At 36.5% G+C, this 60,948-nt stretch overlaps 1 pseudogene across 1 annotated transcript; it reads left to right on the top strand.

The window, feature by feature from the left end:
- Positions 1–2,282: 2,282 nt before the first annotated feature.
- On the top strand, positions 2,283–54,854 carry LOC306660041 (cytochrome P450 2C9-like; annotated as a pseudogene). Its single transcript, XR_013766625.1, has 9 exons — positions 2,283–2,644; positions 15,262–15,445; positions 15,595–15,744; positions 25,312–25,472; positions 27,009–27,185; positions 42,028–42,169; positions 44,586–44,773; positions 50,504–50,645; positions 52,294–54,854. The product of XR_013766625.1 is annotated as a cytochrome P450 2C9-like (transcript).
- The last annotated feature ends 6,094 nt before the right edge of the window (positions 54,855–60,948 follow it).

Raw genomic sequence — 60,948 nt, 5'->3', positions numbered from 1 at the left:
GACACTTCACAGAAGAAGATCTACAAGCAATCAACATCATATGGAAAATGTTCAACATCTCTAGTAATAAGAGAAATGCAAATCAAAACCACCCTAAGATTCCATCTCACCCCAATTAGAATGGCGATTATCAAGAATACAAGCAACAACAGGTGTTGGCGAGGAAGTGGGGAGAAAGGTACACTCATACATTGCTGGTGGGGCTGCAAATTAGTGCAGCCACTCTGGAAAGCAGTGTGGAGATTCCTTAGAAAACTTGGAATGGAACCACCATTTGACCCAGCTATCCCACTCCTTGGCCTATACCCAAAGGACTTAAAATCAGCATACTACAGAGATACAGCCACATCAATGTTCATAGCTGCTCAATTCACAATAGCCAGACTGTGGAACCAACCTAGATCTCCTTCAATTGATGAATGGATAAAGAAACTGCGGTATATATATACAATGGAATATTACTCAGTCATAAAGAATGATAAAATTATGGCATTTGGAGGCAAATGGATGAAATTGGAGAATATCATGCTAAGTGAGATAAACCAATCTCAAAAAACCAAAGGACGAATGATATCGCTAATAAGTGGGGGGAGGGAAGGTTTAGTGTTAAGGTTAGAGTTAGGGTTAGGGAGGGGGGCAAGAATGGAGGAAGGAAGGACTGTATAGAGGGAAAAGAGGGTGGGAGGGGTGGGGGGAAGGGAAAAAATAACAGAATGAATCAAACAACATTACTCTATGTAAATTTATGATTACACAAATGGTATGCCTTTATGCCATGTACAAACAGAGAAACAACATGTATCCCATTTGTTTACAATAAAAAAAGTAAAAAAAAAAAAGAACTTCTACTGATTCTAAATATTTATTTATTTCTGCTCTGATCTTTGTTATTTCCTTCAATTAATTGGTATTGTTGCCTCTTTATTAGGTTATTGAGATGCATTATTATGTTATATATTTGAAATTGATTTATGAAGGCATCCATTGTTATAAACTTATTTTTTAACACTACCTTTCCTGTGTCCCCAAATTTTGGTATGTTGTGTGATTCTCGCTCATTATAAAAAATGAAATGGTCAGGCAGGAGCCTCATGGGATGAAATAAGATAGTAGAGTAATTCATCTTATTGATAAGAAAGCTAAAGTACTAATGAGAGACATCAAGTTTATTTTATCCAAAATAAGGAAGTGTGGTTTTTCAGTGTTTAGAGCCTGAGGTGGTTGGTTTAGAGGTTGCAACTCTGTGAGTCACAACAAATTACTGTTTTGTTTTGACATGAATAAAGATTTTAAGGCCTGAGTTAATGAAAATTCTAAAGGTTAAAAAAACAAAACTTTTCTGGCTACCATTTTAATCAATGGATGTTGCAATTATTAAATCAATGTCTAGTTGAAAAGTCACTTATGAGTGTAACCATGGAATAATGTAAAAGAGAACATACTCAGTAAAATTGAACTTGTTTGAATTTCAGTTTTTTTTAGGTAAATCTAAGAGAGTCAGGGTATATGAGGTCAGTCTCAGTTCTACCATGTACAATCTGTGTGCCCTTGGCCATGGCACTGGATCTCTTGAGGCCCAGCTTCCTCATTCCTCAATGGAAATAATTTTACTTTATCTAAATATAATTAGGAAAATCACAAGTGATGTGATAGATGTGAAAATTTATGTTAGTTATCAAAATTCCTGTAAACATGGAAGTTGAATATTATGTAACTGTGATCTTGTCAACAACTATTATCTTTATTAAATGACTTGTAAATAAGTATGCTAATCAATTTATGGATCTGGTAGTGTCTATTGGTCAATCCAATGACGTATTGAATCATGACTACCAAAAATATTCTATTTCAGTTTGCATATTATTCCTCCTGTGCAGGAAGTCTTGATGTGGTCCCTCACTTCCATTCACCTCCAACGCACATGCTGCTTACTTTAATTCAGGGAGTTGTGATGTTAGTTCAATTATTTAACATATTTAAAAGACTTCATTTTCAAACACAAACTATCTTATTGTTTGATGAAGTATCACAAGTTCAATATGGCTACATAAAAGTCAGATATAAAGTGACATTTCTCAAAGTCATGAATTTCCTATTGGTCATCAGTCTGAGAATCCAGAATGTGGAGCAATTTTTCAATCAAATGTGTCATTTTTTTTCTTAATCCTAGTTGCACATGGTTATAACCAGAAGCCGTGTCCTCGTTTATTTGTTTCTTTGCTGTAAATAGTCTGTCCTCTGGTGTATCCCAGAATGGTCAAGGATAGAGATTTGGAAAAGAGAGCAAACTTAACAACAGTTTATTTTTACCTTTATCAGATAATCAGTGTACACTCAGGAGGGATTAGAGCTTTTCTAGTTGACTGATTCAGCACTTTATATTTAAATAAGACATATTCTGAATTATGAGAGAGCACTATAAAAGCTTTACATTGATTGCAAGCTCACATTTGTTTCAGTAAACGAGAAGACTTCAATGGATCTAGCTATCATCTTGGTGCTCTGTGTCTCTGGTCTGCTTCTCTTTTCATTGAGGAGACAGAGCTCTGGAGGAGGGAAGCTCCCACCAGGCCCCACTCCTCTCCCAATTCTTGGGAATATCTTGCAGATAGATGCTAAAAACATCAGAAAATCTTTAAGCAATGTAAGTATGCTCATGTTTCTCCAGTGGCTGGCAAAGGGTAAGTGAATTTGTTCTTTTTTTTAATTAAATATATTAATGGAAGCAAATTATTAAAAGAGATTGCTGCACAGAAAATATTCTTGGTGCATTTTGATGTTTCCATTGGTTTTATATGTCTCTCATTGTTAGAAATAGTGAAATGAAGTAGTGCATCTGGAATCAGAGAAACATTTTAAAATATCTTGACATATTAAAATGGCAAAGGTTTGATGTGCCTCTGCTCTTCATTGTTTTATGGCCATTTGCTGTGATTTTTTTTGTTGAAGTTAAATAATAATGAAAATGTTGTGCAATTAGAGCATTCATCCTAGATGTTTTCTGATACCTGACTTGCAGGTATTTTTCATATCCACCAAAAGTAAACAACTGCATCGTGCTAAGTGAAAGAAGCCAGATTCAGAAAATCAAGGGTGGAATGTTTTCTCTCATATGTGGAAGCTAGAGCAATAATGGGGGAAAAAGGGCTATCACAAAGATATAGGCAAGATCACTGGAGAAGGAGATCCAGATAAAGGTAAGAGGGAAAAGAAAGGAGCAGAAACGTGGAATGAATTTAACAATACTATGTTATGTGCCTATTTAAATAAATCACAAGGAATTCCACCTTTATGTACATGTACAATCACAATAAACTGATAAATAAATGAATGGATGATCAGTAGCAGAGAGGAAGGAGAACTGGAAGAAAGAGCAGGGCAGGGGAAAGGGAGCAAAACCAAGATGAAATTGACTAAATCAAAGTCAACATATGTATGAGTTTGTCAAAATGAACTCAACTACTATGTATAACTGCAATTCTCTAATAAAAAGGATACAAATATATAAAATGGTGGACATTTCATTTTGCTGATTGAACCAAACAAAATGTTATGCACTCATGAGAAATAAGGTACAATAAGAAATAACAAAAAATGAACTTCCCTGAAGAAGCACATTAAGCCTATGTAAAGAGATAGTTATGTTATAGACTGTCAATAAGATGAAGAAATAGTGTATCTCAATCTTCATCCCCTTTAACTGAAGAAAAACAATGAGAGAACCATCCATAAGTTAAAAAGCTCAAGAAGACTCAGGTGTCCACCACAGCTACACTATCATGTAAAAATTCGAAAATAAGTACTCAAAATGCTAGGAAAAATTTCATTCTACCTGCTTCTTTCTATGCTTCTGTACATTAAAAGTATCATCCACCATGATTTAGCAGGGTTGCTCCCAGAGATTTAAGAATGATTCAACACATATACATCAGTAAATGTGATTTATCATATTAACAGAATGAAGGACAAAAACTGCATGACCATTTCAATAGGTATACCAAAAGAAATTTGATAAATTTCAACTCCTTTTATGATAAAATGTTCAAAAACTCCCACAATAATGGCCATGTATGACAAACCAAGAGCTAGTTCCATAGGGAAAGTTGAAAGATTTTGCTCAAGAATTAGGTAGAATATGAGAGTGTCCCATCTGACAGTTTTATTCAACGTAGAAGTCCAAGTCAGAACAATTAAGTGAAAAAAAAAAAAAAGAACTAAAAGGCATACAAATAAAAAAGGAAGAAATGAAACAGATTCAATTTATGTAAGATCTATCAAAATGTACAAATGCATTCTATCATGTACAACAAATTAGAACAAATTAAAAATTAATTAAAAATTTAAAAAAGAAGTAAAATAAATCTACAATAAAAAAAGAAATAGTCTGTTTTCATTAGATGTAATCTACATATGGAAAACTAAACTTCAACTGCAAACCTAATAAATGAATAGAAAACTAATAAATCAATTCTAAAGATTCAGGATACAGGGGTAGCATACCAAATTCAACAGCATTTTATTTTTTATTTATTTATTTATTTTTTTAGTTATATATTCTCACTTTTATTGCAAGGTGCTGCAAGACACTGTCTTACAAAATTCACTTTCATAGTAATTATAGGAAGATTGCTAGACTATGTGATGCTCTATATAAGATATTTCCTGAAGAGCCAAGTGTTAGGAAAGCCTTTCCTTCCCTAAGGAACTGGTCTTCTTTTTCTTTCTGATGACAAGTACTTTGTAATTAACCATATTTCCCTTTTCAATATGACTGCCAGGATACTTAACGCTGAATTTGAGGTTCAGTCCAAGTGGATCCTTATGACTTGCATAACTATGAGTTTTTCTTTTTATTTTCTTGACTCTCTAATTTATATATTCCCTAGTCTTGATTTCTTTTTTTAAAATTTTAATTAAAAATCATAAATATACATAGGGCAATGTTGTTTAATTCATTCTCAACAGCATTTTAAATAACAAATTGATAAAGAATCAAGAAAATATTTCATTTACAACAGCATGAGAAACTAAAATATTTAGTAATAAACTTCACCAGGAGGTTAAAAAAATATGAATAGCGTCAATGAAAGAAGTTGTAGAAGACAGAAATACATGAAAAAAAAATCCATGATTATGGATTTGAATATTTATTATTGTTACAACCCAACATGATGTACAGATTTAATGCAATCCTTATGAATAATCCAAGGTGTTTTTCACAGAAATTATGAAAGTTCTAGAATTTGTTTAGAATCTCAAAAAATTCTGAATAACCAGTGTAATCTTATGTATGAAGAATTCTGTATGCATAGAAATATATACAAGCCTACAGTAGGTAAAACATGAGACTGCAGGCATAATACAGATGCATAGAACAAAGGACCTCATGCAGAGTACAGAAACAAACATACTCACATATTGTTAACTAATTTTTCACAAAGGAGCCAGGGGTAAGTAACGGGGAAAGGATAGTCTTTTCAAGAAAAAAAGTTTGGAACTACACCCACATCCAAAAACAAAAGAAATTAGACTCATTTCTAAAACGACACACCAAAATCAATTCGAGACAAATGTAAGATCTGAAATCATTAAACTACTAGAGAAAAACATGGGAAAGATGTTCCCTAGCCTTTTCTAGCAATGATTTTAAAAAATATGTCCTTTAAAAATCAACACCTAAGAACTGTGAATATTTATGGGATACCATTTAATGTTTTCATACTGATGTATTTTGTGTGATAGCCAAATGAAGGTAAATATACCTATAGCCTCAAACATATATTATTATTTGTGGCAAAATTATTCCAAATCCTTTCTTCTAACTTTTTTGTAATGAGCAGTACACTGTTTATCATCACCCAATTACACAACAGAATACCAGAACTCATTTCTAATTTCGCCAATCTTCAAATTAGTATCCATAAATCAAAATCAAAATTGTCTCTTCCCTCCCTTTTGTGTACAAAACCCAGCCTTGGGGATGCCCATTTTGGTTGTTTTTTTTTTTTTTTTTTTTTTTTTTTTTTTTGCATTTGACACTCAAAGCACAGGGGAAAAATGAATAAATAAATGAGAATACATCATGCTAAGAAGCTCAGGCACAGTAAAGGAAACAATCTACAAAATGAAAAGGTATCTAGGGACAGGGAAAATATTTATAAAAAAAACTATTCAATGTAAGATTCATATCCAAAATAAACAAGATTTAAATGAATAGCAAAAGAAAAAGGAAGTCAAACTAACAAAACCTGGACATATAAACTTTTAAAAAATGGACAAAAGATTAGAATAGACATTTTTCCAAAGAAAATATGCAAATGGTCAAGAGATATATGAAAAGATGATCACATCCCTTATCATCAAGGAAATGTAACTCACAGCCATGATGAGATATCACCTTACACCTGTTAGAATTGCTGTTGTCAAAAGTCAATGCACAAGTGTGGGCAAAGATTAGAGAAGAGAGAACTCTGATATGATGTTGGTGGGAATGTATGTTGATAGCATTGTTAAAGAAAATACTATGGAGCTTTTTCAAAAATTCACAAACTAGAACTATCATATGATCCCTTAGTCCCATTTCTCAGAGTATATATTCATAGATTAAATTAGTATGTTTGAAAGGCAACTGGGGTGAAGGAGAGGATGGCAGAGCAGAGCTAGAAAATATCCCAAATTTCTCCACAACACAGAAAGAAGACAATGAAGGAACAGCTGACTGTAGATGTGAGTGACAGAATAAATACTCTAAGATCAGTATGAAACCGTCTAAGACATGGATACATTTGAAGTTTGGTTGCTGGATCTGAAAATAATTCCAAACCTGGGCCATGGTCGGAATTGAGGGAGGGGAAACAGAGAGAGAAAAAATAAGAGGAAAAGCACATAAGCTCACTCCCTTAACAATACATGGGAAGAAAATCAGACCAAATTAAAATGGGATAGGAGCAACAGGGTCATTAAAGGAGATCAAGTAGTCTAACATAAATCATAGCCAGAATGCCATGCTAGGCCTGGCAACAATTTTGTGAATTGCATAGCAGACCTGTTGCCTGTGAAGAAATTAAATCAACATGACGTATTTACACTTACAGATAGCAACAAATTAAACCAGAGTGAGTACCCCTGCAGTGGGATCTCTTAAGAATCTGACTAGAAAGAACTTGTAGGAGATCACTATTAGCCTAAGGTTGCTGAAATCCCTTCCCCCTGATTGAAAATAAGGTGAGTGGGATGCAGCAGACCCCTTCCATGAAGTGCTTGTTTAACCAGCACTCACAATAGCATCCATAGAAACCCAGGCAGAGACTTAGCAGATGCCCACAACTCACGATGAAAAGTGAAAGATCATTTCAACAAAGAGATAAAGATTTTAAAAAAGGACACAATTCACTGTGGTGAGAATGAGAGCTCAGATTCAAGAGTTTTAGTCCTAGACAGAGGATAGGGAAGGCATCCAGATAATGGCCACAGTTAGCAGAAAGTAAGTTACGGCATGTGCCTGTGTCCAGACTAACTTACAGCCACAGTTGTTGGGTATTTGGATACTGTGCATAGATGCTGTCTCAGTACCACTCAGCAGAAGCACATGGTGCCTATGGTTCACAAACTGGAGCAATGGAAGCTAGAACTGAAGTAAATACACTGAGTATCTATACCCAGTTATAGGGATAGTAATCTGATGAGTTGTGTCAGCCGGGACGATGCAGCTGAACTACAAATTACCCATGGAGATTTCACAACCACAAGACCTGTGCTTGCAGCATCACCAGTCTCTCTGTCACTTTGGAATGTATACTGTGGAGGAGGACATGCATATGATGCTTCATGACAATCAGAGCCCTGTATCTTGAGCTCCAGCACCAACAAACACAACATTGCACCTTCCAAGTAGTCTACCTCATACTCCTGGGTTAACAAATGAGAACAAACCATCAGGAGGTCCATAGCAAGTCAGGGCATGGTTCCTGTTTCCTCTCAAGGAATCCAAAGTCAAAGAATATTGGACATCTGAACGTCCCAAGTTCAGATGAAATATAAACCAAGGCTTTTCCCTTTCAGTCCTTATATAATGTTACAGCAATTTTAATGTATTTAATAACTAATTGCTCAACCTATTCCAGAATTTTGCTACAAGTTTATACCTGGATTAGAGGAATTATGAAGAACAGAATTAACAAGTTTTTAAAATTTTCATAAGATTTTAATAGTATATAACAATGCTTTGAATTTAGTAAATAGGGTTTGGTTGCTTCTCTCAAAGTGGTGCAGATACTGGAAATATCAGAGGTCACACATTAAGATAGAGAATCAATACCTTAATATTTACCCAGCATGGGATTCTTAAGAAAAAGAAGTTTAATACACAGTTCTTTGCATGAAAGATGAAGTAATAACCATCCCAATATAAACATAAAAGCAGTATGAAAAAGAAAGGAAACGAGCCATCTTCAAACCCCATAACACTTCAACAGCTGACTCATTGACAGCACAACAGAGTGGTGGAGGAAATATCAAAGAAGGAATATAGAAAGTTCACAGTTAAAATGTTCAACAATCTAAAAGAAGATGTAAGGAATAAAATTTGAGAGAGACTACAGAAAGTGAAACTAAAGAAAGAGACTACAGAAAGTCATTTCAACAAAGAGATTCTGAAAAAGAACCAAATGGATATCCTGAAAATGAAAGAATCAACAAATCAAATTAAAAATTTGATGGACAGCAATACAAATAGATCACTTTGAAGTTAGATCTTCAGGCATCAAAGACAAAGTATATAATTTTGAAAAAATTGACAATGAAGAAAAGATGTTAATAGACCAGAATATTCCAGAAATCTGGTATATCATTCAGAGATCAAATTTAGGGATGACTGGGGGAGATATAGGTTCTGAAGTACAAACTAAAGGAATGTACAAACTTGTCAATGAAATACTATTAGAAACTTCCCAATCTTAGGAATGAGATGGAAATCCAAATACAAGAGGTGCATAAAATTCAAAATAGGCAAGATCAAAATATATCATCTCCAAGATACATTATAATGAAAATTCCTAGTGCACTGAATAAGGATAGAATTCTAAAAGTTGCAGAGAAAAATGGCAGGTCACATTTGAAAGTAAACCAATTCAAATTTCAGACCCCCATATGCCAGGAGGGCTTGGAATAATATATGTTAAGTACTGAAGGAAAGTGGGCACCAACCTAGATTACTATATCCAGAAAAATTACACAACTGAGGATGAAATAAAAACATTCCATGATAAGTACAAACTAAAAGAATTCAAAACTACTAAACTTGCACTATAGAGCATAGTCAATGAAGTATTTCATGTAGAAGAATTGAAAAATAAAGATAAAAGTAGCATAAGAATAAATACTAGAATAGTCAGTTAAAGGAGGATCAAGTCTGAATTAGCATTAGAAATAAATTAAAATGGCAGGAAATAAAAATAATCTCTCTGTGACATTGAATATAAATTGTATAAACTCTCTAATCAAAAGAAATAGATTGGCAGATTGGATTAGAAAGCAAGACCCAACAATATGTTGTATGCAATAGACTCATCTTACATACAAAGACATCCATGGACTGAAATAAAGATGGGAAAGGATACGTGATGCAAATTGCAGTCAAAAGCAAGGTAGTTGCTCACATATCAAACAAAGGAATTTCAAGACAAATTAATCAGAAGTAACAAATAAGGTCATTTCATACTAGTTGAGGGAATCATCAAAAAACAAGATATAATTATTATATATATTTATGCCCTAAACATTGGTATACATACAAAATAAATGTTTCTCAATATAAAAAAATCAAATAGACCACAATGCTATATGTGATTTCAACACACCACTCTCAATACTAGCTAGATCATCCAGACATAACTAAATGAAGATTCTTCATAAAAATACTATTAATCAAATAGACCTAATAGATATATATGTGTGCATATATATGTGTGTATATATATATATATATGATATTTCACTCATCAAAAATGAATTCACTTTCTTCTCAGTGGCACATGTAACTTTCTCTATAATAGATCATATTTTTGGGCACAAAGCAAATCTTAGTAAGTTCAAAAACTAGAGATAATTCCTTGTATCCTATCAGATCAAATAGGATGAAATTAGAAATTGATTACAAGATGAAAAACAGAAATCTTGCTGGGTGCAACAGCACACAAATGTAATCACAGTGGGAAGGATAGCAGAAGAAATCAGGGAGAAATAAAAATTCTCAGAAACAAATGAGAATAGGGATACAATATGTTAAAATCTCTGGGACAGGATGAAAGATGTTCTAAGAGGAAAGCTCATAGCACTGAGATCCAACATTAAATAAAAAAATATATCTAATAAATAATCTAACTTTATACCTCAGGGTCCTGGAAGAAGAAGACACCCCCACACAGTAGAAGACAGAAAGTATTTAAAATCAGAGCTGGATTCAATGAATGAATTTGAGAATAAAAAATATAAGAATTAATGAAACGAAGAGTTTGTTGTTGGAAAGGATAAACAAAATTGATACACCCTTAGCCGGACTAACCCATAAAAAGAGAGACTATCCAAACTAACAAAATTAGAAATTAAAAAGGAGATATCACCACAGACACTATTGAAATCCAGAGAATTTTTAGAACCTATTTTGAAAATTTATACTCCAAATAGCCAGAAAAATCTTGAAGTTATTGACAAATTTCTAGAGACATATGACCTACCCAAGTTGAATCATGAGACTATAGCTAATTAGAACAGTTCAATCCAGGTAAAGAAATTGAGTTATCAAGTTTTCCAAAAAAAGGGAAAGCCTGGGACCAGAGGGATTCTCAGCTGAGTACTTCCATACTAAAGAAGAGCTAAATACCAATCTTTCTTAAATTATTATCTCAAAGTTGGAGTAAAGATAGCCTTTTAAACAAATGGTGCTGGGATAACTGGATATCCACATGTAGAAGAATAAAACATGACCCCTATCTGTCACCCTGCATAAAACTAAACTAAAAGTGGGTCAAAGACCTAAGGAAAACAAGAGAAAACTGCCAATTCAATCTATAATGCCAGAATTACTGTGAACCAAAACCAGAAAAAGACACATCAAAGAAATAAAACTTCAGGCCAATATCCCTGATGAACAGAAATTCAAAAATTCTTAGTGAAATGTTGACAAACCACATTCAAAATCATTTTAAAGGGTAGGGACTGTGACTCAGTAGCAGAGTGCTTGCCTAGCATGTGGCACTGGGTTCAATCCTTATCACAGCATTAAAAAAATTAAATAAAATGAAAAAGGCATGTTGTTCATCTACAACTACAATTTTTTTTTTCAATTAAAAAAAAGCACTTTGGAAAGATAGTGCACCATAATCAAGTGGATGTCATTCCAGGGATGCCAGCTTGTTTCAACATACTCAAATCAATAAATGCAATTCAACACGTAAATAGTTAAGGACAAGAATTACATGATTATTTCAATAGATGCAGAGAAAGCATTTGACAAAGTCCAGTATCCATTAATGTTTAAAACACTTGAGAAATTTTACACTATTTACCTCAACACTCTAAAGGTTATTTATGACAAACCCAAAGCCTACATCTGAATGAATGGAGTAAACCTAAATACATTTTCTCTGAAAAGAGGAACAAGAGAAGATGACCATTCTCACCACTCTGATTCAAAATAATCTTAGAAATTCTAGCTAGAGCAATCAGACAAAAAATAAAATTTAAGGAATAATTTATAGGAATGGAGAAGTTAAATTATCATTGTTTGTGGATGACATATCTTACAATCAGAAAACCCAAACAACTTACAAGAAGACTTTTAAAACTGATGAACAAATTTAGTAAATTAGCAGGATACAAGATCAACATAAAATAATCAATCCTTTCCCTATATTCCAATAAGAAATCTGTTGAAAAAGAAATTAGAAAAACTATCCCATTCACAAAAATCTAAAAAATACTTGGCAATTAATGTAATGAAGTAGGTGAGGGCCCTCTATAATGAAAAGTATAGGACACTGAAGGAAGGAATTGAAGATCTTAGAAGTTGGAAAGAGCTCCCATGTTAATGGACAGTCAAAATTAATACTGTCAAAATAGACTACCAAAAGTATTGCACAAATTCAACGCAAATCCCATCAAAACATACATGGAATTCTCCACAAAACTAGAAAAAAACAGTTCTAAAATTCATTTGGAAGACTAACATACCAAGAATTTCCAAAGCAATCCTGAGCAAGATGAGGAACGCTGCAGGCATCACAGTGCCAGACCCAAACTTTTACTGTAGAATTACAAATACAGCATAGTATTAGCACCAAAACAGACATGAAGACCAGTGGGACAGAATAGAAAACTCAGAGGCAAACCCACAAAGATACAGTCATGTGACACTTGACAAAAATCGCAAACACGTATGTTGGAGAAAATGTAGCCTTTTAAACAAGTGGAGCTGGGATAACTGGATATCAATATGTAGAAGAACGAAACATGACTGATATCCATCACCTGGCATAAAAAATAAAATAAAGTGGATCAAATGCCTAGGTACTAAACCAGAAAATCTGAACTAGATAAAAGAAAATACAGGCCTCACATTCCAACGTGTTGGCAGAGTCATCAACTATGTTAATAAGACTGGAATGCAACAAACAAAGCCAGAATAGGTAAGTGGGACAGCATCACATTAAAAATTCTCTGCATAGTGAAAGGAATGTGTAAGAGCATGAAGAAAGAGTATACAGAATGGGAGAAGACTTTTGATACCTACTCCTCAGATAGGCATTAACACCCGGAATATAAAAGAACTCGAAAAACATAATGCCAAAAAAAATACTGCCACTAATAAATGGGCTAAAGGACTAAACAGACAATTCTCAAAAGAATAAAATAAATGGATAACAAATATATGAAAACAATGTTCAACATCTTTAGCAATAAGGAAAATGTGAAGCAAAGCTACATTGAGATTTCATCTCACTCTGGTCAGAATGGTCATTATCAAGAATATGAATGAAAATATATTTTGGTGAGAATCTGGGGAAAAGGTAGACCCATATCTTTGTGAGGCCAAAAATTTTAGTGCAACCACTCTGGAAAGCAGAATGGAGATTCCTCAAAATACTTGAAATGGAAAGAGCATATGAATTGGTTATTTCACTCTTCAGTATATAGCCGAATGATCAAATCAGCATACTGTAAAGATGCAGCCACTTCAATGTTTATAGTAGCACAATTCACAATAGTCAAGCTATGTGCCTGTCACCAGCTGAATGATTAAATCAAAGTGGTATATATACACAATAAAGTATTAGTCATAAAGAAGAATAAAATTATGATATTTGCCAATAAATTAATGGAACTGGAGAAACTGGTGCGAAGTGAAGTAAGCCACAAACAGAAAGTCAAAAGTCAGATGTTTTCTCTGATGTGCAGGAGCTAGTACAAAATAAGGGGAAAAGAAGAAAAGGGTAGAGTCCATGAAAATAGGAAAGAGATCAGTGGGACAGAGGAAGGAGATTAAGGAGAAGGGAGCAGGGATTGGAAAAGGGAAAATGGTTGAATGTTTCTTACTTAACTTTCCTAAGTACATTTAAGAATATACTACAGTGAATCTCCCCTTCATGTATATCCAGAAGGCACTAATTAAAAAAAAAATCTATAAATAAATAGAAGATTTATTTATAAATGAAGGGAAAGGAACAGGGGAAGAAAGAAACGAAGGGAAAAGGGTAGTATTGGGGAACAAATTAGAGCAAACCATATTCAGTGCTTGTATAATTATGTCAAAACAAATTCCAATGTTATGTATATCTAGAAGGAACTAATAAAAAAAAGAAAAAAGTTATCTGCACTCCATATTAATTGCACCATTATTTGCAATAGTTAAGAAATGACACCAATCTAAGTATTTCATTGATGGCTGAATGGGTAAACCAAATGTGGTTTATATATAAAATAGAATCTTATTCAGTCTTAAAAAGTAAGAACATCCTACTAATTACAACATGAAATGAACCTGGAACACTTTATGATGAGGGAAAAAGACTGAAAGACCTTTACTACATAATCTCACTTATATGTGGAACCTTACCAAAAAAAAAATTAACAAAAAACAAAAAATATGAATGCATAATAATGGAGATCAGAATGGTGGGAATTAGGGGCTGGGATGTGGACGGAAAGCTGAGATATTGATCAAAGGGTACAAACATTCAGTTACAAGGTGAGTAAGTACGTGGACCTAAGGCACAGCATGCTGACTACAGTAAATAATTATGTATCTTACAACCAAAAATTTGCTAATGTGTTCTCACCACACTCACACACAGATAATGATAACACTGAGGTGTTGTATGTGTTAATTAGTTTGGGTGTGGTAATTATTTTGCAATGCATACATAAATCAAGAAATCATATTTTATATTCTAAATACATACATTTTATTTTTCAAAAATCCTCAAATATTTTTAAAACTTAAAATTGTTTATTAAAAAAGAAAATTATAGATTGGGAATCTATAAGAGAAGGAAAGAATTAAACATTCAGGGTACACTGAGGGACAACAGGATCCTTGTGGATTCTGCACAGTGCTGCTGTCTGTGCACCATGAATGCTGTGGGATGAAAGAAATTCTTCTTCCAGGAGATGCTGCATGGCCTGGCACTGCTCCTTGGTGCTCATTCTCTTGTGTGCTAGTGATATCTGTGGTCTCAACTACAATCAGTGTTAAGATAATCTAGGTTCACTTAAAAATATAGACTTACTTCATCACTGGCTTACTTTATCAGAATTTCTGTGGTATGAACCTTGCTGGTGACCCTGAAGAAATCAGTTGGATAATGGTGCAAGGGTTGGTGGCACTGGGAGCTGACAAATTGTTCAAACTTCAGACAAAATAAAGGTTCAAATTTATTAGCCATAGTACATTGAAAATGAGTTTGTAATTCTCTAACTTGATTTACTTTACATGTAAAACTGGACAAATGAGTCCTCTAAATGAATTGATGTAAGGATTAATTACAGCATAGATGTCAGTTGCCTGAGCCAGGCGTGACACATCATAGACCATCCATAAGTGACAAACATAATTATCATCTGTGAACAAAATTTAGAAATATTTGAAGGGTCATATGCAGAATAAAATATAACAAATACAATAATAATCTGAATAGCAGTCTGAATCATTCAAAATATGTAGGTCATTTCTTTAGCTAATATTTGCATTTTCTTTCCCATTTCCAGTTGTCAAAAGTCTAGGGCCCTGTGTTCACTCTCTATTTGGGTATGAAGCCTTCTGTGGTGTTGCATGGATATGAAGCTGTGAAGGAAGCCCTAGTTGATCATGGAGAAGAGTTTTCTGGAAGAGGCAGTTTCCCACTGGTTGACAGAACAAATACAGGACTTGGGAAGGGTGCATGTGCATCAGGTAGAGGGCAATGATCATGAGGAACAGGAAAAAAAAAAAAAAAGACCTGAAGTTCTCCTAAGGCTAAATTTGTGGCTGAAACATGTCAGCTTCCTCTGCCTTGCCTGGGATCTCGATCTCACTCTTTGTTTCTGCTCCCCCTCTCTTAGGAATCATTTTAAGTAATGGAAACAGATGGAAAGAAATAAGGCGCTTCTCCCTCATGACTCTGAGGAGTTTTGGGATGGGGAAGAGGAGCATTGAGGACCTTGTTCAAGAGGAAGCCCGCTGCCTTGTGGAGGAGTTGAGGAAAACCAAGTGTGGGTGATTGATTATCACTGCCTTTACCAGACTGATCTCCTCTCCAGTAAGGCCCATGGATACATTCCACGCAGGGACATTTTGTTGTTCTTTTCTGTCAGCTCTCCTGTGCAGGAAGGATGATTTGAAGCAGAGAGCCAGTCTGTGGATCTGTGCTGCCTGTGCATAGGCATGAGTGGGCTGCATGGTGGGTGTAAAGGTCACATAATCCTAATCTGACCAGCTGTGTTTCTGTTTTACAATCATTGCATCATGAAGACGAAAGGTTTAGAGATTCATTTTCTTAAAGAGTTAAAGAGCAGGGTTTCCCCAGGGCACATTTGTGAGTTTCCCATTCCACAGCCTTTACCACTGTCCATTGGACACAGTGGAAACATCAAACGTAGACCCTGTGGAGCTGAAGCAAGTGAGGTATGATTAATTGGACTGTGTTTGTTCAGACCTTATTGACTGACATCTCTCAGGGTTTCTTCCAAGGCTGGTGTCTACAATGTCCACCAGTAATTACCCTAATATATGGTTTCTTATTGATTTACCTATCTCCTGGAAAGTCTCATTAATCATGATTGCGGCAATTATTTTACCTCTCTCTGTCCTTTCTACTGATCTATAACATGTTTTTCACATTGTTTCTGATTTTCAGGTTGGATCCAGAGTGCTGTTTTTAAATTTCTCTTCCAAACATAATAAACGAAAAGACTAAAAATTAGACTTTGCCAGTGAATGACATAAAGAAATTCCAAAGCTTCTCAAATTGCCCTCCAATTCCTTAGCTAAAATACCTTTTTCTGAAAGCTTAGAACCCTATAAGAATTAAAGGAGTCTGACAGAGGTGTCGGTCACTCTACGGGTTTGCTATTATCCAATGCTGTATTCTTTATTTACATCCTTTTTAGGTTTATTAATTTTTAAATATTATTTTATTATTAACATGTAGCTTTTGCACATATTAATGGCAGTGAGTGTGATTCTCCCACACGTGCATACAGCATACACTGATCAAATCCATCCTTTCTTCATCTACTCTCCTCACCATCACCACATACTCTTCCCCATCTCTAGTAATTATTATTTTACCTTCAGATTGATTTTCTTTTTAACGTCCACAAATCAGAGGCCAGTGAATACTTGTCTTTCCGTGTCTGTCTTCTTTCACTTACCATAATGTCCTCCAATTCTGTCCACTTAGCTGCCAATGAAAGAATTTAGTTCTTCTTTATGGCCTAATATGATTTCGTTTTGTATTTAGTCAGCTTTTATACCACTGTGACCAAAAGCCATGACAAGAACAATTTTAAGGAGGAAAAAATTATTTTGGGGCTCATGGTTTCAGAGGTCTCAGTTCATAGATGGCCAGTTCCATTCCTTAGACCCTGTGGTGAGGGAGAACATCATGATGGAAGTGTGTGTGGAGGAAAGCATCCTGGGTCATGGCACCAGGAAGGAGAGAGAGAGGGAGAGGGATAAGGAGAGGGAGAGAGAGAGAAGGACTGGGGCACCTAAATCAACAAGGACAAAATATAAAACCCAAAGGCATGCCCCCAGAGACCTGCCTCCTCCAGGCACACCTTGCCAGACTAGAGTTATTGTTACCATCTAAGGGTGCTGGATTCATTGTCTCCATTCAGCAAAGAATTGAAGAACAGGACACAGAGATTGCAAGCAAGAAGTAGATTTACTGAAAAAAGATAGAGAATAAGTTTATTGAAAAGAGACAGAGACACAGAGATAGACTTCTCTGAAGAGAAGGGGCCCCAGAATGGGGAATCCAGTGGGGGAGTTTTGACCTGTTCTTTTTATGGTCTCTGGAATTTCCTCCTTTTTCATCTCCAACCCCCGTCCATGTACTCCTCACTATTATTGATTTGTGTCCCCTCGGTCCATGCATCTGTTTTAGTTTTTCTATTGGATCCACTGCTTAGGATCATGAGTATGGAAGCGTCTGTCTGACTGAATTCCCTGCTTGTGTCCATGAGCACGTTTGTCAACCAAGAAGCTGATCTCATCAGAAGACCCTTCCATGCTCCTTTGTTCTGGCCCTGCCCCCAACCTCCTCACTCACCATCTTTCCCTGGCTGCCTAAGCCCTTCTATATTTCCCTCATTACCACCAAGTTAAGCCCTAACAGGGAATTAGTGTACCAATTAGGTTAAAGCTTTTATAACTCACCTATTTCATCTCTAAAATGTCTTGCATTGTCTCACACATGAGCTTTTGGGGGACACGTAATATCTAAACCATATCATGAATATATAGCACGTCTTCTTTATCTTCTCATTTGTTGATAAGTATCTATATTAATAACATATTTTAGCTATTATGAGTCATTTCACAATAAAACAGGAGCATGCAGAAATCTATTTGGTGTGTTTATGCCATTTCCTTCACCTGTGTACCAGAAGTGGGACACCTGAATCATATGACAGATTAATTCTTTTTTTTTTTCCTTAGGAAACTCTTTACTCTTCTCCATAAAGACTGTCTTAATGTACTAGATGGATACCTTCAATACATATAAGGGGTCCTTTTTGTGCATACCTTTCCAATATTTGTTACTTGCTTTTCTTTTTGTGGTAGTGGTGGTGGTGTTGGTTTGGGGTTTCTTGTGTATTGCAATACCCCCTGTTTCACTCTTCCTGCTAAGGATTGCTTTAGCTATTCTGGGTTTCTTATTCTTCCAGGTGAATTTCATAATTGCTTGCTCTATTTCTGTAGGGTACGTCTTTGGGATTTTAATTGGAATTGCATTGAATTTGTATAGCACTTTAGGTAGTATGGCCATTTTGACAATATTAATTCTTCCTATCCAAGAACATGGAAGATCTTTCCATCTTCTAAGGTGTTCTTTAATTTCTTTCTTTAGTGTTGTTTAGTTCTCATTGTAGAGGTCTTTCACCTCTTTTGTGAGATTGATTCCCAAATATTTTTTTTTTTTTTTTGAGGTTATCGTGAATGGGGTAGTTTTCCTAATTTCTCTTTCTGAAGATTCATCACTTATGTATAAAAATGCGTTGGATTTATGGGCATTGATCTTGTAACCTGCTACTTTACTGAATTCACTTATGAGTTCTAAGAGTTTTCTGGTGGAATTTCCAGGTTCCTCTAAATATATAATCATGTCATCAGCGAACAGGGATAGTTTGAGTTCTTCTTTTCCAATTCGTATCCCTTTAATTTCTTTGGTTTGTCTAATTGCTCTGGCCAGAGTCTCAAGAACGATGTTGAATAGAAGTGGTGAAAGAGGGCATCCCTGCCTTGTTCCAGTTTTTAGGGGGAATGCTTTTAGTTTTTCACCATTTAGAATGATATTAGCCATGGGCTTAGCATAAATGGCCTTTACAATGTTAAGGAATGTTCCCACTATCCCTATTTTTTCTAGTGTTTCGAGCATGAAGGGGTGCTGTATTTTATCAAATGCTTTCTCTGCATCTATTGAAATAATCATGTGATTCTTGACTTTAAGTCTATTAATATGGTGAATTACATTTATTGATTTCCTGATGTTGAACCAACCTTGCATCCCTGGGATGAAACCCACTTGATCGTGGTGCACTATCTTTTTAATATGTTTTTGTATGCAATTTGCTAAAATTTTGTTGAGAATTTTTGCGTCGATGTTCATTAAGGATATTGGTCTGAAATTTTCTTTCCTTGATGAGTCTCTGTCTGGTTTAGGTATCAGTGTGATATTGGCTTCATAGAATGAGTTTGGGAGGGTTCCTTCCTCTTCTATTTTATGGAATACTTTGAGAAGTATTGGAATGAGCTCTTCTTTAAAGGTTTTGTAGAACTTGGCTGAGAACCCATCTGGTCCCGGACTTTTCTTTGTTGGTAGGCTTTTGATGACTTCTTCTATTTCAGTACTTGAAATTGGTCTATTTAAATTGTTTATGTCCTCCTCGTTCAGTTTAGGCAATTCATATGTCTCTAGAAACCTGTTGATGTCTTCGAAATTTTCTATTTTGTTGGAGTATAGATTTTCACAATAGCTTCTAATTATGTTTTGTATTTCAATCCTGTCTGTTGTGATATTTCCTTGTTCATTCCGAATTTTAGTGATTTGGGTTTTCTCTCGTCTTCTCTTTGTTAGTGTGGCTAAAGGTTTATCAATTTTGTTTATTTTTTCGAAGAACCAACTATTTATTTTGTCAATTTTTTGTATTGTTTCTTTTGTTTCAATTTCATTGATTTCAGCTCTGAGTTTAACTACTTCCTGTCTTCTACTACTTTTGGTGCTGGTCTGTTCTTCTTTTTCTAGGGCTTTGAGCTGTAGTGTTAGGTCGTTTATTTGTTGAGTTTTACTTCTTTTATTAAATGTGCTCCATGAAATAAATTTCCCTCTAAGTACTGCTTTCATAGTGTCCCAGAGATTTTGATATGATGTTTCTTTGTTCTCATTTACCTCTAAGAATTTTTTAATTTCCTTCCTAATATCTTCTGTTATCCATTCATCATGTAATAGCATATTGTTTAATCTCCAGATGTTGGAATAGTTTCTGTGTTTTATTCTTTCATTTATTTCCAACTTCAATCCATTATGATCTGATAGAATACATGCTAGTGTCTCTATCTTCCTTTATTTGCTAACATTAGCTTTGTGGCATAATATAGGGTCTATTTTAGAGAAGGATCCATGTGCTGCTGAGAAGAAAGTGTATTCACTCTTGGTTGGATGGTATATTCTATAAATGTCCGTTGAGTCTAAATTATTGATTGTGTAATTGAGATCTATGGTTTCTTTGTTCAATTTTTGTCTGGAAGATCTGTCCAGTGGTGAGAGAGGCATGTTAAAATCACCTAGTGTTATTGTGTTATGGTCTATTTGGTTTCTGAAATTGAGAAGGATTTGTTTGACATACATGGATGAGCCACTGTTTGGGGCATAGATGTTTATGATTGCTATATCCTGCTGATTTATGCTTCCCTTAAGCAGTATGAAATGACCTTCTCTGAAATGAGGATGGATACTCCAGCTTTTTTGCTGAGTCCATGTGCATGGTATGTTTTTCCCCGTCCTTTCACCTTTAGTCTATGGGTATCTTTTTCTATGAGGTGAGTCTCTTGCAGGCAACATATTGTTGGATCTTTCTTTTTAATCCAATCTGCCAGTCTATGTCTTTTGATTGATGAATTCAGGCCATTAACATTCAGGGTTATTATTGAGATATGATTTGGTTTCCCAGTCGTTTGGTTCATTTTTTAAATTTTATTTATTTATTTGTTTGACCCAACTTGGTACCTCCTTTATTTGACAATTCCTTTAGGATAATTCCTCTTTGCTGATTTGCTTCTTTGTTTTTCATCTCTTCCTCATGGAATATTTTGCTGAGAATGTTCTGTAATGCTGGCTTTCTTTTTGTAAATTCTTTTAGCTTTTGTTTACCATGGAAGGATTTTATTTCATCGTGAAATTTGAAGGTAAGTTTTGGTGGGTATAAGATTCTTGGTTGGCATCCATTTTCTTTCAGGGCTTGAAAAATGTTGTTTCAGGCCCTTCTAGCTTTTAGTGTCTGGATTGAAAAATCTGCTGATATCCGTATTGGTTTCCCCCTGAATGTAATTTGGTTCTTTTCTCTCACAGCTTTTAAAATTCTGTCTTTATTTTGTATGTTAGGCATTTTCATTATAATGTGCCTTGGTGTGAGTCTGTTGTAATTTTGTGTATTTGGAGTCCTATAAGCCTCTTGAACTTGATTTTCCATTTCATTCTTCAGATTTGGGAAATTTTCTGATATTATTTCATTGAATAGATTGTTCATTCCTTTGGTTTGTTTTTCTAGGCCTTCCTCAATCCCAATAATTCTTAAATTTGGCCTTTTCATGATATCCCATAGTTCTTGTAGATTCTGTTCATGATTTCTTACCATCTTCTCTGTTTGTTCAACTTTGTTTTCAAGGTTAAATATTTTGTCTTCAACATCTGAGGTTCTGTCTTCTAGGTGTTCTATACTCTTGGATATGCTTTCTATGGAGTTCTTAATTTGGTTTATTGTTTCCTTCATGTCAAGGATTTCTGTTTGTTTTTTTTTTCAATATCTCTAACTCTTATTGAAATGATCTTTTGCTTCCTGTATTTGCTCTTTTAACTGTCCATTGGTGGGATCCTTCAATGCCTGCATTTGGTCTTTCATCTCATCATTCAGTGTGTGCATTTGCTCTTTCATCTCATTGTTTGCTTCCCTGATCATTTTAATTATGTACATTATGAACTCCTTTTCTGTCATTTCTTCTGCCATGTTGTCATTGGGTTTTATTGATGTAACATCTAGATTTGTTTGCAGCATTTTCTTTCCTTGTTTTCTCATATTGTTCAGGTATCAGTGGACCGCTGAGATATTGCAGATTTCCTCTATTGACTTACTATGTCCCTGAAGATTTCTCTATATATCCCCTCTTAGCCTTCAGTAGGCTGAAGTCTTGGAGGAAGTTGATAATGCGGTGCTCCACAAGGAAGCTGCCTTTCTAGGTGTGGTGGCCTTCAGGTGGGGTATATTCCCTGCTAGTGGGCAGAGGTGCCTCCACTTGTTGACCAATGGTCATCCAAAGGGGAACTAGACTGTGGGCTGAGGCAAGGCCTGTTTGGGCCTGTGTCTCTGGTTTTACCGTCCTTGTGGGGAAACCTCACCCGGCAGGGAAGACTCACCCAGTGGGGAGGTCTCGCTGGTCAGTTCCCTCCTAGAGGTTCCCCTCGATTTACAGCTACCGCCTGGGCTGGACTGCCTTCCTTTGCAAAGTTCCCAGGGGCCCAGCCCTACCTCCTGGGCCTGGGAGCCTCACCCTTCGCAGATGAATCTCCTTAGGCTGCCCCTCCTCAGAGAATCTGCCCACAGCCCTGGAACCTTCGCTCTGCCCCTAAGCGAGTCTCTGTGCAGCTCTTCCACCAAGAAGCCTCCTAGATCCTGGGACCCTGCTCTGCACCTAATCGCCTGGCTATGCAGCCCCTCCTCTGAGCCGCCACCTGGGGCCCCGTACAATTGCTCTGAGTCCCAGAGACCCGCCACACACCTCTTCCTCCAGACAGCCGCCCAGTATTCTGGTGCGATCACTAGGAGTGCGAGAAACTCACTGCGTGCCTCCTCCTCCCACCAACCACCCTTAGCCCTGGGCAATCAATCACTCCGAGTCGAAGTGACCCTCCCCATTCCTCCTCCTCCTCCAGGTAACCCCCCGGGTGTTCAGGAGCGGTCGCTCTGAGTGGCTGTGAATCCACGTGACCCACTGCACGCATCCTCTGGGCAACCTCCCGGAGCTCTGGTGCGGACACTCGAGACCAAGCGACCCACTGCGCTTCTCCTCCAGGCAGTCCCCCTGTGTTCAGGAGCTGTCACTTTAAGTCCAAACAACTCTTCAATCACCTCCTCCTCTGAGCAGCCGCCTGGAGCTGTAATGCAGTCACTGCGAGTCCAAACGACCCGCCGCGCTCCTCCTGTTCCTCCTCCTACTCCTCCGGGTAGGCCCCGGTGTTCAGAAGTGGTCTGAGTCCAAACAGCTCCCACGCAGCTCCTCCTCTGGCAACCGCCTGTAGCTCTGGTATAGCCACTCCGAATCCAAGTGGCTGTGCTCCTCCTCCTCCTCGTCCTCAGGGCAGGCCCTGGTGTTCAGAAATGGTGGCTCTAAGTCCAAACAGCTCGCCACGCAGCTCCTCCTCTGACAACTGCCTGTAGCTCTGGTGCAGTCACTCCGAATCCAAGCGGCCACGCTCCTCCTCCTCCTCCTCCTCCTCCTCCTCCTCCTCAGGGCAGGCCCCGGTGTTCTGAGTCCACACAGCTCTCCTGGCCGTTCTTCCCCTGGGCAGGCACCGGAGCCCCAGTGGTTGCTCCGAGTCCCAGCGCTGTGTTGAGCAGCCTCCTCTCCGATGCTCCCAGTTGTCCAAGTTCACTGCTCCAGTGGGTGAGGGGTGTCTCGCCGGTAGCTCTACTTCACAAAGTTCCCTGCGTTCTGGGACTACTGTCCCATCCGGGATGTCTCCCCAATGGGAGAGACTCATCCGGCTGCTTTGAGTTGGTCCCAAGTCTCTCAATATCTCCTCTTTTGAATCCTGAGTCCTGGAGCAACATGAAATGCAGCCACCCTCTAGGCCGCCATCTTGAAACGCCTGGATGTATTTTTAAAACTGAAGTTTATTGCTCATCTCATTGTAATTTCATTTTTTATATATCTCCACAGTTTCAAAGTGATGAAAAAACACTATATAAACAATTTAGAGCAGGAAAAGTTTACTTTGGCTCACAGTTTCACAGGTTCAGTCCATGGTCAGCTGACTTCATGGTTCTGGGCCCAAGATGAGGCAGAGGATCATGGTAGAAGGGCATGGTAGAGAGAAGCATCTTAGGACATGGCAACAAGAAAGCAGACAGAGCTCCACTCACCATGAACAAAATATAAATCCAAAGGCCCACTCCCAGTGACCCAGGTTCTCTACTCACATTTCACCTGCCCAATTAACACTCAGCTAATCCAGATCAATGAATTAATTCACTGCTTCTGTTACAACTCTCACAATAAAACCATTTTACCCCTGACATTCCTGAATTATCTCATGCATTAGCTTTTGGAGCACTATTGACGGTCTAAGCATAACATCTATGAAAATGAAAAAAAAATTTGTATGATGATTTTAATTTCTTTACATTTAAAACGATAGGATTGAACATAGTGATTGTCAACATTTGAATTTATCAAGATGTATTATTCTATTGGTGAATACAGGCTTCATAAAACTATCCCAGAAGTTCAAAAGAGGGTAGATTGTCAAGTAGATTAAATTTAAGGCTATAGGAGGTGATGGACACTACTTCCCAAGGCGGGTAATTTTATATCCCCTTCTCACTCTGAAATGAAGAAATAAAGATATTCTATTTATCAATTTAGCATTTTGTTTTGGTTACCTCAGATTTAGTTTAAAATAAAAAAAATTTTTTCTCAGTTTTATTTTGACAAACATATGTCATTGGATATGTATGTTTTCCTTATAAAACATGGTTGCTTTCCACTTTTATTCATTTGTTCCATTGTTAAACAAATTCATCCATAGTTGCTCTCTGTTTAGTCTTCCACTCTGCTGCTTTTACACATGAATCTTTCAAAAGCTCATAATATATATATATATATATATATATATATATATTGTTTTTTTAATGGATGTCCCTAACTAATTTTTCTTTCTATATCATTCTTAACTACCTACAGGACTTGATACCAAATATGATTCTTCGCCAATCTTGAATTAGCAGGTGTTTACGAAAGTGATCTTTTAAAATGTTTTCCAAAATAAGTGATAATTTGGGTTAGTATGTCTTAGTATTTGGGTTAGTATGTCACTAGATTGGTAGTGATTTGAGTGGAGTATTAGAAAAACCATGTTGAACTAACTAGAAGGTAATAATTAACTCAGGTCTAAGTTTCAAGAAATATGCTGGTTTAGCATGCTGAATATATTCCTGATAAGGGGATTTAAGATAGATATTGCTTAAAGTTTCTAAAATTTCCTTTTCCTGTTATCTCAAAGGCATATAGTTACATAAGTATATTTTAATGTTAATTTTTTAATGTTTCCAATTCTTTAGCCTTACCCTGTGATCCTACCCTTATCCTGGGTTGTTCTCCCTGCAATGTGATTAGCTCCATTATCTTCCATAATCGTTTTGATTATAACGATCAGCATTTTCTAAGCTTTATGGAAAAATTAAATGAAAACCTCAAGATTCTGAGCTCACCATGGATCCAGGTTAGACCAAAATTTCTTTTTCTTGAGAAAAAAACTTATGGTCTTTTCTCAGAAAAGTCACAATTTCTAATGGTTCAAGCAATGAAATCAGTCTGTACACCACAGTCCAGTCCAGAGCTTGATGTCATGGAGTGTCAGGAAGAGATGTTTGAGCCCTTTATTTTATGCATAGGAATATGAATGCCCAGAAATAGAGGTGATATAAAAGTGCATTGGCTCTGCGGCAGGTAACCACCAAAGCCAAATTTTCCTAAAATATTTTGGTGACTGAACAAAGAAAGGCCATGACACTCAGAGGACATCCAGGCCCCTGTGGAGGACTTGTCATTCACAGGGGCCGCCCTTCAATCACCACTTAGAAATTTTGTCACTTGACAGAAATATTTTTTTTTTTTTAGTTTTCCTTTCATTCCTTTCTTTTTTTAAAAAAATAATTTATTTCAATTGATTATACACAAATGGGGTAAAACTTATTTCTCTGATTGTACATGGAGTCATACCATTTGTGTAATTGTACATGTACATAGGGAAATGATGTTTGTCTCAATCTGTTATTTTTCCTTCCCTCACCCCTCCCACCCCTCTTTCCTCTATACAATCCATCCTTCCTCCATTATTGCCTCTCTCCCACCCCCCATTATGTATCATCATTCACTTATCAGAGAGATCATTCATTCATCCTTTGATTTTTTTGGGATTGGCTTATCTCACTTAGCATATATTCTCCAACCTCATCCATTTGCCTGCAAGTACCATAATTTTATTGGCATTTGCAGAAATATCTTTGTTTAGGATATTAAAGAGGAAGAATTGATGCTTGCACAAATATTGAGGAAACTCTGAATGAAGAAGGAAAGTTTGATGCTTCAGTTAGGAGTTTAGCTGACAAGGTATTAGAGCTAATATAATAATTGGATTTTACTGTGTACAACACTTGAACAAGCACAGTTTTACCCTACGCTGAGCTGGCATGTTCTGTATTCTTCATAAAAGCCTATTGTGAGATGTTCAGAAATTTCCTAATGACTCTTGTACACAATTGTATTTCATGGTATTTTCAAAATCCTCCCTGTTCTATAGATAATGTTCTATTTCTGAGGCTACTTTATGCTAGCAACAGCAGAGAACAGCATCGTGCTCTTTCTCAGGTTAAAAAAAAATGCCCTTATGCTCCCATAACATCTGTCCTCATATACAAAATATAAATTGTGGTAATTCATGCCAATTTATATTTCCAAATTGTAGGGAAAATTTTGTTTGAAAAAGGGGAGAATTTATGAAAACTTATCTTTGTCTCTAAAAATATGTATGAATATAGGAAATGACTATCATTTCTGATTCACTGGTAAAAGTTCTTTCCCTCGATTTTTTTCTATAAACTTGAAAATTATTATAGATGTACAGTAAATATTTCCCCCTCTGGGTGAAAACCATTTAAAAAAAATTTTTTAAAGCTACAGTTTCTAAGATGGACTAAGCACAAGATTCATATATTTTTATTACATGTTCTCATTTAATGAATATTTTATCTTTTAGGTCTGCAATACTATTCCTGCTCTCATTGATTATTTCCCAGGGAGTCACAGAATATTTCTTAAGAATATTGCTGGTATGAAACAGTATTTTTTTGAGAAAATAAAGGAACACCAAGAATCCCTGGATATGAACAATCCTCGGGACTTCATTGACTACTTCCTGATTAAAATGGAAGAGGTAGAATGTGGACAACAGTTCAGTTGTCTGATTGTTTCTGCCTTTTGTGTTTCATTGCTTAATTCTCTGGTTACTAGGGATAGTTAAGTGGCCAGGCAAGACATTCTTAACAAGTACTTTAAGCACATGTTGTCCTTATAGATTTGCATGAATTATCATAGAATAATTAAAATTTAATTGTTAAATAACTAGAATTCATGGATCCTCTTCTATAGGTACTAATAATCTATCTGAGGAAATACATAATGTAGCTCTAAGGAGAAAAGGAAAAGTTTATAAAAGAATTTTATAACTTTTGTTTTATAACAAAATTGGAGCCATAAAATGCAGATTGAAAATATTACTTATACTCAGTGTATGGGAGAACAAGAAGGAAATACTTGAACTAATCGGACTTTATGTTCTGAGGTTTGAGTAGATCTTGACACATATTCAATGAGGGATAGGGTAGGGACTTTCAGTGGGTCAAATGGTCTATGCAGAGATTTGGAAGTGTGTAATGGCAAAAAGATTAGGTGGGGAAGAAAGCCTTAGTTGAGTATAAGTAACATGAATTTGGAGAGAAAAGGAATGGAGATTGGTATTTTCAAGTAACTTATAAGCATGGGTGTTATGAAAAGTTTTGATTTGAGCAGAAAGAACTATGAGCCATAAAAAGAATAGAATTCAGATAATGGTTAGAAGAAATTCTTCAAATCCTATAGAATGATCTATGTGATGATAGTCCATGCAAGGAGTAGTTGGAAATTTTTCATGTCTTCAGTTTTGAGCTTGATGAGCATCTGGGCCATGGAAGTGGAGATGAGTCTGATAAAATCAGGGTCATATATTCAGAAATGTAGGAAGAAAGTCAGTAAGGCTATGACTTAGAAGTCAATATAGAAGCAACATTTAGAAGAAATCAAACACATAAAATTGGAAAAAGATGAATGTTAATTTGACTAGACTTTGTCAGAGGAGTTCTATGGAGAGTAATTTTAGTAGAGAGAAAAGGATGTAGTCAAAGTATGGGGGCTTGTTTGGCAAATTTTAATATTAAGACCAGACATTCTATTTGAGAAATGTAATTCAGGAGGGTAAAGATTTGGGTGGTAAGTTTAAATAATGATAAGGGGTAAGTGAGAAACTCTATGACAAGGGTCACATAAATATTTTGAAGACTGATGATTATTAAGTACTTACTGAAGTAGCAAGAGGTAGACTCCAGAACACACTGAAAAGAGCCAACTCTAGAGAAGAAAATCCCTTCTTCTTAGTTCACCATTATTTTATTGAACCACTTTGTAGCACTGTGTAGACATGTGTATTAGTCAGGGTTCTCTAGAGGAACAACAAAAGTATCAACAGAAGTATGATTATAAAAAGGGGATTTATTAGATTGACTTACATGACCACAGTGGCCATCTGCAGGTTGGAGAGCTGGAGGAACCAGCTCTAAGAGGCTGAAGCTTCAAAATAAGAGGAAGGAAGGGTGCCACCCCAATCAGAAATGGAAGGTTTCTGGAAACTCCCAGAGAATCACTGGCAGAGTCCACTTTGGAAAGGGAAGGTTTGGGGGTCTAATGTCTTTAGGCAGTCACAGCAACCATCAAGAACTTGTTCAAGAAGACTCAGGCATGCATTTGCTGCGGTTTCTTCTTTTATTCCATCTAAGCCACCACCTAGTGGATGGTGCTGCCCATGCTTAGGGAGGGTCTCCATTTCAGTTAGCTATCCCACATGCCTATCATTCCTTGACACACCCTCACTGACACACCCAGAAGCCTCCTAATCTTCAGCATCTTTTAATCCAATCAAGTTGACAATTCAAATTAACCATTATAACATGATAAATCAGTTATAAGGCCAACATCTCAAGGAGTCAAATATGCTGTAGAAACAACAGCAAATTCTATGCAATTTGAGCTGGACCCTCAAATCATGTGTTCTAAATGGAGTGCATGATGGAGAAGACATGAAAAGGAGAAAAAGCAAGTTACTAATATTCTTAGCCTTCTCTTATTCTAGAGCCATGATTCTTTTCCTTTTCTGAGTTCTATTAAGAGTTGGATTAAATGCATGAACACTTTTCCGAGAAGAATGAACTTTAACATCAGTTCTCCATAATTTACACACATTTAGAGGAGTTTCCTTAAACTTTACAAAGGCTCTCATTAATCCCAGGTCAAAGACATGTATGACATGTATGAGAGCTTTAGTTTAAGCCAGGTGTGGTGCATGCCTATAATCCCAGCAACTCAGGAGGTTGAGATAGGAGGATTGTGATTTCAAAGCCAACCTGGTCTCTAAATAAAATATAAAAAAGGGCTGGGGATATAGCTTAGTGGTTCAGCAGCCCTAGGTTCAAGCCCCAGTGCCAAAAAAGGAAAAAAAAATCTTTGATTTTTTTTCATTTCAAGTAACTATTTTTGCAGAATTACATTTAAAAACAACTTTGTCTTCTTGGTCTATTTTATTTAGAGATTAGCATAATTTGGTTTTGACACTTTACTGAGAGAACATACACATATCATTTTACTTACCTACTTAAGGTCTACACTTGTTTGATTTTTTGTATTTTCAGAGTTGTGAAACCACCATCGTGATCTCAAAGCTTTTTTCATCTCCCTGGAAAGAAACCTCATACTTTTTATTAGTTATCCTCCGTTTGTCTGCAAATAATTTAATCCTAGGCAACCGCTAATCCATTTTGTCTATGAGATGAGTTTCTTGAAGGAAGCATATTGTTGGGTCTTTATTTTTCATCCAATCTTCCAGTTGTGTCTTTTGATTGATGAGTTCAGGCCATTAACATTCAAGGTTATTATTGAGATATGATTTGTATTCCCAGTCATATTGGCTTATTTTTGGTTTTTAAATTGACTTGGTATCTCCTTTATTTGGCTATTCCTTTAGGGTAGTTCCTCCCTTTGCTGACTTACATCATTGTTTTTCATTTCTTCCTCATGGAACATGTTGCTTAGAATGTTCTATAGTCCCGGCTTTCTATGTGTAAATTCTTTTAGCTTTTGTTTATCATGGAATGATTTTATTTTATCATCAAATCTGAAGGTAGGTTTTGTTGGGTATAAGATTCTTGGTTGGCATTCATTTTCTTTCAGAGCTTGAAAAATGCTGTTCCAGGCCCTTCTAGCTTTTAGGGCCTGTGTTGAGAAATCTGCTGATATCTGTATTGGTTTCCCCTGAAGGTAATTTGACTTTTTTCTGTTGCAGCCTTTAAAATTATGTATTTTGTATTTTCATTATAATGTGCCTTGGTGTGGGTCTGTTGTAATTTTGTACATTTGGTGTCCTATAAGCCTCTTGTATTTGATTTTTCATTTCATTCTTCAGATTTGGAAAATTTTCTGATATTATTTCATTGAATAGATTGTTCATTCCTTTGGTTTGTTTCTCTAAGCCTTCCTCAATCCCGATAATTCTTAAATTTGGTCTTTTCATGCTATCCCATAATTCTTGAAGATTCTGTTCATGATTTCTTTCCATCTTCTCTGTTCGATCAACTTTGTTTTCAAGATTAAATATTTTGTCTTCAATGTCTGAGGTTCTGTCTTCCAGGTGTTCTATCCTATTGGTTATGCTTTCTATGGAGTTTTAATTTTGTTTATTGTTTCCTTCATATCAAGAATTTCTGTTTGTTTTTTTTTTCAGAATCTCTATCTCTTTATTGAAATGATCCTTTGCTTTCTGCATTTGCTCTTTTAATTGTTGATTGGTGCGATCATTCAATGCCTGCATTTGCTCTCTTATCTCATCATTTGCTACTGTGATCATTTTAATTATGTACATTCTGAACTGCCTTTCAGACATTTCTTCTGCCATGCTGTCATTGGATTTTATTGATGTAGCATCTAGGTTTGTTTGGGACATTTTCATCCCTTTTTTCTCATATTGCTCATGTATCTTCTCCTGTAGGAGTGCAAAACAGAGGTATTACAGTTTCCCCCCTGTAGACTTATAGTGTCCCTGCAGGTTTCCAATAACTCACCTGGAAGCTCTATACTGGGCCTTGCCCACTGGGCCTACTGCTGTGGCATGGAAGTCTCACCTGGTGGCTCAGCAGTGGTCCCAGCTCTCTCAATATTTTTTTTCTTGAATCCTGAGTCACCCTGTAGTCCACCATCTTGCTTTTCCCAGGGTATTTGTTTTTTATGATGCTCTTTATCCAGTTCAGAAATTTACTTCTATTCTAGCTCATTGATTATTTATTTTTAATCATTAGGGTTGAACTTTGTCAAGTGAATTTTCTGCATTATTAGTATGATACAAGGATTTTTCTCCTGTAGAGTGCTGATGTTGGTTATATGAAGTGATTTTTCGGATGTTAAATCAACCTGCACATCTAGGGTTAACTTCTACTGGTCATGGTGTATAATTTTTTTTATGCATTGTTAAACTTGATTTGATATTTTGTTAGTTTTTGCATTTATTGTCATGAGAGATTGGTGTATAGTTTTCCTTTCTTGTAATGTCATTGACTTGTTTTGGTATTAAGGTAAAGCCTTAAAGAATGACTTATGAAGCATTTCCTCTGCTCTTGTGTTCTGGAGAAGAGAGCAAACAATGGTGCTCTATTGTCCTTTAATGTTTGTAGAATGCATCAGTGGGTTAACCTAGATTGATATTTTCTGTTCTGAAAGGCTGTTCATCATTGATTCAAATTCTTGAGTTGAAATAGACCTATTGCAACTATTTCTTCTTGTGTGAGTTTTTGCAGATTGTTTCTTCTAAGAATTGATCCATTTTTATCTAGGTTATGACCATTCTTGGGATAGAGTTTTTCATATTATACCTTGTATCCTTTTTAAGACAAACAGATCTTTACTATTTCCCTTTCATTTCTGGTACTAAAAATTTATATCTTCTTTCTTTTTCTTAGTTTAATCTAGCTAAAGCCAATCAATTTTGCTGATATTTTCAATGAACGAAACATTTGATTTTACTGTATTGATTTCCAATGTAAAATTTTACTAATTTCTGTTCCAGATTTTTTTATTTATTATTTTTTCAGATACTTTGTATTTCATTTCTCCTTGTAGGGATGTAAGCGTACATCATTAAATTTAGGCCTTTCTTGTTTCCTGATATACATAATCAATGGTATAAATTTCCCTCTAACAACTATTCTTGCTGCTTTCTGCAAATTTTCATACAGGTATTTTAATTTTCTTTTAGTTCAAAAGAGGTTTTAATTTCCCTAATAATTCTTCTCTTATGGGATCCATCGTGATACATTCATACTTGCACATTGCAGAATTGATCAATTTTATTCTCCTGTGACTCCATTTTCCCTCTTTTCCTCCCTCCCCCATCCTCTTTCTCTACTCTTCCCATCTTTGTTCTATTTTCATGATGTCCCTATACTTCCCTTTTTTCTCTCAAGCTGCCTTATATGAGAGAATGGGCCACATACAACTCTTGACTTTATCAGTTTGACTTATCTCATCTAGTGTAAGTTTCTCCAGTTTCATCCATTTTCTTGGAAATCATATTTAATTATCTATCACTGTGTAAAAATTCAGTGTGGATATAGATCCTGCATGATCTTTATCCATTCATTTGGTGAAGGATACCTAGGTGGGTTTTATAACTTGGCAATTGTGAACTGTGCTGCTATAAACATGGGTATGCATGTATTGCTGGAGTATGCTAACTTAAATTTAAGGGTAAATACCAAGGAATGTTATAGCTGGGTCATATGGTGGTTGGATTCCTAGTCTTTTGAGGAATGTTCATGCTGACTTCCACAGTGTGTGTACTAATTGCAATCCCACAATAGAAAAGTGTTCCTTTTTCTCCACATCCTTTCCAGCTTTCATTATTGTTTGTATTCTTGATGGCCACCATTCCAGCCGAAGTGACTTGAAACTTCAGTGTAGTTTCGATTTGCATTTCCCTAATTGCTAAATATGTTGAATATTTTCCTTATATTTTTTGGCCATTTGTACTACTTCTTTTGAGAAACATTTGTTTAGTTCATTTGTGCATTTGTATATGGGGTTATTGGTGTGTGGGGGAGGGTTGATGTTAAGGTTTTGAGTCTTTTATGTATTCTGGGTATTAATTGTCTGTCACAGAGTAACTGGCAAATGTTTTTCTCCCACTCTGTAGGTCCTACCATCAAGCTCTTAAGTGTTTCTTTTGCTGTGCAGACGTTTCATAATTTGATGCCATTCCATTTGTTATTTTTTAGTTTTATTTCCTGAGGTTTAGTATTCATACTGCAAAAGGCAATCTCCACATCTATAGTTTGGATTGTTGCTTCTATGATTTTTTTTCCAAGAAATTGATTTCTGATTGAATCCCTAGTCTTTGATCCACTTTGAATTGAGTTATGAAAATAACAAAAGACGGGAATTCTAGTCACTCATCTACATATGGACATCCATGTTTCCCAGCAACATTTGTGTGAGAGCTCCAAAGTAAGTGTTTAACACCTTTGTCAATGATCAGATAACTGTCCATGTGGGTTTGTCTCTGTGGTTTCTACTTGACACCAATGGTCTATATGACAGAACCACACATTTTTTAAAAATTCATTTTTATTGTAAACAAATGGGATACATCTTGTTTTGATGTTTGTATAAGAAGTAGAGGCATACCATTTGTGTAATCACACATTTACCTAGGGTAATAGTTTTTGATTCATCCTGTTATTTTTTTCTCCCCCCACCACTCCCAACCCTCTTATCCCTCTATAGAGCCCCTCCTTCCTCCATTCCTGCCACATTCCCACCCCATATATGTGTCATCATCTGCTTATCAGTGAGATCATTCATCCTTTGGTTTTTTGAGATTGGCTTATCTCACTTAGCATGATATTCTCCAATTTCATCCATTTGCCTGCAAATACCATGATTTTATTATTCTTCATGGCTGAGTAATATTCCATTGTATATATATACCACAGTTTCTTTATCCATTCATCAATTGAAGGGCATCTAGGTTGGTTCCACAATCTGGCTATGGTGAATTGAGCAGCTATGAACATTGATGTGGCTGTTTCTCTGTAGTATGCTGATTTTAAATCCTTTGGGTATAGGCCAAGGAGTGGGATAGCTGGGTCAAATGGTGGGTCCATTCCAAGTTTTCTAAGGAATCTCTACACTGCTTTCCAGAGTGGCTGCACTAATTCACAACCCCACCAGCAATGTATGAGTGTACCTTTTTCCCCACATCCACTACAACATGTATTGTTGCTTGTATTCTTGATAATCGCCATTCTAATTGAGGTGAGATGAATTCTTAAGGTAGTTTTGATTTGCATTTCTCTTATTACTAAAGATGGTGAACATTTTTTCATATATCTGTTGATTGCTTGTAGATCTTCTTCTGTAAAGTGTCTGTTCATATCCTTAGCCCATTTGTTGATTGGATTATTTGTATTCTTGGTGTAGGGTTTTTTGAGTTCTTTATAGATTCTGGAAATTAGTGCTCTATCTGAAGTATGAGTGGCAAAGATTTTCTCCCACTCTGTAGGCTCTCTCTTGGAATTGCTGATAGTTTCTTTGCTGAGAGAAAGGTATTTAGTTTGAATCTGTCCCACTTATTGATACTTGCTTTTATTTCTTCAGCTATGGGAGTCCTGTTAAGGAAGTCTGATCCTAAGCCAATAAGTTGAAGATTTGGACCTACCTTTTCTTCTATAAGATGCAGGGTCTCTGGTCTGATTTGAAGGTCCTTGATCCATTTTGAGTTGAGTTTTGTGCAGGGTGACAGATAGGGGTTTAGTTTCATTCTGTTACATATGGATTTCGGTTTTCCCTGCACAATTTGTTGAAGAGGCTATCTTTTCACCATTGCATATTTTTGGCCATGATATTGACCATGGGCTTAGCATAGATGGCCTTTACAATGTTAAGGAATGTTCCCACTATCTCTATTTTTTCCAGTGTTTTGAGCATGAAGGGATGCTGTATTTTAGCAAATGCCTTTTCTGCATCTATTGCAATAATCATGTGATTCTTGACTTTAAGTCTATTGATATGGTGAATGACATTTATTGATTTCCAGATGTTGAACCAACCTTGCATCCCTGGGAAAAATCCACTTGATTGTGGTGCACTATCTTTTTAATATATTTTTGTATGCAATTTGCTAAGATTTTGTTGAGAATTTTTGCATCAATGTTCACTAAGGATATTGGTCTGAAATTTTCTTTCCTCAATCTGTCTCTGTCTGTTTTAGGTATCAGGGTGATATTGGCTTCATAGAATGAGTTTGGGAGGGTTCCCTCCTCTTCTATTTCATGAAATACTTTGAGAAGTATTGGAATGACCTCTTCTTTAAAGGTTTTGTACAACTTGGCTGAGAACACATCTGGTCCTGGAATTTTATTTGTTGGTAGGCTTTTGATGACTTCTTCTATTTCATTACTTGAAATTGATGTATTTAATTTGTGTATGTCCTCCTGGTTCAGTTTAGGTAATTCATATGTCTCTAGAAAGCTGTTGATGTCTTCGAGGTTTTCTATTTTATTGGAGTATAGATTTTCAAAATATCATCAAATTATGTTTTGTATTTCAATAGTGTCTGTTGTGATATTTCCTTGTTCATTCTGAATTTTAGTATTTTGTGTTTTCTCTCTTCTTCTCTTTGTTAGTGTGGCTAAGGGTTTATCAATTTTGTTTATTTTTTCAAAGAATCAACTATTTATTTTGTCAATTTTTTTGATTGTTTCTTTTGTTTCAATTTCGTTTATTTCAGCTTTGATTTTAACTATCTCCTGTCTTCTACTACTTTTGGTGTTCCTCTGTTCTTCTTTTTCTAGGGCTTTGAGCTGTAGTGTTAGGTTGTTTATTTGTTGATTTTTTTTCTTTTATTGTATGCGTTCCATCAAATAAATTTTCCTCTAAGTACTGCTTTCATAGTGTCCCATAGATTTTGATATGTTATTTCTTTGTTCTCATTTAGCTCTAAGAATTTTTAAATTTCCTTCCCGATATCTTCTGTTATCCATTCATCATACAATAGTGTATTGTTTAATCTCCAGGTGTTGGAGTAGTTTCTGTTTTTCACTCTGTCATTTATTTCTAATTTCAATCCATTATGATTTGATAGAATACAAGGTAGTGTCTCTATCTTCGTGTATTTCCTAACAGTAGCTTTGTGGCATAACATATGGTGTATTTTAGAGAAGGATCCATGTGCTGCTGAGAAGAAAGTGTATTTGCTCTTGGTTGGATGGTATATTCTATAAATGTCCTTTAAGTCTAAATTATTGATTGTGTTATTGAGATCTATGGTTTCTTAGTTCATTTTTTGTTTGGAGGATCTGTCCAGTGGTGAGAGAGGTGTGTTAAAATCACCTAGTATTATTGTGTTGTGGTCTATTTGATTTCTGGCATTGAGAAGGATTTGTTGACGTATATGGATGAGCCACTGGGGCATAGATATTTATGATTGTTATGTCTTGCTGATTTATGCTTCCCGTAAGCAGTATGAAATGTCCTTCTTTATCTCTTCTGACTAACCTGACTTGAAGTCCACATTATCTGATATGAGGATGGATAGTCTAGCTTTTTTGCTGTGTCCGTGTGCATGGTATATTTTTCCCCATCCTTTCACCTTTATTCTGTGGGAATCTCTTTCTGTGAGATGAGTCTCTTGCAGGCAGGAAATTGTTGGATCTTTCTTTTTAATCCAATCTGCCAGTTTATGTCTTTTGATTGGTGAGTTCAGGCCTTTAACATTCAGGGTTATTAATAAGATATGATTTGTATTCCCTGTCATTTGGCTCATTTTTTTTTGACACGACTTGGTTTCTCCTTTATTTGGCTATTCCTTTAGGGTAGTTCCTCCCTTTGCTGATTTACATCATTGTTTTTCACATCTTCCTCATGGAATATTTTGCTGAGAATGTTCTGTAATGCTGGCTTTCTTTTTGAGAATTGTTTTAGCTTTTGTTTATCATGGAAGGATTTTTTTTCATTGTCAAATATGAAGGTAAGATTTTCTGGGTATAAGATTCTTGGTTGGCATCTATTTTCTTTCAGAGCTTGCAAAATGTTTTTCCAGGCTCTTCTAGCTTTTAGGGTCTGATTGAAAAATCTGCTGATATCCATATTGGTTCCCCCTGAATGTAATTTGATTCTTTTCTTTTGCAGCCATTAAAATTCTGTCTTTATTTTGTATGTCAGGTATTTTCATTATAATGTGCTTTGATGTGAGTCTGTTGTAATTTTGTATATTTGGAGTCCTATAAGCCTCTTTTATTTGATTTTCCATTTCATTCTTCAGATTTGGGAAATTTTCAGATATTATTTCATTGATTAGATTGTTCATTCCTTTGGTTTATTTCTCTAAGCCTTCCTCAATCCCAATACTTCTTAAATTTGGCCTTTTCATGATATCCCAGAGTTCTTGTAGATTCTGTTCATGATTTATTACCATCTTCTCTTTTTGGTCAACTTTGTTTTCAAGATTAAATATTTTGTCTTCAATGTCTGAGGTTCTGTCTTCCAGGTGTTCTATCCTATTGGTTATGCTTTCTATGGAGTTTTTAATTTTTTTTATTATTTCCTTCATTTCAAGGATTTCTGTTTGTTTTTTTCAATATTTCTAACTCTTTATTGAAATGATCTTTAGCTTCCTGTATTTGTTCTTTTAACTGTCGATTGGTGCGATCATTCAGTGCCTGCATTTGCTCTTTCATCTCTTCCTTCAATGCCTGCATTTGCTGTGTCATCTCCTCGTTTGCTTCCCTGATCGTTTTAATTATGTACATTTTGAACTCCCTTTCTGACATTTCTTTTGCCATGCTGTCATTGGGTATTATTGCTATACCATCTAGGTTTGTTTGGACATTTTATTCCCTTGTTTTCTCATATTGTTCAGGTATCTACTCCTCTAGTAGTGAAACTCGGATATTGCAGATTTCGGATATTGCAAATATTAGATTTGACTAATATTGTCTCTATAGATTTCCAATAACTCACCTCTTAGCCTTCAGTAGCCTGAAGTCTTGGAGGAACTTGATAATGTGGTGCTCCACTAGGAAGCTGGCCCTCTAGGGGTGGTGTCCTTCAGTGGGGTATATTCCCTAGTGGTTCTGAGTTCGTGGAGTCTCTGAATACCTCCTCCTCTTGGCTCCTGGGTCTTGTCAAAGGTCTTATAGCCTCCTGTAGGTGTCTCAGGAAGGGAGTTGCCCTTCCAATGATGATGGCCACACCCTCAGGAGTAATTAAAAATGCCTGCACCAGCCTATAAAGAAGCCTCTGGCTAACTCCATGATGGCGACAAACCTCGGTGTGGTGGTGGGTGGGGTTGTTCAGTGGTGGCTTCTGTCTTCAGCCTGGTGGTTGGGCGGGTTTGTTACCCGCCACCCCGCTCCACAAGGCAGGCAGGTTGGGTGCCTGCCTGCTACTTCCACGATGCCAGCGGCCTAAGTCACTTCGTGACTACAACCAACCTGTGATGGCACTGACCTAGGTGCAGGGGTCAGGGGGTTCGCTCAGTTATGACATCTGACCTTGGCCTGCTGGCTAGGCGGGTTATCTGCCTTCTACTTACCTCCGCGATGTAGGCAGCCTGGCTCAGGCACCAGCTCGCTTGGAGACTGCGACCAAGCAGTGATGGCACCGACCTAGGTGCAGGGATCAGGCGGCTCTCTTGGTTTTGACATCCGTCCTTGGCCTGCTGGCTGGACGGGTTATCTGCCCACCATTTACCTCTGCCATGTAGCGGCCTGACTCAGCCGCCAGCTCACTCTGCGACTGCCCAACCACACATTTTGATGGTATATTTCTATGTCAGTTATTGTGCTTCTTCCAGCAACATTCTCATTCCTCAGTATTGTTTTAGTAATTCTGTGTCTTTTATCTTTCTGTATGAATTTTAGGACTTTTTTTTCTAGTTTTATCAAGAATGTCATTTGTTGAAGGGAAGTGCATTGAAGCCATAGGTTGCATTTAGTAACATGGCCATTTTGATAATATTAATTCTATCTAAGAACATGGGGAGTCTTTACATATTCTAAGATGTTCTTCAATTTACTTTTTTCAGTGATCCATAATTTTGATCATAGAGATCTTTCAACTCTTCAGTTAGGTTTATTTCTTGATTTTTGTTACTAGAATTTTGTTTTTGTTTGTTTGTTTGTTTTGTTTTGTTTTGAAGCTAATGTGAATGAAATTGTTTTCCTCAATTCTGGGTTCATTATTAATGTATATAAAATCTATTGAGCTTTGTATTTTGATTTTATATCTTGCTAATTTTCTGAATATATTTTCTGAATTAGATCTGAAAGTCTTCTGATATAGTTTTTTGATCTTCCAAATATGGAAGCATATAATTTGCAGTGATAATTTGATTGTTTTCTTTCCTATTTTTATCAAATTTTATTTCTCTGTCTTAGCTAATTGTTCTGGCAAAAATATTAAGTAGTTTATCAAATAGAAGTGGTAATAGTGGGCATCCTTGTCTTTTTCCTGAGTTTAGGGAAACTGCTTTCAGCTTTTCCCCATTCACTATATGTTGTCTTTGGGTTTGTTATATAAGACCTTTATGAGATTGAGGTAAGTTCTTTCTATCCCTAATTTCTTCAGTGTTTTTAACAAGAATATGTGCTATATTGTACCGCAGGTTTTTTCTGCATGTGTTGAAATGATTATGACTTTTTTCTTGATTCTATTTATGTGATGAATTATGTTTATTGAATTGTATGTGTTGAACTATTCCTGTATCCCTAGAATGAAATAAACTTGATCATAATACATAATCTTCTTAATGCATTTTTAAATAGAATCTGCTAATATTTTATCAGGTATTCTTGCATTTATGTTCTTCAGGGTTATTTGGCTCTGGATTTCTTTCTGTGACATGCCATCTGGTTTGGGTTTCACAATGGTACTTACTGGCTTTATGGAATGAATCTGGAATCCCGCCAGTCACATTCTGTTTCATACAGAAATATGACAAAGATTACCATTAGTTCTTCTTTAAAGGTGGATAGAATTCAGCTGGGCATCTATCTGGTCCTGGGGTTTTGTTTTTGGAAAGCATTTTATTATTGCATTACTTATAACCTGTCCAATTTGGTTTTCTATGTGTTCTTTGTGCAGCTTCGGTAGGAAGTATGTGGGTAGAAATTTGTCTATTTTGTCTAGATTTTCCAATTTATTGGAATAAAAATTTTTAAAGCAGTTCCTAATGACACTCTGGACTTCAGAGATTTTTCTAAGGATAGCTCCTTTTCAGCTCTAATTTTATTAATTTGAGCAATTCTGTCTCTTATGCTTAGTTAGGCTAAGGGTTTATCAATCTTTCATCTTTTCAAAAGATGTGTTTGCTTCATAGATCATATTTATTGTCTAATTATATTTATATAATATAATATTTCCATATTTATTCTCTAATTAATTTCAGTTTGATCTTACTTTTTTTCCTTCTAAAGTATTTGGGATTGGTTTGTTCTTGTTCTAGGCCTAGAGGTACATTATTAGGTTATTTGTGATATCTCTATTTTTTTTTTTATTTAGCTATTCAAAGCTATAAACTTTCCCCTTAGAACTGCCTTTATAGTGTTCCAGAGATTTCAGTATGTTGTATCACTATTATTTTTTGATTCTAGGAATTTTTAAACTTCTCCCTTTATTTCCTCTATGATTTATCATTCAAATGTGTATTATTGCTTCTTCATGTAACTATGTAATCAACATGATTTTTCTTGCTGTTGATTTCTAATTTCATTCCTTTATGACTTGATAGTATGGATACTTTGGATATGAGATTATATTACCATCTTTATATTTTCTAAGGTTTGCTTCACATCCTAAAATATGGTTCATTTTTTAACAGTTTCACGAGCAGCTGAGAAGTTGAATTGTGTTGTTGATGGATGAGATGGTCTATAAATATCTGCTATATTGATATAATTTATAATATTTTTAGTTCTGAAGAATCTTTAGTGATTTTTTTTTTGTCTGGATGACCTATCTCATGATGAGCGAGGCATGTTGAAATCACCCAGTGACTGTATTTTGGTCTACTTGCATGTTTCCAAGTTTATAATGAGTATGTGGAAAATTCTGAGTACAGCTAAATTTTATATCAGAAAAGGAAAACTACACATTCTTGATTTAAGTTATTTATATCTTCCATGACATGGGCCCAATTTACAAATTTTTATCAATTATGATCATATTTGTCTAAAAATAAGAAGAAAAAAAACAATACTAGCACCTTAAAAATAGTAAATTTATTCATAGTAAGTTAAAAAGAAGTCTTGTCGTGGGCCAGAATAAGGTCAGTTCACAAACATCAGAGTCTCAGGTGCCTTCCATTTTCCTTTACCATATGCTATGGTTTGGATGTGTTTTTATACATTCAAAAATTATACTGAAAGTTTTCTCTAATGTAACAGGATTAAAGTTTGCTGGTACAAAATAAACCTCTATTCTTTATAATTCTCCTACTTTCTGGTAGTTTGTTGTAGGAACAGAAAATGAACTAAAACATCATACGTAATATACCACCTTTTATCTTCATGCTTAAATCTTGCTATCACAAAATGATTATTGCCACATCTACATCTTGTATCTATGTTTTCAATAAAAACAAGGAAATAAAAGTGGTATCAATAAACTTATATTGCCTGTATGTTGCCTGGCCTTCCTAGCTGTAAAAATGATGGTGAACAGAATCCTTATGGAACCATAGATAAGAGGGTAGGAAATGAAGATTTGATTAACTCCTCTATAGTTTACCACACTACACAGTTTTTATAATACTGCATTCTCCAGTTTATATGCTGGCTTAACTTTATAATAATCTGAGTTCTTTTATATGTGTTACAATTAAATATTAAATTCATTGTTAAATAATTGCATTTAATTATTCCTAGGAAAAGTGCAACCAAGAGACTGAATTTACAACTGAAGCCTTAATAAACACCGTGAATGATCTCTTTGGAGCTGGGACAGAGACAGTAAGTTCCACTCTGAAATATCGAATCCTGCTCCTGTTGAAGTACCCAAAGATCACAGGTAAAAGCACAGAGCTAAAAAGATTTCACTCCATGAAATCAGATACTCTAAACTTTTTCTCTCTCCTGAAATTAACAACCAGATATAGAATCCAGAAAATGTATAGCTCCAAAGGGAAAGACCTGCATGTTCACCATCGAGGTAGAAAATTATTCCAAGTGTCTGGATGAGTGAATGAAATAAAATCATCCACCTCAGAAAAGAGAGGATCTTGGAATTATAGAACAACAGGGTTAAAATCACATCAACTTTCAGAAATAAGTCAGATCACATTAAAGCATTATGAAGTTCTTAAGCATCAGAGTTCTTAAGAACAACTGCCATTTTGTGTGCTAAGACAAAGATAGGAGCCAAGCTTTTGTGGCACAAGCTTGTAATCCCAGTTACTCAGGAGGTTGAGGCTGGAGGATTGCAAGTTGGAGGTCAGCCACAGCAATTTAGTATCTCAAAATAAAATTAAAAATGCTCTGGGTGTGGTTCAGTGGTAGAGGGCCTCTGTATTTGATCTCCAGGGTGGGAGGATGAGAGAGAGCAAAAGTAGAGAAAGAGAGAGAGAAAGAGAGAGAGAGAGAGAGAGAGAGAGAGAGAGAGAGAGAGAGAGAGAGAGAGAGAATATTTCAGATCCACATTTGCTAAAAAAATGTATTTCCTTTTTTGCTTTTTAAGAAAAACACTGGAACATGTGCTCTATCCAAATATTTGAAACTAAGGCAGAAGCAGTCACAGTTTCCAGGAATCAGGAGACCTTATGTATAAGGATGGGAGTTTAAGGGAGCGTCCTGGGCACCAGGACTAGGAAACAAACCGTTGGCTCTACTACGTAGAGAAAGCAGGTGTAAGGGAAGATAAGAAAAACATGAGAGAATCTGGAGTTTAAATATTTAGAAAATTATTGCTAGGAGTTTGAAACATCAAACTGAGTATTTGGATACAAAATAAATAAGCAACTAGAAGATTAGGAATTGGTCTACATTGGTATACATTGTTCAAATATAAGTTAAACATGTGAAAAGAATGAAACATGTGCATCGTTACCTTACCAGTAAACAATAGTTCTCAGGTCATAATGATACTGGTGATGAGAATCAGGGCTGAGGCCCTTTTCCCTGATGTGAAGATTGAACACCAGGGAAATGCCCAGGCAAGGGTAGAAAGCAAGTTTTATTTAAAGGATAAAACAGAGATAGACTTCTCTGATGAGAAGGGTGTCCAAAGAAGTGGGGGTGTCCTACTGCTGTTATACATTTTAGATTTCCTTTGTTCTCATGCTCTCTCGTCCCCCATCCTGCCTATGTTACTGGTGATCAAAATGTGGGCCAAAAGGTGGTGTGATCCAAGGGTTAGAACCAAGAAGCCCAGGGGTACAGGCAGGAAGGAGCAGCCTGGGGACATTCAATCATTAACTACTCCTTGTAGGAAGGAACAATTCCCTGAAGGCAGGTAATCTCAGGGACAGGTGGAGGTGGGAGGGGGTTGGGCTCTGGAGGTATTAGTATTTTATTTCCTCTAGAAACTGCTCCAGTCTTTCTGAGCCAATCATTCACAACTTATACTGACTGTCCTTTTGCCCTCACTCTGCCTCAATAACAGTGTAAACAATGCATATTTATGACTATGAATTGTTATCAGAATATATAGGTGAAGCATGAGGAGGGCAGATACATGAGAAGTATGTGTGTGTGTGTATGTGTGTGTGTATGTATTTATAGTGTGTGCTTTGCATAGAGTGGAGATGGATCTTAATATTCCTTGCCATGAAATCATTAGGAATTTTCTAAAATTGGATAAATAAGAAAAAGAAATAGACCATTACTTGCATATATGAACATTTCAGAAGAAATTTCTAGAATGATTCAAAAGGCTATATCTAAAGAGTGGGAAATTGAAAAGGGTCCCACTGAAAATTACACACACACACACACACACACACACACACACACACACACACACAAATATATGCATACATCTAGATCCTTTAGTAGAATTTAATTTTAAAATGTCATATATTATTTCATATAAATTAAAGTTTCTCCCTTTTTTTTCCTGAAATGACGATAATTTCTTGGATTAATTACGTGGTAACTTCATATTTGAAACTTTTAATCATTACTATTTGTATTTGATATTATGTATTAGTACATTAGGCTCGTGTAGTACATTTAGGTTGTATGGATATATCTTAATACCTAACTTATAGGAGATCCATAAATACGTGACTCATAGTATATATACTTTTATAAATTTTCATATGTATGTATAGTTTAGATAGATACATAGAAAGATACAGTAACATGTCAATATTTTTATACAGCCAGATATATTTGGGGCATATAACTCATGTTTCTAATTCATTTGTAGATATCCACAATTCTATCTTTTATTCCCCTTCTATCAGTTCGTATTTGTATCTTATCAGCTAAAGTCCAGGAGGAGATTGACCGTGTGATTGGCAGACACCGCAGCCCCTGCATGCAGGACAAGAGTCACATGCCCTACACAGAGGCTGTTGTGCATGAGATCCAGAGATACATCGACCTCCTTCCAACCAGTGGGCCCCGTGCAACCACCTGTGACATTAAATTCAGAAACTACTTCATCCCCAAGGTAAGACTGCTTCTTCCACGGAGCACTTTAGTGCTCCTGAAGTTTCCAGATTCACAGAATGGTCCCAATCCTCTGCCAGCACAAGATTGGAGAAGTATAAAACTCATCCATGTGGCAGTTTGATGGACTCAGTGCTTGGCCAGTTTGGGCCATTAAGCTTCATAACTGTTCCTGATATCCAGCAGTGTGAATCTTACCAATTTGTTCTGGCCCTTTAAGATAATTTTGCCTTGCTGGGGTTGTAGCTCAAGTGGCCGTGTGACTTTATTTTTTCCAAAATTGTTTTGTTTTCAGTGGAGTGGCTTACATATCTTCAAAAGCTTTTTTTATTAGGTAATTAATATTTTGAAAGGTAATATAAATTTCACAATTTAAATAATGCCTTTTTTATGTTCTTGGCATGTGGACACATAGTTACAGTTTCTATTTTAAAGACTTTGTATCTGGAATTCTTGTTAAATTTATTAACCATGGCAATAATTTCTGTTTAGATTCATTTGGAATTTCTTATGTATGTTACCCTGCAAGCTGGATTAGTACTTGTTATTATTAATTAATTTCCAATACTAGTGACCTAAATTTCTCTTTATTACAGTATTGCACTGGCTGGGATTTCCAGCACAGTGTTGAACAGAATTTTTGTGTTGAGCTTACTTTTTTGTCTCTAGCAGGGGAGTGAAGGTTTAATACCACATTATTTCATATGGTGTTTTTTGTGTGTTTTGGCAGAGATCCTTTATCAGATGAGGGAAGTTTTCCTTTCTTAAATTTGTTTGATGTTTCCTCACAATGTATTTTTTTGGTCACTACTGTACAATTGTATCAAATGGATTTTCTGCCTCTATTGATCATATATTGATGGTCGTATACTTTGGTCTCCCTTTCTCCACTAAATATGTAATTGTAAGTATACATACGAGCAGGATTTGATCTTCTACAGTTTGCTAAGGACATTTGTATTCATATGTGTGTCTCCAATTTTTATTCTTGAAATTTCCTTGTCATGTTTCTGAAATCTTTGTAATGCTGGCCTCATAAAACGAGGGAGATCATATTTCCTACTTTGTAATATTTTTAGTGCCTTTCTGTCCTCCCACTTGTTTTTTGGGGGCCTCTTTGTTCTGTCTTTGGAATACTTAATGAAATTTGCCCACGTGTAGTTGTACAATAAAAGCTTCAATTTCAAATGATGTTCATTTCTTCCAGAAAGAGCTCTTTCCTCCCCTACTAGGTGGTCAGAATGCTGCAACACCTGCTGCCCTGATTCAGAGGTGTTGACAGTTCAAAATTGCCTGTAGTCACTAAACTCAGAGTTTCCTCCAGTTGTGCAATCTTGGAACCAATTTTTATCTCAGCAACTTTCCAATGATTCTAACATAAGGTCTCTGTATTTTCAAAGACTTACTCGTCATTATGCTTGAAACTACTCCAACACATATTACTAAGGAAAATTTAAAATGATTTAACTAAAATTTTATTTTTATTGTGGGAAAAGCATTAAGAATGAGTAATGTTAGAAATATAATTTTCATCTTCTGGAGAAAAGGGAATTGAGGACTTTCCTGAGAGGTGCCCTAATGTTCTTGCAGTCCTCCTGCCTCAGTCATCTAAGTCAATTAATTATATTCAGCATAGAGCACACAAGCTGGAGATGATGGGATACCTGGTCCCTGTTGAGTGTAGACAGCCCAGAACTCAAGGGAATGGCCTTTTCCTTTCTGCATGGGACGGATCAATAAAGGAAATTTTAACATCGTGCAGCTGATTGTAATAATTCCTAATTTTAATGGAGTCATTAGAATCCTTTACCAATTCAAGGGAGTCCAACACAGGATAGACTCCTGTGATTATGATGAACTTTTGCTATCACGTAAAATTTCTGCTATCACAGGATTGAGCCCATCATCTAGGTGGTCATAATGTTTCCAGAGAAGTTGACAAATTTCTTCTCTAATGGGTCAGATAGTGTATGGTTTAGTCTTCTAGGCTATCAGGTCTCTCTTGCCACTTCTCAATTCTGTCCTTGTGACACAGAAGCAGTCATTGTACGCAGCAATGAGTGAAGATAATGTGTTCCATTATCTGTGAACAGTGATTTTTAAAATTTTTATATGTCACACGTCTTTTTTCAATTTAAAAATTACTAGATAAAAGTCTGTACAAGAGCAGATGACAGGATGGATTTGGGTGGGTTGTGGTTTGCTGATGACTGGTCTGAGTCAGCACTGTCTATAGAACTTTCTGAGTGTTAGAAAAGCTGTATCTAGGCTGCCCAACCCAGTAGCTACTAGCCATATTTGTCTACTGAATGCCTGTAATGTGATTAGTGCAAGCAAGGAGCTGAATTTTAGTTTAATTATTTTACATTATGTCATATTTTACCTCTGTTGTTGAAATTTTAACTGAATTTAGCTTTAATTAATTTAAATTTGTATATGTGGCAAGAAGTTATTGTGTTGGACAGCACAGATCTTAGGATTTTCCTAAGATCCTTCATTTTGGTTGGGTGAAGGGTAATGAAATACAGTTAGACAACAGTAATAAATTCTGGTGCTCTCCAGCACTCTAGGAGAATTGTTCTTTGCAAAAATTAATTATATATCTTGTAAAGAACCAAAAGAGAAGAGTTCAAATGTTCCCCCCCCAAAATTATGAAGTGGTGACAATGCTACTTGCCTGATTTGATCTGTATAAAAAACAAAGTTGCATAAACAAATCCAGGTCTATTTGCCTTACATGCATAGAACAATTGTGCAGGAGCATGTTCTTGGGAAGGAAATATTACTAATTGGAAGGGATAGTTGTTTCTAGAAATTCCAAATTGGGTTCTGTGGCTAAGTGAGAGGGAGATTTACTTTTTACCATATCTACTTTTGAGACAATGCATTGTTCTATTTTTAATTGAATTCTAAGTAATGTATATAAAATAAACTTCCTTCTTTTTTTTTTTCTTTTGACAGTGCTGAAGATCAAACCCATTGTCTTACACATGATAGGCAAGCACTCTACCATTGAGCTACATTCCCAGCACAAAAATTCACTCTCTTAAGTGTACAGTTTCATGAATTTAGACAAATATATGCTGTGATTCAACCACATGACAGTTGAGATATAAACATTGCTAGGCATGGTGGTATACGCTTGTAGTCTCTGCTACTCAGGAGGAGACTGTTTCAATCTATGTGTTTGAGAACAACCTAGGCTACACAGTGAGATATTTCTCAAAAAAATGTGTGTTTATGTATATATATTTCCATCATCCCATAAAGTTTCTTCATCCTCTTATTACAACCAATCACGCTTCCTTGCTTCCACCTCCTGGCAACCATAGATCTGATTTCTATACCTGTGGTCCGGTTTGGAATGAGACAGACATCATTATCCTATGTACATGCATGATTACACAAATGGTGTTAATCTACATCTTGCACAACCATAAAAATGAAAAGTTGTACCCCATTTGTGTACAATGACTCAAAATACAGTCTGTAAAAATAAAAAATAAAAGAACAAACAAATAGAATAAAATTGGTAATTTCACTAAAAAATAAAAGAAAGTGATACAATAAAATTTGACATAGAATAATACAGAATTTATCAAATTGCTTATCTCTGGATATTTTGACTTCATTCATTCTTTTGCCAATACTGTTCTTATATAAATCCAAATTTATTTTTTAATTACTTTATTGGTTTCACTGGGGTAGAATCCTACATACACATCACATAATTTGATCAGTTTCATGGTCCAGTACCTTCTTTACTTTCTCCTTCTCCTTTTCCTCAGTGCCCCTCCCTGTAGTCTGCTTGTTTCCCTTATATTTTCATGTACCTTTAACTTTTTTATGTTGAAGAATATGTTTTAGATTCACCTTCATTTTCATGTATCAGTAGTTCATTCTCTTTTATTATTCAATAGTAATTCACTTCACGAATTACCACAAATTGTTCATCTGCTCACAAGGAGATGTGTATTCTCAGTTGTTTCTAGTTTTGGGCTTTTAAATATAAAAACTATGAACATTTGTGTGGAAATGTTAAGTTGAACTCTATTTCCTTTTCTACTGAATAAATACCTAAGACTGAAAGCATTGCACAATTTTTTAACTTTATATAGGATTCACAGAATCAATTTCATTTTCTTTTATGATTTATCCTTTATGTCCTATGTAAAAAATATTTGCCAGCACAAGACCACAATTTAATCATATTTTTTTTCTAGAATTTTAGAAGTTTTAGCTCTTGTAATTTAATTGATGATTCATTTCAATTTAATTTAAATTATGGCTATAAAATAATGGTCATGCATGGCTTCCTTTACTTTTCTTTCCTTTTCTTGAGATAGTGTCTTACTGTATTGCCCAGTAACTGGCCTCAAACTCCTGGCTTCAAGTGATCCTCCTACCTTAGCCTCCTAAATAGCTGGGACTACAAACATGTGCCACTGTACCCAGATCATTTCATTCCTTTGTTAAAAGTGTTCAGTTCTTTCAGTAAAACTTGTTGTAATAAATCTGCCTTTGTATATCCAAGAAACATTTTCAACTAGAAAGGAACCACTATAAAATGTAGCTCTATCATTCCTCAGCATCTATCCTAAAGATTTAAGTTCAGAATACTTTAGTGGTACATGCATAGCCATGTTTATAGCACCACAATTTACAATGGCCAAAATAGGGAACCAGCTTGAATGTCCATTAACACATGAATGGATAAAGAAAATGTGGTATGTATATACAATGGAGTTTCATGCAGTAATAAAGAGAAATGAAATTATGTCATTTTCAGGAAAATAGATGAAACCTGAGAGCATTATGTCAAGCAGGATAAACAAAATTCAGAAAGTCAAGACCCATATGTTTCCTCTCACACATAGAATTAGAAAAAAGGAAAAAATGGGAGAAAGGTCTCATGAAACTGAAAGGCAGAATAGTATAATAGATGAAAAGGATCAGGAAAAGGGAAGAAGGGAGGGAACAGGAAAATACTGGGGAACAATATTGATCAAATTATACTGTTTCTATATGCAGGTGTGAATATGTAACAACAAAGCTCACTATTATGTATAATATAATGCACTAATAAAAATACAGAATAAAGAAACATTTTTGCATACTGTTTCAAAGCCTGAAGGGAATAATTTTTAAGACATTAGCATGAATGAAAATTGATAATTTTCAATGAATTATGGAAAATTGTTCTTTTAAAAAATTTACCATCCCTTCTGCATTTGAGGGAAATTCATCTGAAAAGAATTCTCCCTTACTTCTAAATTAGAAGACACAAATTTTGTGACAATGTTAAACATTTAGTTATTTTTTTCTTTTTATGTTCCCAGTAAAACCCCATAAACAGACATTCTAGACATTCCCAGAATCAATAGACATCTAATTTAAACCAGAATTCCATTAGAAGGTGTGGAAACTGAAGTCGTGAAATAGAATATCAAGGAGGGGCAGACACCAACATTCAAGCTTGATGATAAGGAGAACAGAAGTTTTGGTACTCAGCTACTTGCTACTTCAAAGGCTGTTGGGAGGTACTTTAGCAAGGTCATTGCCTCTGACTTTCAACTCATGTCTTTAATTATTTGGTTGGCTAACTGGAAATATCACTCTCTTCTTTGGATAACTGTTTCTTATCATAACATTTGGACTAAATAAATTCCAACATTCCCTCTAGCTTCACGACTTCTTTACCACTTGGTTTAGCTGTGTCTATTCATTGCAGGACACAACCATAATAATATCACTTTCGTCTGTGCTACATGACAGCAAAGAATTCCCCAACCCAGAGACATTTGACCCTGGCCACTTCCTGGATAAGAGTGGCAAATTTAAGAAGAGTGATCACTTCATGCCTTTCTCAACAGGTAATAGAAATTTATTTCCATGGGTACTTTAGGGGACAAAACACCTTCCATGGGATCAGTTAAACTTGCACAATGCTTATTTTGGGGCTGGTAGAAATATTCTTTGTACATGATCAGGAGCAACACTTCCAGTGCCCATGTAGTCTCCCTGACAAAGAATACATTGTTACTGGGTCAGATTAGTTGGGCTTGGGGAATGGACTTAGTTTTTCCAAAGTGAGAAAACTACAGATAGGGTGGATGAGTTATACCTCAAGATATATGACTGCATTTCCCAGAACTCTTTCTAGAAGATTAAATTCATCTCCACTGTCCTCAAGTGCCCTAAAAATGTATTTAACTCCACAACTTTATTGACTATCTTCCACGTGGTGACTCTCATGCCCTTGCTGAGCCACAGGAATGCAAGTATCCACCAGCATAGCAAGGTTCACCAAGGGTCCCACACTCCAGTTAGCAAAGCAGATGAATAAAGCAATTGTTGTAATCCAGTATGACTAATTCTGTGGGAGAGAAGGGAAAGGATTAGTTATCCTGATGGCAGAGGGAGAAAATGCCTCCTGCATTTCTGTGCATACCACACAGTGAGGGATAAGATGGATTGAATGGAGTTCGTATAGAAGAAAGGATATTCGAGCTGCCTCATAAGAGGCAAAGAAAAGGGAAGGAAGAGAGGCAAGTTATTTTAACAGAGGCAATGAACCATGGAAGCAGGGTATTTGCTCTAGATCAAAGATGCCAGGATCTTCCGACTGGTAAATGAGGGCCAGAAGACCTTGAGACTGGGGCAGTTTACCTTTAAGGACACCAGAGCACTTTGATCTCCCTACATCTATTTCCTCCTTGGGATATAGGGCCCTACACACCTGAAGTTTCTGCTATGTCTCTGGCCATATCATTGCCTAAACTTATACTTCGACTCCTGAGGCCTGTTTGGGGTCTGTCTCTGTAGATACTAAGATGACAATGGTTGAGCTTCCCTTAATGGAACTCACATATCAGCAGACTGGAAAAATAAAGAATAAAAATCAAATAATCTTTGTTTCTTCTCTGACTAAAACCAAAGAGGATGCAAGTTATTGTCTGGCAGAATCATAAAGAGTGTAATGGAAAAATGACGTTCGATCTAAGATTTGAGAGAAGTATGAAGTACATCCTACTCAAAAGGAACAGCATGAGATAAAGTTTGAAACTGCATTGTATGTTTAAGGCTGATGAGACTAACAGATCTAATGAATGGGAGGAAAGATGCTAGAACTTCTGACTGGGAACAGGGAACACAAGTAATGAGCATGTGCTTCTGGGAAAAGATTGAAAGAAACATGAAATGTCAAAAAATAAAAACAGTTGTAACGTTGGAATGGTTAATGAAGCTCTTCAAATAGAGGTGATGAGCATAAGCCAATAAATATTGATTGAATGAAGTGTGCTGATAAAATAATAGGAAGATAGTATGTCCATCCTTCAGTCTAATCAACCAGTCTTTATATTTGCTAGCCATCCATCCATCCATCCATCCATCATCCATCCATCCATCCATCCATCCATCCATTGAAATCATTCATCAAATAGTTACTCTGCATTCTTCTAGGGCAAGTCAGAAATAACTGGTCAAGGAGTATTTACCCACTTTCTTGGTTATTTTTAGGGAAATGAATGTGTGCAGGAGAAAGCCTGGCCAGGATGGAACTGTTCTTATTCCTGACCACCATTTTACAGCACTTTCACTTGAAATCTGTGGTCGACCCAAAGGATCTTGATACCACCCCAGTTGCCAGAGGATTTGCTTCTGTGCCACCTACATACCAGATCTGCTTTGTTCCTGTCTGGAGAAGAGCAGTCTGTCTGACTGCTGTGCTGTCATCTGGACTCTTCCCTTTGGGGCATTCTCTGCCTCCTTCTCTACAGGCATGACTTCTCTCACTTGCTTCTCACCACCCTATTTTTTTGAAGTCCAGTGAACACCAAACCCCAATTGCAGACAGTTTGCTCAGTTTTCACAAATACTGCATGCACCCTATTCACATACTGTAACACTCTCATGAGCCACTCTGTATTATAACACTCTCGTGAGTTTTTACTATGACATCGCTTCAAGCCAGGGAAAACCCCAGGGAAATTGTGAAGTGAAATAAATCACACATGACAAGATAAACACCACATGATTTCACTTTCATGTGTAATATAAAAAAGTCACACACTTAGAATAGTCATATGTAATGGTTACTAGAACTTGGGAAGGGGTGTCAGGGTGAGTGGATGGGGAAAGAGAAGTTGGTTAAAGGGTACAACCTCTTAGGTAGACAGGAGGAGTGAGTTCTAATGATTTCCTGCTGGACATGGTGACTAAAGTTGACAATAATGCCTTGCATGTTTTATATTTACTAAAATATCCTCCCCATAAAGTTCGTTCAAGAGTGTGAGATAATGACTATGTTAATTAGACTTATTTAATCATCCTTCCCAGTATACATGTATCACAATATCAAAATGTACCCCATGAATACATGATTACTTACTTGTCAACTAAAAACAAAAGGAAGTAGATTTTTAAAAAATCTTTTAATTTTTATAGACTGCATTTTCATTCATTATACACAAATGGGGTACATAATTTCATTTCTATGGTTGTGCACAATATAGATTCATACCATTTGTATAATCATTCATGTACATAGGGTAATGTCTGTCTCATTCCACCATTTTTCATACCCAACTCCCTCTCATTTCCTTCTACATAATCTTAAATTCCCCCATTCTTCTCTCACTCCACACCCCCTCCCCCATTATATATCATTCTCCACTTATCAGGGAAAATATTCAGCCTTTGGTTTTTTTGGGATTGGCTTATTTCACTTAGCATGATATTTTCCAATTCCATCCATTTATTTGCAAGTGCCATAATATTATTATTCTTTATGGCTGAGTAATATTACATTGTATATATATACCACAGTTTCTTTATCCATTCATCTGTTAAAGGGAATCTAGGTTGGCTCCACAATCTGGCTATTGTGAATTGAGCAGCTATAAACATTGATGCGACTGTGTTAACTGTAGTATGCCGATTTTAAGTCCTTTGGGTATAAACCGAAGAGTGGAATAACTGGGTCAAATGGAGGGTCCATTCCAAGTTTTCTAAGGATTCTCCACACTACTTTCCAGAGTGGCTACACCAATTTGCAACTCCATCAGCAGTGTAAAAGTGTGCCTTTTTCCCTACATCCATGCCAACATCTATTATTGTTTGTGTTTTTGATAATAGCCATTCTAATTGGAGTAAGATGAAATCTTAGAGTTGTTTTAATTTGCATTTCTCTAATTACTAGAGATGTTGAACACTTTTTCATATATTTATTAATTGCCTATATGTCTTCTTCTGTAAAGTGTCTGTCCAGTTCCTTGGCCCATTTATTGATTGGATTCTTTGTATTTTTGGTGTAAAGTTTTGTAAGTTCTTTATAAATTTTGGAGTAAGTGCTCTATCTGAAGTGCGTGTGGAAAAGATTTTCTCCCACTCTGTAGGCTCTCTCTTCACATTCTTGATTGTATCCTTTGCTGAGAAAAAGCTCTTTAGTTTGAGTCCATCCAATTTATTGATTCTTGCTTTGATTTCTTGTGTTTTGGGAGTCTTGTTGAGGAAGTCTGATCCTAAGCCAACCTGATGAAGATTTGGGCCTATTTTGTCTTCTATTAGGTACAGGGTCCCTGGTCTAATTCCTATGTCCTTGAACCATTTCGAGTTGAGTTTTGTTCAGAGTGAGAGATAGAGGTTTAATTTCATTTCGCTGCATATGGATTTCCAGTTTTGCCAGCACTATTTGTTGAACAGGTTATCTTTTCTCCATTGTATGTTTTTGGCTCCTTTGTCTAGTATGAGGTGACTGTATTTATGTGGTTTTGTCTCTGTGTCTTCTATTCTGTACCATTGGTCTGCCTGTCTATTTTGGTGCCAATACCATGTTGCTTTTGTTATGGTTGCTCTGTAGTATAGTTTAATGTCTGGTATTGTGATACCTCTGGTTTCACTTTTTCTACTCAGGATTGTTTTGTCTGTTTGAGGTCTCTTGTTCTTCCAGATGAAGTTCAGGATTGCTTTCTCTATTTCTATGAGGAATGTCATAGGGATTTTAATTGGAATCACATTGGATATGTATAGTGCCTTTGGTAGAATGGCCATTTTGACATTGTTAATTCTGCTTATCCAATAACATGGGAGATCTTTCCATCTTCTAAGGTTTTCTGCAATTTCTTTCTTTAATGTTCCGTAGTTTTCATTGTAGAGGTCTTTCACCACTTTTGTTAGATTAATTCTCAAGTATTTTTTTTTTTTGAGGCTACTGTGAATTGAGTAGTTTTGCTAATTTCTCTTTCAGAGGATTCATCACTTATGAATAGAAATGCATTAGATTGAGTTTTCAAGATGGCGGCCTAGAGGGTGACTGCATTTCATGTTGCTCCAGGACTCAGGATTCAAAAGAGGAGATATTGAGACACTTGGGACCAACTCAAAGCAGCCGGGTGACTCTCACCCGTTGGGAAGGCGTCCCGGATGGGACGGTGGTCCCGGAACGCAGGAAACTTTGTGAAGTAGAGCTGCCGGTGAGACGCCCCGCCCCCCGCTGGAGCAGTGAACTCGGACAACTGGGAGCGCTGAAAAGGAGGCCGCTCGGCACAGCGCTGGGACTCGGAGCAACCACTGGGGCTCCGGCGGCTGCCCAGGGGAGGAGCAGCGAGGAGAGCTGTGTGGACTCAGGACACCGGGGCCTGCCCTGAGGAGGAGGAGGAGGAACGTGGCCGCGTGGATTCGGAGTGACTGCACCAGAGCTACAGGCGGTTGCCAGAGGAGAAGCTGCGTGGCGAGCTGTTTGGACTCAGAATGACTGCTTCTGAACACCGGGGCTGGCCCTGAGGACGAGGAGGAGGAAGAGGAGCACAGCCGCTTGGATTCAGAGTGACTACACCAGAGCTACAGGCGGTTGCCAGAGGAGGGGCTGCATGGTGAGCTGTTTGGACTCAGACCACTTCTGAACCCCGGGCCTGCCTGGAGGAGTAGGAGGAGGAGGAGGAGGAGTGCGGCGGGTCGTTTGGATTCGCAGTGACTGCATTAGCGCTCCAGGCAGCTGCTCAGAGGAGAAGGCGAGTGGTGAGTTGTTTGGACTTACAGTGACAGCTCCTGAACACAGGGGGCTGCCTGGAGGAGAAGCGTGGTGGGTCGCTTGGTCTTGAGTGGCCGCACCAGAGCTCCGGGCGGTTGCTCAGAGGACCCGTGCTGCGGGTCATGTGGATTCAGAGCCACTCAGAGCAACCCCTCCTGAACACCCGGGGGGTTATCTGGAGAAGGAGGAGGAACGGGGAGGGTCACTTCGACTCGGAGTGATTGATTGCCCAGGGCTATGGGTGGTTGGTGGGAGGAGGAGGCACACAGTGAGTTTCTTGGACTCCTAGTGACCGCACCAGAATACTGGGCGGCTGTCTGGAGGAAGAGGCATGTGGCGGGTCTCTGGGTCTCAGAGCGATTGTATGGGGCCCCAGGTGGCTGCTCAGAGGAGGGGCCGCATAGCCAGGCGATTAGGTGCAGAGCAGGGTCCCAGGATAGAGGAGGCTTCTGGGTGGAAGAGCCGCACAGAGACAGGCTTAGGGCAGAGCAAAGGTTCCAGGCCTGCGGGCAGATTCTCTGAGGAGGGGCAGCCTAAGGAGATTCATCTGCGAAGGGTGAGGCTCCCAGGCCGAGGAGGTAGGACCGGGCCCCTGGGAACATTGCAGAGGAAGGCAGCCCAGCACAGGTGGTAGTTGTAAATTGAGGGGAACCTCTAGGAGGGAACTGACCAGCGAGACCTCCCCACTGGGTGAGTCTTCCCTGCCGGGTGAGGTTTCCCCACAAGGACGGTAAAACTAGAGACTCAGGCCAAAACAGGCCTTGCCTCAGCCCACAGCCTAGGTCCGCTTGGATGACCATTGGTCAACAAGTGGAGGCACCTCTGCCCACTAGCAGGGATTATACCCCACCTGAAGGCCACCACTCCTAGAGAGGCAGCTTCCTTGTGGAGCACCGCATTATCAACTTCCTCCAAGACTTCAGCCTACTGAAGGCTAAGGGAGGATATATATAGAAATCTTCAGGGACATTGTAAGTCAATAGAGGAAATCTGCAATATCTCAGAGGTCCACTGATACCTGAACAATATAAGAAAACAAGGAAAGAAAATGCTGCAAACAAATCTAGATGTTACATCAATAAAACCCAATGACAGCATGGCAGAAGAAATGACAGAAAAGGGGTTCAGAATGTACATAATTAAAATGATAAGGGAAGCAAACGATGAGATGAAAGAGCAAATGCAAGCAATGAATGATCGCACCAATCGACAGTTAAAAGAGCAAATGCAGGAAGCAAAAGATCATTTCAATAAAGAGTTAGAGATATTGAAAAAAAACCAAACAGAAATCCTTGACATGAAGGAAACAATAAACCAAATTAAGAACTCCATAGAAAGCATATCCAATAGGATAGAACACCTGGAAGACAGAACCTCAGACATTGAAGACAAAATATTTAACCTTGAAAATAAAGTTGAACAAACAGAGAAGATGGTAAGAAATCATGAACAGAATCTACAAGAACTATGGGATATCATGAAAAGGCCAAATTTAAGAATTATTGGGATTGAGGAAGGCCTAGAGAAACAAGCCAAAGGAATGAACAATTTATTCAATGAAATAATATCAGAAAATTTCCCAAATCTGAAGAATGAAATGGAAAATCAAGTTCAAGAGGCTTATAGGACTCCAATTATACAAAATTACAACAGACCCACACCAAGGCACATTATAATGAAAATACCGAACATACAAAATAAAGACAGAATTTTAAAGGCTGTGAGAGAAAAGAACCAAATTACATTCAGGGGGAAACCAATACGGATATCAGCAGATTTTTCAATCCAGACCCTAAAAGCTAGAAGGGCCTGGAACAACATTTTTCAAGCCCTGAAAGAAAATGGATGCCAACCAAGAATCTTATACCCAGCAAAACTTACCTTCAAATTTGACGATGAAATAAAATCCTCGCATGATAAACAAAAGCTAAAAGAATTTACAAAAAGAAAGCCAGCATTACAGAACATTCTCAGCAAAATATTCCATGAGGAAGAGATGAAAAACAAAGAAGCAAATCAGCAAAGGGAAGAATAATCCTAAAGGAATTGTCAGATAAAGGAGGAAACAAGTTGTGTCAAACAAATAAATCAATAAAATTTAAAAAATGAACCAAATGACCGGGAAACCAAATCATATCTCTATAATAATCCTGAATGTTAATGGCCTGAATTCATCAATCAAAAGACATAGACTGGCAGATTGGATTAAAAAGAAAGATCCAACAATATGTTGCCTACAAGAGACTCACCTCATAGAAAAAGATACCCATAGACTAAAGGTGAAAGGATGGGGAAAAACATACCATGCACACAGACTCAGCAAAAAAGCTGGAGTATCCATCCTCATTTCCGATAATGTGGACTTCAAGCCAAAGTTAGTCAGAAGGGATAAAGAAGGTCATTTCATACTGCTTAAGGGAAGCATAAATCAGCAAGATATAAAAATCATAAACATCTATGCCCCAAACAGTGGCTCATTCATGTATGTCAAACAAATCCTTCTCAATTTCAGAAACCAAATAGACCATAACACAATAATACTAGGTGATTTTAACATGCCTCTCTCACCACTGGACAGATCTTCCAGACAAAAATTGAACAAAGAAACCATAGATCTCAATAACACAATCAATAATTTAGACTTAACGGACATTCATAGAATATACCATCCAATCAAGAGCGAATACACTTTCTTCTCAGCAGCACATGGACCCTTCTCTAAAATAGACCATATATTATGCCACAAAGCTAATGTTAGCAAATACAAGAAGATAGAGACACTAGCATGTATTCTATCAGATCATAATGGATTGAAGTTAGAAATAAACGAAAGAGTAAAACACAGAAACTATTCCAACATCTGGAGATTAAACAATATGCTATTATATGATGAATGGATAACAGAAGATATTAGGAAGGAAATTAAAAAATTCTTAGAGGTAAATGAGAACAAAGAAACACCATATCAAAATCTCTGGGGCACTATGAAAGCAGTACTTAGAGGGAAATTTATTTCATGGAGCGCATTTAATAAAAGAAGTAAAACTCAACAAATAAACGACCTAACACTACAGCTCAAAGCCCTAGAAAAAGAAGAACAGAGCAGCACCAAAAGTAGTAGAAGACAGGAAATAGTTAAACTCAGAGCTGAAATCAATGAAATTGAAACAAAAGAAACAATACAAAAAATTGACAAAATAAATAGTTGGTTCTTTGAAAAAATAAACAAAATTGATAAACCTTTAGCCACACTAACAAAGAGAAGACGAGAGAAAACCCAAATCACTAAAATTCGGAATGAACAAGGAAATATCACAACAGACAGGATTGAAATACAAAACATAATTAGAAGCTATTTTGAAAATCTATACTCCAACAAAATAGAAAATTTTGAAGACATCAACAGGTTTCTAGAGACATATGAATTGCCTAAACTGAACGAGGACATACACAATTTAAATAGACCAATTTCAAGTAATGAAATAGAAGAAGTCATCAAAAGCCTACCAACAAAGAAAAGTTCGGGACCAGATGGGTTCTCAGCCGAGTTCTACAAAACCTTTAAAGAAGAGCTCATTCCAATACTTCTCAAAGTATTCCATAAAATAGAAGAGGAGGGAACCCTCCCAAACTCATTCTATGAAGCCAATATCACACTGATACCTAAACCAGACAGAGACTCATCAAGGAAAGAAAATTTCAGACCAATATCCTTAATGAACATTGACGCAAAAATTCTCAACAAAATTTTAGCAAATCGCATACAAAAACATATTAAAAAGATAGTGCACCATGATCAAGTGGGCTTCATCCCAGGTATGCAAGGTTGGTTCAACATCAGGAAATCAAGAAACGTAATTCACCATATTAATAGACTTAAAGTCAAGAATCACATGATTATTTCAATAGATGCAGAAAAAGCATTTGATAAAATACAGCACCCCTTCATGCTCAAAACACTAGAAAAAATAGGGATAGTGGGAACATTCCTTAACATTGTAAAGGCCATTTATGCTAAGCCCATGGCTAATATCATTCCAAATGGTGAAAAACTGAAAGCATTCCCCCTATAAACTGGAACAAGGCAGGGATGCCCTCTTTCACCACTTCTATTCAACATCGTTCTTGAGACTCTAGCTAGAGCAATTAGACAAACCAAAGAAATTAAAGGGATACGAATTGGAAAAGAAGAACTCAAACTATCCCTGTTCGCTGATGACATGATTATATATTTAGAGGAACCTGGAAATTCCACCAGAAAACTCTTAGAACTCATAAGTGAATTCAGTAAAGTAGCAGGTTACAAGATCAATGCCCATAAATCCAACGCATTTTTATACATAAGTGATGAATCTTCAGAAAGAGAAATTAGGAAAACTACCCCATTCACGATAACCTCAAAAAAAAAAAAAATAAAATATTTGGGAATCAATCTCACAAAAGAGGTGAAAGACCTCTACAATGAAAACTACAGAACACTAAAGAAAGAAATTAAAGAACACCTTAGAAGATGGAAAGATCTTCCATGTTCTTGGATAGGCAGAATTAATATTGTCAAAATGGCCATACTACCTAAAGTGCTATACAAATTCAATGCAATTCCAATTAAAATCCCAATGATGTACCTTACAGAAATAGAGCAAGCAATTATGAAATCCATCTGGAACAATAAGAAACCCAGAATAGCTAAAGCAATCCTTAGCAGGAAGAGTGAAACAGGGGTATTGCAATACCAGATCTTCAACTCTACTACAAAGCAATAGTAACAAAAATGGCATGGTATTGGTACCAAAATAGAAAGGTAGATCAATGGTACAGAATAGAGGACACGGACACAAACCCAAATAAATACAATTTTCTCATACTAGACAAAGGGGCCAAAAATATGCAATGGAGAAAAGATAGCCTGTTCAACAAATGGTGCTGGGAGAATTGGAAATCCATATGCAACAGAATGAAACTAAACCCATATCTCTCACCATGCAAGAAACTAAATCAAAATGGATTAAGGACCTCGGAATCAGACCAGAGACCCTGCAGATTATAGAAGAAAAAGTAGGTCCAAATCTTCACCTTGTTGGTCTAGGATCAGACTTCCTTAACAGGACTCCCATAGCACAAGAAATAAAAGCTAGAATCAACCA

Source organism: Sciurus vulgaris (genome assembly GCF_902686455.1).
Source record: "Sciurus vulgaris genome assembly, chromosome: 4".
NCBI lineage: Eukaryota > Metazoa > Chordata > Mammalia > Rodentia > Sciuridae > Sciurus > Sciurus vulgaris.
Note: the sequence above shows the minus strand (reverse complement) of the source record. Positions and strands in the feature narration are given on the sequence as shown.